The 65,204-nt window shown below is 47.1% G+C and overlaps 1 protein-coding gene across 2 annotated transcripts; it reads right to left on the reverse strand.

Moving 5' to 3' along the window:
- Positions 1-10,724: 10,724 nt before the first annotated feature.
- On the reverse strand, positions 10,725-29,404 carry dpy30 (dpy-30 histone methyltransferase complex regulatory subunit). Of its 2 annotated transcripts, none has more exons than XM_070884838.1 (5): positions 29,334-29,404; positions 17,306-17,352; positions 16,318-16,365; positions 14,871-15,013; positions 10,725-11,047 (listed from the first exon to the last, which is right to left on the reverse strand). In XM_070884838.1, the coding sequence occupies exons 1-5, from the start codon at positions 29,341-29,343 to the stop codon at positions 10,975-10,977; spliced, it is 321 nt and encodes a 106-aa protein (XP_070740939.1). In that variant the 5' UTR covers positions 29,344-29,404; the 3' UTR covers positions 10,725-10,974. The 2 variants fall into 2 exon arrangements, with proteins under 2 accessions (XP_070740939.1, XP_070740940.1); XM_070884839.1 differs by lacking the exon at positions 29,334-29,404 and adding an exon at positions 18,047-18,069.
- Positions 29,405-65,204: the final 35,800 nt, after the last annotated feature.

Below are 65,204 nucleotides of genomic sequence, written 5' to 3' on the forward strand. Positions count from 1 at the left end.
ATCTCGGGATTGCTATCAGTGCCACGTGCTAGTCAGAGTAGGAATCGCAGGATAACTCACATGAATACGTGGCTTGAGCAGTGGTGCAGCAGGGAGGGATTCAAATTCCTGGGGCATTGGAACTGGTTCTGGGGGAGGTGGGACCAGTACAAACTGGACGGTCTGCACCTGGGCAGGATCGGAACCAATGTCCTAGGGGGAGTGTTTGCTAGTGCTGTTGGGGAGGAGTTAAACTAATATGGCAGGGGGATGGGAACCAATGCAGGGAGACAGAGGGAAACAAAATGGAGACAGAAGCAAAAAACAGAAAGGAGATGAGTAAAAGTGGGGGGCAGAGAAACCCAAGGCAAAAAACAAAAAGGGCCAATGTACAGCAAAATTCTAAAGGGTCAAAGTGTAATAAAAAGGCAAGCCTGAAAGCTCGGTGCCTCAATGCGAGGAGTATTCGGAACCCAGGAGAGCGCTCTGAGCTAGTTAGAGTGGGTGAGAGCTCAGATGAACAGGACCCAAAGAAAGAATGCAAAAGGCAGGATGCAACAGAGCAGAGTAGCACTGGGGTAAGTGTAAACCACAAGGTGATAGGAAGGGACAATATGTATGAATATAAAGGGACTGCAGGAGGGGTCAAAACTAAAAATCATGGTTTAAAAACTAGTATTAAAACACTTTACCTAAACGCACGCAGCATTCGAAATAAAATAAATGAGTTGATGGCACAAATCATTACAAATGGGTATGATTTGGTGGCCATTACAAAAACTTGGTTGCAGGGTGGCCAAGACTGGGAATTAAACATACAGGGGTATCTGACAATTCAGAAGAATAGACAAGAAGGGAAAGGAGGTGGGGTAGCTCTGTTAAATTTTTCGTAGCCAATCTTTCCAATTCTTTGTCAGATCACAAACGCCAGAGGTCACCTTGCACACATCAAGGATCACCCTGCGCTAATGCTCTTAGCCAAAAGGCCTAGAGCCCAAGCACCGTTCCTGGAAGTACTGCAATACCAGGTTCGTGCCATGGAGGTGGATGGGTCAGCAACCCCACACACCTCCGTGGAGGTGGATGGGTCAAATAAAGGATGATATCAGGGCAGCTGTGAGAGATGATATTGGCTCTAATGAACAAAATGTTGAATCATTGTGGGTGGAGATTAGAGATAGTAAGGGGAAAAAGTCACTGGTGGGCGTAGTTTCTAGGCCCCCAAATAATAACTTCACGGTGGGACGGACAATAATCAAGGGAATAATAGAGGCATATGAAAAAGGAATGGCAGTAATCATGGGGGATTTTAACCTACATATCGATTGGTCAAATCAAATCGCACGGTGTAGCCTGGAGGAGGAATTCATAGAATGCACATGAGATTGTTTCTTAGAACAGTATGTTACAGAACCTACAAGGGAGCAAGCTACCTTGGATCTGGTCCTGTGTAATGAGACAGGAATAATAAACGATCTCCTAGTAAAATATCCTCTCGGAATGAGTGATCACAGTATGGTTGAATTTGTAATACAGATTGAGGGTGAGGAAGTAGTGTCTCAAACGAGCATACTATGCTTAAACAAAATGGACTACAGTGGGATGAGGGCAGAGTTGGCTAAAGTAGACTGGGAACACAGACTAAACGGTGGCACAATTGAGGAACAGTGGAGGACTTTTAAGGAGCTCTTTCATAGTGCTCAACAAAAATATATTCCAGTGAAAAAGAAGGGCGGTAAGAGAAGGGATAACTAGCCATGGATAACCAAGGAAATAAAGGAGAGTATCAAATTAAAAACCAATGCGTATAAGGTGGCCAAGGTTAGTGGGAAAGTAGAAGATTGGGAAAATTTTAAACGACAGCAAAGAATGACTAAGAAAGCAATAAAGAAAGGAAAGATAGATTACGAAAGTAAACTTACGCAAAACATAAAAACAGATAGTAAAAGCTTTTACCGATATATAAAACAGAAGAGAGTGACTAAAGTAAATGTTGGTCCCTTCGAAGGTGAAAAGGGGGATTTAATAATGGGAAATGTGGAAATGGCTGAGACCTTAAACAATTATTTTGCTTCGGTCTTCACAGTGGAAGACAAAAAAACCATGCCAAAAAATTGCTGGTCACGGGAATGTGGGAAGGGAGGACCTTGAGACAATCACTATCACTAGGGGGGTAGTGCTGGACAGGCTAATGGGACTCAAGGTAGACAAGTCCCCTGGTCCTGATGAAATGCATCCCAGGGTATTAAAAGAGATGGCGGAAGTTATAGCAGATGCATTCGTTATAATCTACCAAAATTCTCTGGACTCTGGGGAGGTACCAGCGGATTGGAAAGCAGCTAATGTAACACCTCTGTTTAAAAAAGCGGGCAGACAAAAGGCAGGTAACTATAGGCCGGTTAGTTTAACATCTGTAGTGGGGAAAATGCTTGAAGCTATCATTAAGGAAGAAATAGCGGGACATCTAGATAGGAATAGTGCAATCAAGCAGACGCAACATGGATTCATGAAGGGGAAATCATGTGCAACTAATTTACTGGAATTCTTTGAGGCTATAACGAGCATGGTGGATAGAGGTGTACCGATGGATGTGGTGTATTTAGATTTCCAAAAGGCATTCGATAAGGTGCCACGCAAAAGGTTACTGCAGAAGATAAAGGTACGCGGAGTCAGAGGAAATGTATTAGCATGGATCGAGAATTGGCTGGCTAACTGAAAGCAGAGAGTCGGGATAAATGGGTCCTTTTCGGGTTGGAAATCGGTGGTTAGTGGTGTGCCACAGGGATCGGGGCTGGGACCACAACTGTTTACAATATACATAGATGACCTGGAAGAGGGGACAGAGTGTAGTGTAACAACATTTGCAGATGACACAAAGATTAGTGGGAAAGCGGGTTGTGTAGAGGACACAGAGAGGCTGCAAAGAGATTTAGATAGGTTAAGCGAATGGGCTAAGGTTTGGCAGATGGAATACAATGTCGGAAAATGTGAGGTCATTCACCTTGAGGAAAAAAACAGTAAGAGAATATTATTTGAATGGGGAGAAATTACAACATGCTGCGGTGCAGAGGGACCTGGGGGTCCTTGTGCATGAAACTCTTTTGAGTCCTTGTTAATGAATCCCAAAAAGTTAGTTTGCATTTGCAGCAGGTAATCAGGAAGGCGAATGGAATGTTGGTCTTCATTGCGAGAGGGATGGAGTACAAAAGCAGGGAGGTCCTGCTGCAACTGTACAGGGTATTGGTGAGGCCGCACCTGGAGTACTGCGTGCAGTTTTGGTCACCTTACTTAAGGAAGGATATACTAGCCTTGGAGGGGGTACAGAGACGATTCACTAGGCTGATTCCGCAGATGAGGGGGTCACCTTATGATGATAGATTGAGTAGACTGGGTCTTTACTCGTTGGAGTTCAGAAGGATGAGGGGTGATCTTATAGAAACATTTAAAATAATGAAAGAGATAGACAAGATAGAGGCAGAGAGGTTGTTTCCACTGGTCGGGGAGACTAGAACTAAGGGGCACAGCCTCAAAATATGGGGGAGCCAATTTAAAACCGAGTTGAGAAGGAATTTCTTCTCCCAGAGGGTTGTGAATCTGTGGAATTCTCTGCCCAAGGAAGCAGTTGAGGCTAGCTCATTGAATGTATTCAAATCACAAATAGATTGTTAACCAATAAGGGAATTAAGGGTTCTGGGGAGCGGGTGGGGAAGTGGAGCTGAGTCCACGGCCAGATCAGCCATGATCTTGTTGAATGGCGGAGCAGGCTCGAGGGGCTAGATGGCCTACTCCTGTTCCTAATTATTATGTTTTTATGTTGTTATGAGAGCAACAGCAGCCAGGTTCATGGCACCGTGGCTGGCTCTGCTGCACAGGAGGGCAGAAAAAAGAGTGGGAGAGCAATAGTGATAGGGGATTCGATTGTAAGGGGAATAGATAGGCTTTTCTGCGGCCGCAATCGAGACTCTAGGATGGTATGTTGCCTCCCTGGTGCAAGGGTGAAGGATGTCTCGGAGCAGGTGCAGGACATTCTGAAAAGGGAGGGTGAACAGCCAGTTGTCGTGGTGCATATAGGTACAACGATATAGGTAAAAAACAGGATGAGGTCCTACGAGACGAATTTAAGGAGCTAGGAGTTAAATTAAAAAGTAGGACCTCAAAAGTAGTAATCTCAGGATTGCTACCAGTGCCACATGCTAGTCAGAGTAGGAATCGCAGGATAGCTCAGATGAATACGTGGCTTGAGCAGTGGTGAAGGGAGGGATTCAAATTCCTGGGACATTGGAACCAGTTCTGGGGGAGGTGGGACCAGTACAAACTGGGTGGTCTGCACCTGGGCAGGACCATAACCAATGTCCTAGGGGGAGTGTTTGCTCGTGCTGTTTGGGAAGAGTTAAACTAATATGGCAGGGGGATGGGAACCTATGCAGGGAGACAGAAGGGAATAAAATGGAGATAGAAGCAAAAGATAGAAAGGAGAATAGTAAAAGTGGAGGGCAGAGAAATCCAAGGCAAAAAACAAAAAGGGCCACTTTACAGCAGAATTCTAAAGGGTCAAAATGTGTTAAAAAGACAAGCCTGAAGTCTCTGTGCCTCAATGTGAGGAGTATTCGGAATAAGGTGGATGAATTAACTGCGCAGATAGCAGTTAACGGGTCTGATGTGATTGGCATCACGGAGACATGGCTCCAGGGTGACCAAGGCTGGGAACTCAACATCCAGGGGTACTCAGCATTTAGGAAGGATAGACAGAAAGGAAAAGGAGGCGGAGTGGCGTTGCTGGTTAAAGCGGAAATTAATGCAATTGTAAGGAAGGGCATTAGCTTGGATGATGTGGAATCGGTATGGGTGGAGCTATGGAATACCAAAGGGCAGAAAATGCTAGTTGGAGTTGTATACAGGCCACCAAACAGTAGTAGTGAGGTTGGGGACAGCATCAAACAAGAAATAAGGAATGTGTGCAGTAAAGGTACAGCAGTAATCATGGGTGGCTTTAATCTACATTTTGATTGGGCTAACCTAACTGGTAGCAATGCAGTGGAGGAGGATTTCCTGCAATGTATTAGGGATGGTTTTCTAGACCAATATGTCGAAGAACCAACTAGAGAGCTGGCCATCCTAGACTGGGTGATGTGTAATGAGAAGGGACTAATTAGCAATCTTGTTGTGTGAGGCCCCTTGGGGAAGAGTGACCATAATATGGTAGAATTCTTTATTATTAAGATGGAGACTGACAAAGTTAATTCAGAAACTAGGGTCCTGAACTTAAGGAAAGGTAACTTTGATGGTATGAGGTGCGAATTGGCTAGATTAGACTGGCAAATGATACTCAAAGGGTTGACTGTGGATAGGCAATGGCAAACCTTTAAAGATCATATGGATGAACTTCAACAATTATACATCCCTATCTGGAGTAAAAATAAAACGGGGAAGGTGGCTCAACCGTTGCTCACAAGGGAAATTAAGGATAGTGTTAAATCCAAGGAAGAGGCATACAAATTAGCCAGAAAAAGTAGTAAGCCGGAGGACTGGGATAAATTTAGAATACAGCAGAGGAGGACAAAGGGTTTAATTAAGAAGGGGAAAATAGAGTACGAGAGGAAGCTTGCCGGAAACATAAAAACTGACTGCAAAAGCTTCTATAGATATGTGAAGAGAAAAAGATTAGTGAAGACAAACGTTGGTCCCTTGCAGTCGGATTCGGGTGAATTTATAATGGGGAACAAAGAAATGGTAGACCAATTGAACAAGTACTTTGGTTCTGTCTTCACAAAGGAAGACACAAATAACCTTCCCGATGTACTCGGCATCTGAAGGTCTAGTGAGAAGGAGGAACTGAAGGATATCCTTATTAGGCAGGAAATTGTGTTAGGGAAATTGACGGGATTGAAGGCCGATAAATCCCCAGGGCTGATAGTCTACATCCCAGAGTACTTAAGGAAGTAGCCCTAGAAATAGTGGATGCATTGGTGATAATTTTCCCAACATCTATCGACTCTGGATCAGTTTCTATGGACTGGAGGGTAGCTAATGTAACACCACTTTTTTTAAAAAGGAGGAAGAGAGAAAACGGGTAATTATAGACCGGTTAGCCTGACATCAGTAGTGGGGAAGATGTTGGAATCAATCATTAAGGATGAAATCGCAGCACATTTGGAGAACAGTGATAGGATTGGTCCAAGTCAGCATGGATTTATGAAGGGGAAATCATGCTTGACAAATCTTCTGGAATTTTTTGAGGATGTAACTAGTAGAGTGGACAAGGGAGAACCAATGGATATGGTGTATTTGGACTTTCAAAAGGCTTTTGACAAGGTCCCACACAAGTGATTGGTGTGCAAAATCAAAGCACATGGTATTGGGGGTAATGTACTGACGTGAATAGAGAACAGGTTGGCAGACAGGAAGCAGAGAGTCGGGATTAACGGGTCCTTTCCAGAATAGCAGGCAGTGACTAGTGGAGTGCCGCAGGGCTCAGTGCTGGGGCCCCAGCTCTTTACAATATATATTAATGATCTGGATGATGTAATTGAGTGTAATATCTCCAAGTTTGCAGATAACACTAAACTGGGTGGTGGTGTGAGCTGTGAGGAGGACGCTAAGAGGCTGCAGGGTGCTTTGGACAGGTTAGGCGAGTAGGAAAATGCATGGCAGATGCAGTATAATGTGGATAAATGTGAGGTTATCCACTTCGGGGGCAAAAACACGAAGGTAGAATATTATCTGAATGGCAGCAGATTAGGAAAAGGTGCAGCGAGACCTGGGTGTCATGATTCATCAGTCACTGAAGGTTGGGATACAGGTACAGCAGGCGGTGAAGGCGGCAAATGGTATGTTGGCCTTCATAGCTAGGGGATTTGAATATAAGAGCAGGGAGATCTTATTGCAGTTGTACAGGGCCTTGGTGAGGTCCCACCTGGAATATTGTTCAGTTTTGGTCCCTAATCTGAGGAAGGACGTTCTTGCCATTGAGGGAGTACAGCGAAGTTTCACCAGCTTGATTCCCAGGATGGCAGGACTGACATATGGAGAGACTGGATCGATTGGGCGTTTAGAAGGATGAGAGGGGATCTCACAGAAACATATAAAATTCTGGACAGGTTAGATGCAGGAAGAATGTTCCCTATGTTGGGGAAGTCCAGAACCAGGGGACACATTCTAAGGATAAGGGGTAAGCCATTTAGGACTGAGATAAGGAGGAACTTCTTCACTCAGAATTGTTAATCTATGGAATTCCCTACCGCAGAGAGTTGTTGATGCCAGTTCATTGGATATATTCAAGAGGGATTTAGATATGGCCCTTGCGGCTAAAGGCATCAAGGGATATGGAGAGAAAGCAGGAAAGGGGTACTGAAGGAATGATCAGCCATGATCTTGCTGAATAGTGGTGCAGGCTCGAAAGGCCGGATGGCCTACTCCTGCACCTATTTTCTATGTTTCTATTAGATGTGCAACTGCGGTCCTGTCGTCTTATACGGGTGGAAATAAAACATCCCACGGCACTACAAAAGCTACTTGATGTCCTGCCCATTGTTCTCAATTAATATTACCAGAACACCCACTTGGGGTGTAATGCGGCACACTGCAGCCACAGATTTCTGATGGTTTGAGGCACCAAGCTCCACATCTCTGAAAATCAGCATCATGATCGGGTGATGGACAAGGATCAGCACAACTGACTTGTGACTGAATAAGTAACAGATTTTTATTACATGAACTCCAATTCCAGAATTAGTTTTTTTTTTTAAAACTATTGTTTTAGGGGATTAAATTGTGTTTGTCCAATTTTTCCACAAAAACCATAAATTTGTGATCTTGAGCAGGACATATCACATTGTAGTACCATAGGAATGTACAGACCCGTAGACTATTTTGCTCATTTTTGGCCAGCTCCAGAGTTTTTAAAAAAAAAACAAAATTCATCATTCACTACTTATCTCCCTCAATTGATTTCCTCAGCAAAGTGCCTGGATTCCACCCCCAGGTCGTCTTATTTCGATTGGACGTTGCATCCCCTCAGTGTGTGTGTGTGTGTGTGTGTGTGCAGTTCTATCTGACCTGATCTGTGACAACACCATCAGCGGGGTATATGAAGAGAGCAGCCCCAGGACGGTGTCCACAGACCTGTGTGAAAACACCATTGGCGGCAGGTGTGGTATAAGTAGGAGAGCTAGACCCTGCAGAGTGCGCTGGTTCAGGAGTGCCACCACTTGTACAAGGGCGACTGGATTGACATCACTGGGAGTCCAGCCCAGCGAGGGGCTGAGTCGGGCCCGGGCCCAGCAAGAGCAGATGTCGAGCCAAGCTGGGGGGGTAAGGGGGGGGGATGCGTGGCGGGCCGCAGCCTTTTAATAGCAGTAGGGCCATGGCTCAGGAGCAGTGCAGCATATAACAGAGGGGCCGTGGCCCAGGGAAGGCACAACAGAGCTTAATCTCCAGTCATCTTGGTCAATCCTCGCCACTGGACCAAGACCTAGCTCCGTCAAGCCCGTGTGGTGGCTGATGTGCAACGGTCATTACACGTTAAAATAATCCTCGCGCAGGCATCTTCCACCCTTTAAGATGTAACTCATTGTAACACCCGTGAGTCAATCTTTTTTTGATGTGGAGAGTCATCCTCGTCACAAGGGACTGCCTAGTAGTAGTAGTAGTATCTGACCCGTGCATTCTTTCCCCCCCCCCCGAGTGTGCGCGTATCTGACCTCTGCATACAGAATTTTACTTGCTATTGATATGCTAGTGTTATGAGCCTGTAAATGCAGAAACAGACAGCTACTTTTGCTCCAGCTCAGGTTAGGATGCAGGATTAATGACCTTAAGTGAAGCAAGATGACCCAGATTTTTAGGGAAATGTAGCATATTCATTATTCTGTATCATTACATGAAGACAAGTTGTACTTACTGAATTAAGTGGGTCCAATCACAACTGTTGCTCTGCATGGTCACTTGCTCCTTGAAATAAAGCAGCCTAATCTTGTGTTCTGGCTTAGTCTTGCCAAAACGTAAACAGTCCAGTTAAAGATCAGAGGAGCACATGCAAGATCACGTATGGACACGATATCCAGTTTGTATGTCAGGAAGGGTACATAGATACATCCTGTTGGATATGCTATTGTGGAGATTAGGCAGCATGAGTCAGCACCAGAACATGTGGGATACATTGATGCCAAAAAAGCTGAAAAGGTGTCTATAGCAGACCATAAACTTGCAACACCCATCTAAATGCTGAGATCTTTCAGTTGTTCTTGCTTTTATATCAGCCAATTTCAACTTTGTGTTCCCTATTCTCAAGTTCAAGAAAAGAGGAGCTGGAAATAACCCCAGATAACCACTTCCACCTGTTCTCCAAACAGAGAAACACCCATCGACCCTAACCTATGTTTACTAGCAACCAACTAGCATCCATGCGACTGCACTTCCTCACATTGCTTGCCTAACTTTTTGTAACAAACTTCAGACATTTGGTGCCTTTGAAAATTCATAAATGCGACATCTACTGTATTATCTAATTGCTCATTGCTTCCAAAAAACTAATATCAAACACTACTTTCCAAAAACATAATGACCTCGATTCTCCCATGTGTTTTTAAATACTCAGCTAAATTTCATCCCTAATTAAGTTTTCCCACAACCGAGGTTCAAATAACTGGTCTATAGTTACCCAGTTTATCCTCCTTTCCCTTCTTGAACAGAGGTGTTGCATTAACTACCTTCCGGTTCCCAGGCACAATTTAAAATTAAAATTTGCATATCTAGAGGATTGAAAAATTATGTCCTCTGGGTTCATTCAACAGTCCGGGGGGGGGGGGGGGGGGGGAGGAATGCAATCTATCAAGGCCCGGTGACTTAGCCACTTTGAATACTGCTCATTTTTTTGTAACATTCCTTTTCTACTGTTATCTGACAATTATTCTACATCCTCTACCACACACCTAAATCATCACTTTCATCATAAGAACTGGCAAAATTATACATCGCCACCATACCTACAACAACAACTTTTATTTATATAGCACCCCCATAGTAAAATGTCCCAAGGAGCTTCACAGCAGTGTTATAAGACAAAACAGATAAATTTGACACTGAGTTACATAAGAAATTATGGTAGATGACCAAAAGCTTGGTTAGAGGTAGGTTTTAAGGAGCATCTTAAAAGGAGGAAAGAGGGGCGGAGAGGTTTAGGGAGGAATTCCAGAGCTTCAGGCCCAAGCAGCTGAAGGCATAGCCAATGATGGTTGAGCAATTATAAATCGGAGCTGCTCAAGAGGACAGAATTTGAGAAGCAGAGACATCTCATGGTGTTGTCTTACTTGCTCCCTAATTATTATTTTATTTTTAATATCTTAATTTTCCCCATCATACCATCTGCTGGCTTTTTATCATATCCCCTTTTCATTTCCCCACTATATTTTCTAAATCTCCCTTTTAAGTTTTGCTTTAATCTCGATCCACAGAAAACTATCCTTCCGCACTCTAAGAATACACCTCACATTTGAAGATTGCCCCCTGCTAATCACATTGTCCCATTTGGTTTTTTGCCCAGCACAGGTAAATCAGACCAGATTCATTTTCATCTCCACCTTTCTGCCATATTAGTTTAACCATAATCTTTTAAGCTCTCAAAATTATGACGCACTAATTCCCAAGTCCTTCTGGGTATTCTCTGCTCTGCAAAAGAAAATGACTAGCAAGGCAGCGTTTTCTGAAGTCCGATATAAAAAAGAAAAGTGTACATTATTGGACCAATGTAAAAACACAACTGGTTTATTTAACATTGCAATGTTTACATAAATTACAGAAAGTGGGAAAAAAATGCTGCACAGCTACCATACTTTATATAGATAATGGGCCACTTCATGCATATTCTGGTCTTCTGCACAGGCTCATTTTTCTTTCCTTTGTTTTTACAAACCGTGATATTCAAAAGTTAGAGTCATCTCCCCCTTCGCAACCGCAAGGGACTGGTGATGTCTTCATTTTTGTGTTGTTCTATGCAAGCTAGTTTCTCTCTTCAAACTGTGACTTGTTCTTCAGAAGATAAGCGGCCAAGAATTCGATAGGATTGGGAGGTCTGGTAAACAAAGAATTTACTAAATAAAGTCATATTGTTTTATGATAAACTAAGTGTAACTTTTTAAAATAGCAAACTTCACGTTAAAAATCCAAAGTGCAATCTTATCCTATAAGAACATAAGAAAGAGGAGGAGTAGGCCATGTGGCCCCTAGAGCCTGCTCAGCCATTCAATAAGGTCATGGTTGATCTTGGCGTCAACTCCACTTTCTGCCTGCTCCCCATAACCCTCGACTCTCCTGTAGTTCAAAAATCTATCTATCTCCGCCTTAAATATATTCAATGACTCAGGCTCCACAGCTCTCTGGGGTAATTGCAAAGCTTCACAACCCCCAGAATTCCTCCTCCTCCTCATAATTTTAAATGGGCAACCCCTTATTCTGAAACTCTGCCCCCCTAGTTCTAGATTCCCCCACAAGGGGAAACATCCTCTCTGCATCTACCCTGACGAGCCTCTTCAGAATCTTATGTTTCAATAAGATCACCTCTCACTCTTGTAAACTCCAATGAGTATAGGCCCACCCTAAAATTGGATAATTGAATAAAGCAAGTGTGACCAGAAAGTAGTTGCTGAGATCACCACCATCGGCAGTCCTTCGAAACGAAGATGACCCACTCCTACGCCGAAAAGGGATGAGTTCACAGGTGTGTCAATGAAGGACCTAATATTTCAGATCCCAAACTACATCCTGAAGGGTGGAAGCTGCCCGTGTGGATTTTTTTTTTTTTAAAAAACATGTGGTGGCCATTGCACACCAGCCACCACATGGGCTTGACAGAGCTAGGTCTTGGTCCAGTGGCAAGGATTAACCAGGACGACTGGTGATCTGCTCTGCTGCACAGACTTAGCACGCACATATATCGCAGTGTGGGCTGGCCCGTGCTGCCCCTGGGCCCTCACCTCTTCTGGGCCTCGATCACATCCCTCTACGAACTCCTGCCTTGAGACTCCAGCTCGAGACTGCTTGTGGCAAAAGGCAAATTAATTTAACGTGAAGAGGCGGCTCAGTTTGTAATCTGCACGTTTAAGAAAACGAGTAGCTAAACTCCGAGGGATGTACAGGAGTTGGGGAGAGTTCAGAGAAAGCTCAATTTGAAGTTCAAGCTAGTCAACTGGTGGGAACTGAGGATCTCCCTACTACTCGACATTTATTTCCACTCTGAAAATTAAACAGGAGAACTGAGAAAATCTCAATGGTTAGAGAAGCTTTGGGTATCTGCTCTCCAGTGTCACCACATCCACTCTATTAGCATGTTAATATGAATTTTTCAGTTGTGGATATGTTTTTCTTTACTGGTAAGCACAAGCCACAATAAGGATCAGATGATGGGGATAAAGAGAATTGATCGAATTACTGACAAGATTACAGGTGATGTCAGTGAGATTCAGTCGCTGTCTAAGATACGACAGTGCGGTATACATAATGAAGTTGGGGGTAATTGTGAAGCCAAGTAACACACAAGTTACTGATAAACTCCCCACTGGGATAAGTGAGAGTTGATGAGACCAGGTTATATTTGGAAAGGGAATCCATTTAAAAGAATGGAGATGATCCTGTAGGAAGTAATGTTTATTTGCAACTTCCACAAACTACTCTGGCTCTACAGGAGAAGCACAACCTTTAGAATAAAGGCAGTTGTTAAAAATGGGAGTACTAAAACTTGTATTTATATAGCGCCTTTAACATAATGACATTAAATGTGCTATAAGAAGACGCTGTTACCAAGCCACATAAGGAGATATTACGGCAGAAGAGGAAGGTTTTAAGGAGTGTCTCAAAGGGGTAGAGAGAGCTTAGGGCCTCGGCAGCTGAAAGCATGGCCGTTAATGGTGGAGTAATTAAAACGGTGATGCTCAAGAGGCCAGAATTGGAGGAGTGCAGATATCTTGGGAGGGTTGTGGGGCTGGAGGATATTACAGAGACAGACAGGGGCGAGGCCACGGAGGGATTTGAAAACGAGGACGAGAATTTTAAAATCAAGGATTTGCTTAACTGGGAGCTGGTGCAGCATTGGAGTGATGGGTGAACGGAACTTGGAGCGAGGAGTCCTCAGCAAAATTAAAGTTGGATAAGAGGCAACCTAACTGCAGCTTACATGCTGCTCTCAAATTCAGCTCCAAGGTTAGCGGACGACGGAGTTGAGTGACTAATGTATTCTGGAGGTTTTCACTCTCCCAAATAGTAACAGAACTGAAACAGGAGGATCGAGGGAATGTGACCATCGATATCAAAAACTACTTGGTTTTGAAAAGTTCAATCAACCAACAGCAGCTCATTTCACTTCCAGACAGTGGAATCTATGTTTCGTTTCTAAATAACAAGTTGGTACATAAAAGATGGGATTGAAAAAACTAATTCAGGCAAGAGTTTTAGGATTAAGTTGAAAAACAGCCATGTCCAGGAAGAATTACTTGTGCTCAGAGATTACTGCAGGCCACAATATCGTGGTATTCCCAATGAGTTTCATTTTTGAACTCATCCCTCCTATTTAAAAGACCTTTTAAAGCTACACATCTCTGGGCAAAAAGCCATTACCAAACTGGGCACAAGGAGAAGGCCCAAGATTTGACCTGCAGAGAGCAGCTCGACACAACTGCACCAATCATGGGCATGTGTTGTGCCACCAGAGCACAAGGAAAGCTTCAACCTGGAGAGAAGATCCAGTTTTAGGCAATTTCGACCTGGCCCTGTGCTCAGGTGCAAGACATCATTTGGCCTTTGATGCTAAAACAGTCGTGTTGAGTCTTGCTGCCCAAAACCAGCAACACAGGAAAAGAAAGTTCAATCGCAATTTAAACTGGTACAAAAAGGAAAGTGCTCTACACCCTCCGGGGCAGAGTAGTGAAACTGTACCGGACCTAGAAATACGTGCTTCCAATATAGCAATCACAAATGGAAAGGCACTCCTGACCACGGATCACCCACCAGGTGCAGAGCCTCTGCTCTGTCCTCAATCTCGAAGGAACATTATCAAATATAGATAGGAATTGTCCAACTCCCACACTAGCCATCATTATGGCCTCCAGGCACGAGGTAAATTGTTGACAGTTTTGTGCTTTGGACTCACGAGATGGAGATTGTCCAACTTATTTTATCTACAACCCTTCCAAGTGAGAGCAGTAACCTTCCTTGCATTTAGTTTAGGATTGATTTGAACCATGTGAAAAAGGAGTGCATCAACCTCCAGTATCACTTTAAAAAAATTAATAGCATAAATATAATACTGGGAGAAACTGCTACTTCACACAGGGCTCAACCTATATAAAATCCAACTCAAAAGGATCAGCTATCCCACATTTAGCTATGAGGTTTTGCTTCATGACTGCGACAGAAACCATTGCTTGTATATTCTGGTACAAACAGTAATGCATTGTGTATCACTGCTAGTGAATCCATTTAGAAATTAGGCACTTAATTACTTAGCTTAAGATTACAAAAATGAGGGTATTGTAGATTCCTGGGCTGACAAGCAGGTTGGCCCACTGATGGACAAATTATAACATTTCTAAATACCAACTATGAATGAGCAGCTGTTGCAATATAACCCAGCCCAGGAGTGGCGATCTCAGTATTAATAAGATTCAGGGATATTTACTGTTGCATTACATTAACAGTTTCCCCCTCATTTTACAAGGCAAGGCTTTGAGCAGCAGCTTGGAAATATATATGCTCCTAGTCACCTTACAACTTATGAAGGAATCCTTTCAGCCCCCTCAACAATGCACGTAACGGGTGGTTTTATCCAACACAACCACCCCTTGCCCCCGCCCCCCCCACTCTCACCAAGAGCTGTGCATACTCACTTTCCATAAACATCTTACCTTTCTTTTGCCAGAACTGAAAGACCTTGCAAAAGAATGGGTACCACTGTTTGATCGAGGTACGCCCGAGTTGGAAGGGACTGCAGATCCACTTTCTGTTTAGACGTTTTCTCCGCATTCAGTTTTTCATTCTCAACTATCCTCTGTCCCATTGAGAGAAAAAATGTACAGCTTTAACTTTAATCCTCACAGTGCATCTTCAACCTAGTATCCCTCTGCAGTTTGTAATCCAAAGAGGATTTGCCACAAATGATCATGAACACAAGGTAAAGCTCTATACAAATTAAGCTTCTTCTGTGCGTTACTTTTTTAAAAAAAAGTAGGATTTGTAATTCTTTTACTTCACCCTTCTACTCGTCGCCCCAAGCAATCATGAGGACAGCCACTGCTCCCAGGCAAATACCATTTTGACCTGGCTTCAACGAGCGAGTGTAGTGCACGGCAACTGCGGTGGAGAACACCTCCTACAGCAGTGTAATGGAGATCAAAACCGACAGAATTTGGGGTGGGGGAGGGGGGAATTAAACCTGTGGCATATTGCTCCGAAACTGTACAACCCAAAATAAGTCCTCGAAATGTGATATTCCTCATAATGCACCATTATCTGCTCAAGTGCCCATTGCTCGTGTGAGAGTGCAAACAGGAAATGACAGCGGGCTATTTGACTTCAAGGGCTTCACAACAGAGCACGATCCTGCTCAAATGTACCTTACAGTGGGAGGGTCATTTGATAACCAGGAAGGGCTGACTGTCACCCGTTGGAAATTCTTACAGTACTACAAGATTCTATGATTCTGTAACAACAAGCGGGCAGTCAGAATAGTCAAGAATCCTAAAAGATGCAATAGAGGCTAGAAGAGAGCATAAAATAGTTAAACTACTTCCTCCAAGTATTCACTGGCAACACTATTTCAAAATCTCAACCATAACAGCTCTATAACACTCGTTATTCACTCACTGGGTGCTATCTGGAATGGCCATACACATGACCCTATAGAGGCAATTAGGAAAGATTTAATACAAAATAAAAACTAGGGAGGTGCTGTGATTTATAATAGCTCATAACTCAGCCATATGTGTAAACACATTTTGAGTTTTAAGCATTTAAAGCAATTCAAATGTGCATTTTATTTATGTGTGTTTCTAAACGTGTTAACACAATAGTGTTTCTTGTAAATGGTTAGTAGTCTACAGTCAAGCCTATTTACATACAGAATCTGACAACGTTTCATGGACAGTAGATTGCGGAGGAAAACAAATGCCAATACAAACGGAAGAGGCAAGTATCATTGAGAGATTGCTTTTACCATGGTTATAAAAGGTCATTTTAAGTATGTATTGAGGATAATTTTGCAATTTACTTGCACAGAAAAACTTGCATGCATATAGGCTTGACTGTAGGTGAACCCATGCCTGAAGTAAACTGCCACACGGCTCAGTACAGTACCTGCACATTCTCCGAGAGACCATATTCTGCATGGGGATTTTCTGATATCTGAAAAAGAAATAATTCACCTGAGAATATTACAGCTTCTGTCCTACGTAAATAAAAGCCGAGAAACATATGCAAAATACCCCGGATGTTGAGAAACTGAAATATAAACAGAAAATGCTGGAGATACTCAGCAGGTCAGGCAGCATCTGTGGAGAGAAATCTTTCGTCAGAACCAGAAAAGTTAGAGACGTTAACAGGTTTTAAGCAACTTCAGAGGCAGGGGTGGGGCAGGGAGGAAAGGTCAAAAGGGAAGGTCTATGATGGGCAGGAACGATTAAATGACAAAAGGGGATGGTACTGGGACAAGTTAAGAAATAAAAGCTAGGTCTCGAGGGGAGGGGGGGGTGTAAACGGCAACTGCAGAATAATTACCGTCACCTGCTGTCCGAAAAAAATAGGAGCAGTGGTTATGATCTGAAATTGTTGAACTCAAAGTTGAGTCTATAAGATTGTAAAGTGCCTAATCGAAAGATGAGGTGCTGTTGCTCGAGCCTCATTATAACAGTGTAGGAGGTCGATGACAGAGGTCAGACTTGGAGCGGGGCAGAGAATTAAAGTGACAGGTAAGCGAAAGCTCAGGGCCATGCATGCAGACTGAATGGAGGTGTTCTGCAAAGCGATCACCCAATCCGCGTTTGGTCTCCCCGATGTAAAGGAGACCGCATCGTGAGTAGCGAATAGAGTATACTAAATTTAAAGTTCAAGTGAACCCGTTTCACCTGGAAGGAGTGTTCGAGGCCCAGGATGGTGGGAAGGGAGGAGGTAAAAGGGCAGGTGTCGTGGGAAGTGGGGGGGGGGGGGGGGGGGGAGGGATAGAAAACCTGAAACGGTAACTTTGTTTTTCTCTTCACAGATGACCTACTGAGTATTTCCAGCATTTTCTGTTTTTAATGCTAAGAAACGCAGGTCCTGCGTCTGACTTATTCCATAGTGGTATTACCTGCATCTGTCCTTCCAGGTTTGGTTCTGCGAGTGTATCGCCATGCTCTAAGGAAGTAAAGACACCTGCATTAAAATCATAATCTGGACCATCTCAAAAAGGGTCTTCATTCATATACAATCAGATGAATCACAATAGCCAATGAGATTGCTTGACAATGTAGTCACTCGAGCTTTAATGGAATGACATTTTATAACCTGTTTCCTTCCTGTACAAGCCTCTACTTTGTACCAAGTCCTTTTTATTGTCCTTCCAGGATCAGTAGCAGTCACCATTCTGATCTGGTTAATTTAACACCTTGCAGCACAAATCATGTTGTCCAACAAGTTCCACCTCAAAATAGTTTCAAAATAGATCATAGAGTGTTCAGGATTCCTGACATTGTCAGAAGTACCAGCAGATCAAGGGAAGAAAGGACACCAACTACTTTCTGGATGCAATGAAAAAAAAGGATTTCTAACAGTGGATTTACAGAACTATTACAAATATGTCGACTTCATTTCAAAGAGTCCAAACAATAAATGTTGATCAAGAAATTGAAAGGATTCCTTTGGTCATGAATTAACTGGCTTGCTAATTGAAATTGCAGGCTGCACCAAATGTAAATCACCAGAGGGGTTCCTGTGAGTGGAGCAGTCCATCAATTCTAAATGTGTATAAACTTATCAAGTAAATTCTGACAGACACAATTGTAGTTTCCTGTTAACTGGATATCCCCTACTTACATAAGCATATACTTACTCATATACTGCGGCTGATGTGCTCATGATTGAATCACGAGGCTGCCTGGGAAGCCGATGTCAAATGGGGAGGGGAAGAATAAAAATATAGTAGTTATAGGGGATTCAATCATTAGAGAATTGATAGCATCCTCTGCAGCCACAATCGGCAGTCCTAAAGGGCGTGTTCCTGCTGAGGGAGTATCAGGGGTTAGGAGCTAAATCGAAGAGCAAGTTATTATTTAAATGGAGAAAGATTGTAAAGTGCTGCAGTACAACAGGACCTGGGGGGCCTTGTGCATGAAACACAAAAGGTTAGTATGCAGGTACAGCAAGTAATCAGAAAGGCCAATGGAATCTTGGCCTTTATTGCAAAGGAGTATAAAGCAGGGAAGTCTTGCTACAGTTATACAAGGTATAGGTGAGGCCACACCTGGAATATTGCGTGCAGTTTTGGTTTCCATATTTACGAAAGGATATACTTGCTTTGAAGGCAGTTCAGAGAAGGTTCACTAGGTTGATTCCGGAGATGAGGGGGGGGGGGGGGGGGGGGGGGGAGGGGGATTGACTTAAGAGGAAAGGTCGAGTAGGTTGGGCCTCTACTCATTGGAATTCAGAAGAATGAGAGGTGATCTTATCGAAGCGTATAAGATTATGAGGGGGCTTGACAAGGTGGATGCAGAGAGGATGTTTCCACTGATGGGAGACTAGAACTAGAGGGCATAATCTTAGAATAAGTGGCTGCCCATTTAAAACTGAGATGAGGAGAAATTTCTTCTCTGAGGGTTGTAAATCTGTGGAATTCACTGCCTCAGAGCTGTGGAAGCTGGGTCACTGGATAAATTTAAGACAGAAATTGACAGTTTCTTAAACGGTAAGGGAATAAGGGGTAATGGGGAGTGGGCAGGGAAGTGGAGCGGAGTCCATGATCGGATCAGCCATGATCTTATTGAATGGCGGAGCAGGCTCGAGGGGCCGTATGGCCAACTCCTGCTCCTATTTCTTATGTTCTTATGACCTTAAGGGTGGTAATCTCAGGATTATTACCCAAGCCACGTGCTAACTGACATAGGGATAAACAGATGAGGTGGCTAAAGGAGCGGTGCGAAAAAGAGGGGTTCATTTTCATGGGACGCTGGCAGTAGTACTGGAACAGGAGGGAGCTGTACCATGGGGACGGGCTGCGACCAAGGTCCTAACGGAAAGGATAAATAGAGTGATAAAAAGGACTGGGATGGGGGGGGGGGGGGGGGGGGGGGGGTAAGGACACATGACGACAACCCAGTCAGAAACAATAGGAAAAATAATAATTTATAAGATTTTTAAAAAGGGATAAGAGCAAAGTTCAGGTCACAAGCAGTGAAAGTTAATCCAGGTGAAGGGAATACTAAAATAAATTAGTTTCAGCAGCAGTTAAACGACGCGAGAAAGACAGCATCTCGACATACGGTCAGGTTAGGTTCTCCTGCCATACAAGAGTTTTATACACTAACACATGGAGTATAAGAAAATAAATGGAGTCAATTAGAGACTCAAATACAGGTGTCTAACCATGTACAGTAGATACCTCAAGTTGCTGGAGAAATATCACCAACGATGTCTCTGCAAGATCCTACAAATCCCCTGGGAGGGCAGGCGCACCAACATCAGTGTCCTCGACCAGGCCAACATCCCCAGCATTGAAGCACTGACCACACCTGATCAGCTCCGCTGGGCAGGTCACATAGTCCGCATGCCAGACACAAGACTCCCAAAGCAAGTGCTCTACTCGGAGCTCCTTCATGGCAAACGAGCCAAAGGTGGGCAGCAGAAACGCTACAAGGATACCCTCAAAGCATCCTAATAAAGTGCAACATCCCCACTGACATCTGGGAGTCCCTGGCCCAAGACTGCCCTAAGTGGAGGAAGTGCATCCGAGAGGATGCTGGGCAACTTGAGTCTCAACGCAGAGAGCATGCAGAAATCAAGCGCGGACAGCGGAAAGAGCATGCAGCAAACCAGTCCCACCCACCCCTTCCCTCAACCACTGTCTGTCCCACCTGAGAGAGAGTCTGTGGCTCTCGTATTGGACTGTTCAGCCACCAAAGAACTACAGGAGTGGAAGCAAGTCTTCCTCGATTCCGAGGGACTGCCTATGATGATGATGAAAGGGTATGACATGGTAGCCATTACTGAGACATGGCTAGGGGAGTTAAATATTCCAGGTTATTAAGGTCTTCCGAAAGGATAGGGAAATTGGAGGAGGAGGAGCAGCCTTATTGATTAAAGACACTATTACAGCATTGGTAAGAGAGACTTAGATAAGGGAAAGCATTCAGCAGGGACTCTATGGTTAGAATTGAGGAAGAGAGGACTTAAAACTGTAATGGGAGTTGTCTACAGCCCTCCAGATAGCAGCAATGAAGTGATAGACTGTATTGAGACACTAATTTTCATATAGATTGGGAACAGCAGAGTAGCTCAAGTCAGAAAGGTTGCGAATTTTACGAGTGCATTCAAGAGCGTTTTCTGGAGTAATATATTCTAGATCCAACTAGAGGGCAGGCCATACTAGATTTACTCAAGAGTAATGAGGCCAGACATAGATAAATGTTCCCTACCGTTGTTGTTAACTAACAATGATCATAATATAATTGAATTTAATGTTAGGTTTGAAAAGGAGAAGCTTAACACCAATACCAAGATTCTAGATTTTGGTAAAGCTAGCTTTAACGGGATGAAACAAAGACTGACGACAGCAAACTGGTCAAAACTGTTAACAGGTGAAACTACATATTAAAGTGGGAGGTTTTCAAAAAGGAATTTAGCTTAATACAGGACCCCAAGGGGAAAGAGCTCTACTTACCAAATAAAATCAGCCATGGTTTTCAAAAGAAGCAAGAGATAACATAAAACTAAAGGAAAGAGCATTCAAAAGTGCAAAGAATAGTGCAGATCCAGGGGACTGGAAGGGATGTTGACCCGGATTGAGCAAAGACCAAACGCAGATTGGCTGATTGCTTTGTAGAACACCTCCATTCAGCCTGCATGCGTAACCCCGAGCTTCTGGTCACCTATCATTTCATTCTCTGCCCCACTCCCACTCTGACCTCTGTCATAGACCTCCTACACTGTTCTAATGAGGCTGTTATTATGGAGTGAATTGGACAGCAACTTCTGGAATCCGCAGACGCGTATTTAAACGCGGAAATCCAGAAGTTGCTGTCGGAGTTACTCTGCTCCTACACAATCTCTAACAGTACCTCGCCGATAGACTCCGCATTGAAATCCATGCAAGCGTGTGAAGTTGCTGGATTTATCCACAAAACACACCAGAAAAAGTTAGGGCTGGTGCATTCAGGTGTAAGTAAACTTTTAACGGCGTAAGTCATAATTACTGCCAAACAACCTCTCTGGCCTTGAAAATTTAACTTTTAAAGTGTGAAGTCTCATTCCTTAAGATTTAAAAAAATTAAACTAAATGGATCCTATCTTTCTTTCCTTCTATTTTTCTTTCTGTACGTAATTTTACAATGAATTAAATATTCTAATTTATACTTCCTGGATTAGACACTGCGTGTCTCAGTGAGGATCCTTCAATCAGATTGGTTGAGGAGACGCTCGTTCTGCTCACACATTCTACAGAGCCGCTGTAGAGGGCACCGTGCTGGAAACCATCTCCAGGAACCACAAGTTGCCACTCAAAAGCCTGCGAAAAGTCTGTGGGCAGCTGCAAGTGTCATGAATGGCAAGCGCCGTTTCTTCACTACTGACCACAAAATCCAGACCATAAAAAACAGCAAAGGAAGACAAAAAAAAATAGTAAGAGCTGAAAAAGGAATGCGAAAAGAATTTTGCAAAGGATATCAAGATTAACAAAAAGTTTTCACAATTATTTTTAAGAAAAGGGTAGTCATGGGTAATGTGGCCTGCCCCGACCTGTGTGAGACCACCACTGCAGGTCGGGGCTATAAATAGAGCTGGAGCGCGGGCCCTGAAACATCATGGACGAAAGTGCGACGAATGAGGGTACGTGGCCCAGAAGAATCACGGGCCTGCCTACACTGCGATATGTGTCACTAGGTCTGTGCAGTAGAGCAGGTCTCCAGTTGTCCTGGTTCAACCCTTGCCACTGGATAAAGGCCTGGCTCTGACAAGTCCATGTGGTGGCTGATGCACAACGGTCACCACACGTTAAAAAAATCCATGCACAGGCATCTTCCACCCCATCAATTGGAGTTCAGGACTGGAACTTCAGGTCCTTAATTGAAACATCTGTGAATTCTTGTGGAAGCAAGTCATCCTCGTTGATGGGCTGTATAAGAACAGATGGGGTAATATTGCAAATAAAAATAAGGAAATGGCAGACATATATGATTACTGTGCGTCAGTCTTCACAGTAGAGGAAAATACGCCCGACATTCCAGGGAACCTAAATGAATCAAGGTCTGTAACTCACTGAAGTTAGCATATGCAAGAAAAATAACAGGCTGAAAAATAAGACTGATAAATCCCCAGGTCCTGATGGTTTCCACCCAGGGTCTTAAAGGAAGTAGGTGAGGAAATTGCAGATGTTTTGGTCATAATCTTCCAAAGGGCTCTCGATTCAGGAATTGTCCCTTTGATTGGAAAACTGCAAATGTAACTCCATTATTTAAGAACGGTGAGAGAGAAATCAGGAAATTATAGACTGGTTAGTCCAACATCTGTTGTGGGGAAGATATTGGAATCTATAATTAAGGACAGAGTGACTGATCACTTGGAGCTGATTAGAGAGAGCCAACTTAGATTTGGAACGGGCAGGTCATGTTCAACAAACCAATTGAATTTTGTGAAGAAGTAACTAAAGCAGTAGACAGGGGAAATGTCAATAGATGTAGTTTATATGGACCCCAGAAGGCATGAGATAAGTTTCCATACAAGAGACTGTCAGCTAAAATTAAAGTTCCTGGAATTGAAGGCGTGTTATTGACCTGGTTAGGAGATTGGATAGCTGGCAGAAGACACAGAGTAGGGATATGGGTATGCGTTCGAATTGGAAGGAAGTGATTAGCGGTGTCACAAAATGATCTGTACTGGGGCCTCAATATTCACTATATTTATTAATGACAGATAATGCAATAGTTTGCAAATGACAAAAGATTGGTGACATAGTAAGAAGTGTAGAAGGGAGGATAACATTACAATGAGACATTGCTAGATTAAATCAGTGCGCAAAACTATGGCAGATGGGTTTCAACGCAGGCAAGTGTAAGATAAACCATTTTGGACCAAAAACAATAGATCCGTCTAGTTTTAAAATGGTGCAAAGTTAGGACCAGTGGGGCTCCAAAGAGATTGCTAAGAGGCTGCAGGGTGACTTGGACAGGTTAGGTGAGTGAGCAAATGCATGGCAGATGCAGTATGTGGCTAAATGTGAGGTTATCCACTTTGGTGGCAAAAACACAAAGGCAGAATATTATCTGAATGGCGGCAGATTAGGAAAAGGGGAGGCGCAACGAGACCTGGATGTCATGGTACATCAGTCATTGAAAGTTGGCATGCAGGTACAGCAGGCGGTGAAGGCAGCAAATGGTATGTTGACCTTCATAGCTAGGGGATTTGAGTATAGGAGCAGGGAGGTCTTACTGCAGTTGTACAGGGCCTTGGTGAGGCCTCACCTGGAATATTGCATTCAGTTTTGGTCTCCTAATCTGAGGAAAGACGTTCTTGCTATTGAAGGAGTGCAGCGAAGGTTCACCAGACTGATTCTCGGGATGGCAGGACTGACATATGAGGAGAGTCTGGATCGACTGGGCCTGTATTCATTGGAGTTTAGAAGGATGAGAGGGGAGCTCATAGAAACATATAAAATTCTGATGGGACTGGACAGGTTAGATGCAGGAAGAATATTCCCGATGTTGGGGAAGTCCAGAACCAGGGGACATAGTCTAAGGATAAGGGGCAGGCCATTTAGGATTAAGATGAGGAGAAACGTCTTCACTCAGAGTTGTTAACCTGTGGAATTCCCTACCGCAGAGAGTTGTTGATGCCAGTTCATTGGATATTTTCAAGGGGGAGTTAGATATGGCCCTTTTGGCTAAAGGGATCAAGGGGTATGGAGAGAAAGCAGGAAAGGGGTACTGAGGTGAATGATCAGCCATGATCACATTGAATGATGGTATAGGCTCGAAGGGCCGAATGGCCTACTCCTGCACCTATTTTCTATGTTTCTATTTCGGGGTCCATGTACGCAGATAACTAAAATGTATTGGTCAGGTATAAAAAATAAAATCAAAAAGGTTAATGGAATGTTAGCCTTTATAAAGGGGTGGAAGTTTTTCTACAGTTATAAAACCCTGGTTAGACCACATCTGGAGTACTGTGTACACACCTTTAGAAAGGATATACTGGCCTTCGAAGGAGTGCTGCGCAGATTCACCAGAATGTTACTAGGGCTCCAAGGGTTAGATATTGAGGAGAGGTTACATAAACTAGGCTTGTATTCCCTGGCATATAGAAGGTTAAGGGGTGATTTGATTGAGGTTTTTAGGATTTTGAAACAAATTGCAAGAAACGTTTTCCACTGGTGGGGGAGTTTCAGACAAGGGGGCATAATCATAAAATCAGAGCCAGGCCATTCAGGAGAAAAGTTAGGAAACACTTCACCCAAAGGGTTGTAGAAGTGTGAAACTGTCTCCCACAAAAAGCAGTAGATGCGAGCTCAATTTATAATTTTAAATCTGGGATCGACCCATTTTTGCTAGTCAACTGTACAAAAGGATATGGAGCCATGGAAGGTGGATGGAGTTAAGATGCAGACCAGCCAAGCTCTCAGTGAAATATGGAACAGGCTGCTAGGGCTGAATGGCCCACTGTTCCCACATTCCTAATTGGGTGCTTAAAATGAAGACACTGAAAAGTAATGCAGTACCTACTGTTACATTTAAGCAGACGCGATGGCAAGAGTGAGATCACAGTCTTCATCGGGGGATCTTACTGTTAAAATCCCTTGGTCATAGTTTCATTGTTAACATTAAAGTTCATCATTTTTACATCAGCTGCCTTAAAGTGTCAGCTGTGGCTCAGTGGTATAACTCTCGACCGAGTCAGAAGGTCGTGGGTTCAAGCCTCACTCCAGAAACTGGAGCACATAATGTAGGTTGACAGTGCAGTACAGAGGGAGTGCCGTTTCTTGGATGAGCCGTTAAACTGAATCACCATCTGCCCTCTCAGGTTGATCTAAAAGATCCCATGGTACTTCAAAAAAAAAAAGAGCAGGGGGCTGTCCTGGCCAACACATATCCCTCAACTGACATCACTGAAAACAAATTATATAGTCATTTATCCCATTGTTCTTTGTAACTTTTCAGTGTGCTAACTGGATATTGCGGTTCCCTGCATAACGGTGACTACACATCACAAGTATTTCATTATACAACGCTTTGGGACATCCCAAAATCATGAAATCAACTATATAAATGCAATGTCTTTGCTTTGCATACACATTAATACCCATCTTTACTGGCATGAGACCACCGCTTCCATGTTATTTCAGATAGGTGAATGCCTTAAGTTGGTTTTATATTTTGCTGGCCAGGTCCCAGTGGGACCAGCAAGAGACCAGCTGAAATACAAATTTAAAAGGAAGAAAGCCAAGGGCAATGACATTCTGCAGGCAACCCAGCTTTAAGGTAAAAGCATAACATTTAATTATAATTAATTAAGTATTTAAGTATGAAGATTTAAAGCTGTTCATTGTTGTTGCTCTGTAGCTAGCAAACTAATACTCAAAAAGAGGAGTAAACAGGTAGAAATCCGATCTCAATTTGAAATAAAATCATATCGATAGTAGTGTTAGCTAATTAATACATTATTGAGCTAACATAGTTTTGAAATATTTCTTATTCAAGATTCATAACAGTGATATCGTAACAATATACATATCAATGTCACTCCTTACACCCACACACAATAAAATGATGGTTTGATAGTGAACGGATTGAACAGTACAATTAATGACCAAAGCGTGAGCGGCTGGGGAGAGCGCGGAAAAGCATAGGAGAACAGCGCACTGGAGCTGGAGGGCCCGGGGTACAGCGTCAGTATTTTATGGACATATTCGCAAGCTACTCCAAGATTATTGCGCTCACCTACACTGTGATCTCTGAAAAGCAAGGAGAGAGGACCCGAGGGTGGGAGGGAGGGAGGGAGGGGATCAGTAGGAACACGTGTGTGGTGTGTCAGACCCATGCAGCAGAGCCTGGTCTCCAATCGTCTTGGATCCCCTTGCCATTGGACCAAGACCTAGCTCTGTCAAGTTCATGTGGTAGCTGGTGTCCAACGGCCACCCCACGTTAAAAGAATTCATGCATAGGCATCTTCCACCCTTTAAAATGAAGTTCGGGACCTGGACAATTAATGGCATTATGACACGTTGGAAAAAAAAAATCTCCCGGAATAGCTTCAGTCAGAGTTAGCAACCCTAGGTCCCACAACAGGCAGACAAAGGTTTAAACCTCTGGATTTTAGTTAAGACTATTTTGCCCGAGTGTCTCAACACTTGCTTCCAGTCTGACTGTTCCTAGTAAGTATGCTGCACTGCTCTGTGACCTTTGCTGTCTAGGCACAATAACTTGACGACATTATAAATGTGCCTCAGACAACAACTTGTATTTCTATAGTACTTTTTACGTAGTAAAATGTTCCAAGGCGCTTCACAGGAGTGTTAGAAGACAAAAAAAATTAATTTGACACTGAGCCAGATAAGAAGAAATTACAGCAGATGATCAAAAGCTTGGTCAGAGGTAGGTTTTAAGGAGTGTCTTAAAAGGAGGAAAGAGAGGAAGAGGTAGAGAGGTTTAGGGAGGGAGCTCCAGAGCCTGTAAACACATGTCATGCCACAAGTATTGTGTGCAAAGGCAGCAGCCAAACTGCGTGCAGTTCCCCTTTGCCTCCAGATCAGAGGGAGACTGGCAGCAGGATTTAAAGCTATAATTAGGAGAACTCTGCTCTTAGGATGAACTTTCAAGGCCTTGTTTATAATATACAACACCCCTTAAATAACCTTCCCAAGCTATAAGAAGCGGTGACCCAGTTACTCATCGTTGAGCATCAGTGACTCAAGCCACAGCTGCAAATTAAGGTAGGAATCTGGGATAAAAGTATAAACAGATCTTCCCACTGTGACAAGGGTGTTACTCAAAGTTTTTCATCTCCATAACACGAAGCCTCAGGGACCACATATAAATGTTAAACACAGGCACCCGTTAATTTATCTCTCAATAACTTACGTTTAGATAACACCTTCAAAGTGCTGCAGTGCAGAGGGACCTGGGGGTCCTTGTGCATGAAACACAAAAAATTAGTATGCAGGTACAGCAAGTAATCAGGAAGACAAATGGAATGTTGGCCTTTATTGCAAGGGGGATAGAGTATAAAAGCAGAGAAATCCTGCTACAACTGTACAGGTATTGGTGAGGCCACACCTGGTGTACTGCATATAGTTTTGGTCTCCATATTTAAAAGGAAGGATATACTCACATTGGAGGCTGTTCAGAGAAGGTTCACTAGGTTGATTCCAGAGATGAGGGGGTCACTTATGAAGATAGGTTGAGCCCATCTTCATTGAAGTTTAGAAGAATGAGAGGTGATCTTATTGAAACATAAGATAATAACGGGACTCGACAAGATAGATGCAGGGAGGAAGAGAGGATGTTTCCACTCATAGGGGAATCTAGAACTAGGGTGCAGTTTCAGAATAAGGGGTCGCCCATTTAAAACTGAGATGAGAAGGAATTTCTTCTCTGAGGGTTGTAAATCTGTGGAATTCTCTGCCCCAGAGAGCTGTGGAGGCTGGGTCATTGAATATATTTAAGGCAGAGATAGACAGATTTTTGAGTGATAAGGACATAAAGGATTATGGGGAGCAGGCAGGGAAGTGGAGCTGAGTCCATGATCTGATCAGCCATGATCTTATTAAATGGCAGAGCAGGCTCAAGGGTCCAAGGGTCCTACGCCTGCTCCTATTTCTTATAACGTAGGAAAACATCCCAAGCCACTTCACAGACACATCAAGGAAAAAAAACAATGAGCCACAGAATTCATCCAGAGCAGTGAGCAAAAGCTTGACCAACAAGGTGGATTTAAGATAGGAGAGGGAGGTAGAGAGGCTGGAGTCAGGGGAAGAGGTGAGGCTGGAGTAAGTTAGTGAGATAAGGAAAGGGGGATTTAAACACATGGATGAGAAATTTAATTTTAAAAGGCGCTGAGGGAATCCAGCAGCCAATGTGGATCTGCGAAAGTTGTTGCTAACAACAGATCATGGTGTTGTGATTTATTATTCACCCGAGGACATCAATAGCATGAACAACAGAACAGCCCTTTCCAAACATCCAACAGCACTAACAAGCCAATAAGAAATAAAAAAGCGCAAATGATGCTGGGCTCACCAGGAGGTTTCCATAGGCCAGGGGTTTCCATAGGCCGGGGTCACCAGGAAGGGGGTGCCATAGGCCAGGGTTCCACAGGCCGGGGTCACCGAGGAGGGTTCCACAGGCCGGGGTCACCGAGGGGGGGTCCACAGGCCGGGGTCACCGAGGTGGGGGTCCACAGGCCAGGGTCACCAGGGGGGGGTCCACAGGCCAGGGTCACCGAGGGGGGGGGGGGTCCACAGGCCAGGATCACCGAGGGGGGGGGGGTTCTACAGGCCGGGGTCACCGAGGGGGGGGTCCACAGGCCGGGGTCACCGAGGGGGGGGGGGTTCTACAGGCCGGGGTCACCGAGGGGGGGGGGGTTCTACAGGCCAGGGTCACCGAGGGGGGGGGGGGGGTCCACAGGCCGGGGTCACCAAGGGGGGGGGGTCCACAGGCCGGGGTCACCGAGGGGGGGGTCCACAGGCCGGGGTCACCAGGCCAGGGTCACCAAGAGGGGGGGGTTTCCACAGGCCGGGGTCACCAGGGGGGGGGGGGTCCACAGGCCGGGGTCACCGAGGGGGGGGGTCCACAGGCCGGGGTCACCGAGGGGGGGGGTCCACAGGCCGGGGTCACCGAGGGGGGGGGGGGGTCCACAGGCCGGGGTCACCGAGGGGGGGGGGGGGGGTCCACAGGCCGGGGTCACCGAGGGAAGCAGGGGGGCGTGGTTCCAGCGGCCAATGACTGACGCGGGTTTGCGGCCTGGCCGCACACGCTGCACCGACGCCCTCCCCAGTCGCCTCGAGATGCCCGACCTCAACTCCTCCCGCTCAGGCGGCTCGCCGTCCGGCACTGCCGAGCCAAACGCTCGCTCTTCCCGCACTCACAACACGCAGCCGGACGGCGACAGGCCGCCCCGTTCCAAACCGGTACACTCACCTTCCGCCATGTTTGTTGTCCGTTTCTACGCACTGCCCCGTGCGACCGGCCCAGCGATTGGCTGCGGCCGAGTTTACCATTAACTGCGAGCTCCGATTGGTTGGGGCTGTGACGTTTTGAGAGCAAGGACGGAATTGGTTGGTTGGTCGGCGGGCGGGAGTGAGCGTGCGTGATGGCGGTTGGTGACGTTGCCCTCCGCCAGGCGCATGCTCAGTGGAGGCAGCGGCGAGAGATCCCAGCGGTTCAGCGGTGAGGCAATCCTTGGAACTTATTAAAGGGGCACTAAACCGAGAAAATTAATCAAATTAAGCTTTTAACATTCAAGAATCAAATTAAAATGTGGTTGCCGAGGTGGGGGGGGGATGATGATGCACTCCAGTCCCTCCGGCGCCCACCTCTCGCGGAAAGCCGCGAGCGTACCGGTGGACACCGCCTGCTCCATCTCCAGGGACACCTTGGCTCCGAAGGCAATCCATGCAACTGTTGGCAGAACTTAGAATATAGGCCCTTGGGACAATTGTAATCTACAATCAATTAAAGCTGGATCTTAGCCATGCTTAAACGGAGGCCGGGCCACCTCAGTCCAGCTCCCAAGTCCCACTCCAGGGACTTCAGCACATAAATCTAGGCTGATGCTCTGGTACAGTGCCGGGGGAGTGCTGCACTGTCGGAGATGCCGTCTTTCGGATGTGATGATAAACCAAGGCCCTGCTCTCTCTCAGGCAGATGTAAAAGATCCCTTGCCACTATTTCGAAGAAGAGCAGAGGAGTTAGCCCCAGTGTCCTGGCCAATATTTATCCCTCAATCAACATAACAACAAAAAAACAGATGATCTGGTCATTATCACATTAAACATAGAAACATAGAAACATTGCTGTTTGTGGGAGCTTGCTGTGCGCAAATTGGCTGCTGCGTTTCCCACATTACAACAGTGACTACACTCCAATGTACTTCATTGGCTGTAAAGCACTTTGAGATGTCCAGTGGTCGTGAAAGGCGTTATATAAATCCAGGACTTTCTTTTAGGGTGACCATATTTTCCAAACTGAATCTGGGGACACGGTGGGAGCACAACACAAGAGCCATATGGGCAATGTAGGTTGTGCAGAGCAGGTGGCAAACCATCTTAGCAGCTTATATTTTAACAGTTGACACTACAAATGCAGAATAATTACCGCGGATGTTATGTCCAAGAATTGACACGCATTCAGAGAACTCACACCCCCCACACCCTCGCCAGTGACTAAGGTCGCACCTGAATGCCCTCTCCCCCCCCCAGTGACTGAGGTCACACCTTCCCCCCTCCCCACCAGTGACTGAGACCACAAATGCCCCCCCTCCGCCTGAGACTGAGGTCACACCTGAGCCCTCCGGCCCCAGTAACTGAGCTCACACCTGCCCCCCCCACCCCCAGTGACTGAGACCACAAATGTCCCCTCCCCCACCAGTGACTGAGATCACACCTGATCCCACCCAATGACTGAGGTCACACCTGACTCCTCCCCACCATGACTGAGGTCACACCTGATCCCACCCAGTGACTGAGGGCACACCTGACCCCCGACCCCCCCCCTTCCCAGTGACCAAGACTTCCGCGAGAGGTGGGCACCGGAGGGACTGGAGTGCATCATCACGCCCGGCAACCAAATTTTAATTTGATTTTACGTTTTTTTTTAAGTTTAATTTGTTTTAATTGCCGGTGCTTTTAGTGTCCCCCTCTCCTTTTATAGGGGGCACTGGAAAAAAGGAAAAATTTGATTTTAGTGCCCAAAAAAAAACCACAAAAAAAAAAAAAAAGGGCCTTGTAAATGTCTTGTGTGTGTCATCCAGGTCGGGTGGCACGGATACATGTTTTATGTTTTCGCAGGTAAACTCAAAAGAGTTTCCCAGTGACCAAGGTCACACCTGACCCCGACTTCCCCCCCCCCCCCCCAGTGACTGAGACCACACCTAATCCCCCCACCCTCCAGATTAGTCTAGGATTAGTCCCCCCCGACCCCTGTGACTGGCTGTGCCCCCCCCCCCCCGGCTTCTCCATTACCCATTCCACTTGCCGTGCCCCCAGGCACTTCAGCTGGAAACTCATGCAACATGCGCAGATAACACTGGCCGGCTGTACATGTGCAGTGGATCACTCTGGCCATTGTACAATTGTTGTTTCATTAATCCTTAGAGCCACAAACTGACAGCTCAGGGGGTACACTCACTGCCCCAGGGTACACATCGGGTTTCAGTTTCCTGAACCGGGGACTCTTCCCGAACACTGTTTTCCGGTGTTACAGTACCAAATCTAGAGATTGTCCTCGGAAAATGGGGGCGTATGGTCACCCAGTCATCAAGGCTCTGAGCCCAAAACTGTCCCAAAATGGCACTGTGGAGTTGCCAACCCTCCAGGATAGTCTCCAAGAATGAAATGTTCGTCTGGATATTGCTGCGAGCAACATCTGGGAGAAAAATTATAGGAGGCATTAAAATAAATAGTTTTTTTCATTTTCTTTGAACTCATTCATTTATTAGTTGTAAGAAGTATTGGGGGTGGGAAGAAAAGCTGTTGGGCCGGCGCTGTTGTTGGTGGGAAGTTATGTGATGACACCTCCAGGAATATGTCCAACCAGAGTTGGCAACCCTAACATCAAGGCCTAGAGTTTCCCCTGGGGGCAATCCAGAAGTTAGACCCTTAAATGTCGTGCTCATTTTGTCGATGTTAAATTACGCCCAAGTATCCTCCCAAGATACGCTCGATCTTAAAATGAGTGGAAATCAGAGTAAGCAATTGAGACCCAAGGAAAGTGGCAAAATGTAAAAATGTAAGTTTCAACTCAGTTAACCATCATTCATACACATCAGGCGTGTAGGAATATGGCCACTCTAGCTAATCTTATTAATAAACAGAGAATCTAGTGTCAGCAACTTTAATACTTTATTAAGCAATGCATGATTTATTTTCTGCCTTACATCAATCACAGCAAGCATATAAATGACTTGGATGAAAGAATAGCGAGCCAGATGGAGTAGAAAGCTGCAACAGGACATAGATAGATGAGGTGAGTGGGCAAAACCGTGGCGATGGAGTTTACTGTAGGAAAATGTGAGCTCATCCACTTTGGACCCAAGAAAGATCGATCAGAGTATTGTCTAAATGGCGAGAAGCTAGGAACTGTGGAGGAGCAGAGAGATAAGAACATAAGAAATAGGAGCAGGAGAAGGTCATACGGCCCTTCGAGCCTGCTCCGCCATTTAATACAATTATGGCTGATCCGATCATGGACTCAGCTCCACTTCCCTATCCCCTCCCCATAACTGCTTATCCCCTTATCGTTTAAGAAACTATCTATTTCTGTCTGAAATTTATTCAATGTCCCAGCTTCCAGAGCTCTCTGAGGCAGTGAATTCCACAGATCCACAACCCTCTGAGAGAAGAAATTTCTCCTCATCTCAGTTTTAAATGGGCGGTCCCTTATTCTAAGATCATGCCCTCTAGTTCCAGTCTCCCCTATCAGTGGAAACATCATCCCCACATCTTGTCAAGCCTCCTCATAATCTTGTACGTTTCTATAAGATCACCTCTCATTCTTCTGAACTCCAATGAGTAGAGGCCCAACCTGCTCAACCTTTCCTCATAAGTCAACCCCCTTATCTCCGGAATCAATCTTGTGAACCTTCTCTGAACTGCCTCCAAAGCAATCCTTTCGTAAATATGGAAACCAAAACTGCACGCAGTATTCCAGGTGTGGCCTCACCAATACCCTGTACAACTGTAGCAAGACTTCCCTGCTTTTATACTCCATCCCCTTTGCAATAAAGGCCAAGATTTCATTTGCCTTCCTGATCACTTGCTGTACCTGCATACTAACCTTTTGTGTTTCATGCACAAGTACTCCCAGGTCCCGCTGTACTGTGGCACTTTGCAATCTTTCTCCATTTAAATAATAACTTGCTCTTTGATTGTTCCTGATAAAGTGCATGACCTCACACTTTCCAACATTATACTCCAAGTACAGAAATCACTAAAAGCTAGTGGATAGGTACAAAAAATAATTTAAAAGGCTAATGGAATATTGGCCTTTATCGCAAGGGGGCTGGGATACAAAGGGGTGGGAGTTAGGTTACTGCCGTACAGAGCTTTGGTTAGACACCGTCTGGAGTCACTGCGTTCAGTTCTGGGGCCCCCACCTCAGGAAGGACATTCTGGCCATGGAGGGGGTGCAGCACAGATTCACCAGAATGATACCGGGGCTGAAAGGGTTTGATTATGAGGACAGCTTGCATAGACTTGTACTCTATTGAATATAGAAAATGAAGGACTGATCTAATTCAGGTGTTTAAGGTGATTAAAAAAGAGTTGATAGGGTAGATCGAGAGAAACTATTTCCTCTGGTGGGGAGAGTCCAGAACAAGGGGGCATGACCTTAAAATTACAGCCAGGCCATTCAGGGGTGATGTCAGGAAACACTTCTTCACACACAGGGTCGTGGAATTCTGGAACTCTCGCAAAACTGAGATTGATAGAATTTTGTTAGTTAAGGGTATTAAATTTTGTGGAACCAGGGCAGGTAGATGGAGTTAAGATACAGATCAGCCGTGATCTATTTGAATGGCAGAATAGGCTCGAGGGGCTGGATGGGCAACTCCCGTTCCTAAGTAATCGGTGTCCTGACTACTTACACAAGTCAGCCAGCTGAGTGCAACTTTGGATGTCCTGAGGTTGATCTCTGGTGTTTTAAATTCAATCTGCACACCCTTACACCAGTATACTCTCACATTTACATCCTATATTGATTCATCTATGTCACTTGACCCCTCTGTCTTTTCGCCTGCTTTTGGCATGGAACGAGCAATAGCAGCTGGAACTTTCCTGATTTATAACACATCTCTTTCTCTCCTCTCGCTTCCTCTGCCTAGCCCTCCCTCCCCTCTCTCATCCCTCACTTTCTCCCCTTCTATCTTTCTTTCTCACTCTCCTCTCCTCTCTCCCCCTCTCTCTCCCTCACCACTTTCTCTCCCTCACACCTCTCTCCCTCCCCCCTCTCTCTCCCCTTTCCCCTCTTTCCTTCCCCCTCTCCCTCTCTCCCTCCCCCCTCTCTCCCCCTCCCTCTCCCTCCCCCTCTCTCTCCCCCTCCCTCTCTCCCCCTCTCTCTCGCTCCCCCCTCCCCTCCCTCTCTCCCTCTCTCTCCCTCCCCTTGCTCCCTCCCCCCTCTCTCTCCCCTTTCCCCTCTTTCCCTCCACTCTCCCTCCCTCTCTTCCCTCTCTCTCGCTCTCCCCTCCCCTCCCCTCCCTCGCTCCCTCTCCCTCCCCCTCTCCCCCCCCCCTCTTTCCCTCCCCCTCTTTCTCCCTCCCCCTCTCTTCCTCCCTCCCTCTCCCTCCCCTTCTCTCTCCCCCTCTCTCTCTCTCCTCTCCCTCTCCCTCCCCCCTCTCTCTCTCCCTCCACCCTCTCTCCCTCCGCCCACTCTCCCTCACCCCCTCTCCCATCTCCCTCACCCCCTGTAACACACTACTATAAATTCACACGAGACACATTCTGCAGACAAGGCCACTCTGTGACCCGAACCTTTATTCACAGGACCAAAAAGTGATGACCCTGCATGGAACCTCCCTTTATATACCTGGATGACCAGGTGAGGAGTGTCTCCCACAAGTTCACCCCCTGTGGTCAAGGTGTCTATTTTTTAGGTGTATACAGTATGCAGTGTTGTTACATGAAGGTTACAGTTACATGAAGGTTACATACATGACATCACCTCCCCCCCCCCCCCCCCAACGTCTTATGGGGTCAAAGATTAAGTCTTTCAGGCGGTCGACACTCTCGTGGAGCACCGCAGTTGGGGCTCTGGTTGTTGATCCTTGCATGCGTCTCTGTCACCTGTGGTGATTCCGGCCTGTCCGGTCTGGCCGCAGGGACTGTGCATGCTGCTGAATGTTCTTGTTGCTCGTTCACTGGCGGTGGTGTGGGTAACATCTCATGATCTTCCTCAGTGTCCATGCTGAACCTTTTTTTTTTACTTGGTCCAGATGCTTGAGGCATATCTGTCCATTGTTATGTCTGACCACTATGACCCTATTCCCCTCTTTGCCAATTACAGTACCCTCAAGCCACTTGGGCCCCAAAGCGTGATTAAGAACAAATACAGGGTCATCGATTTCTATACATCTCCCCTTTGAGTTACGGTCATGGCACTCATTTTGGGACTGGCGCTTGCCCTCAACAATGTCTGACAGGACTGGATGAATGAGGGCAAGTGTACGTTTTAAGTGTACGTTTCATGAGTAGTTCCGCGGGCGGGACTCCCATGAGCGAATGCGGTCGGGACCTGGAGGCCAGCAGGAGGCGCGATAGGCGGCATTGAAGGGAGGGTGCTTGAATCCGGAGCATGCCCTGTTTTATGATTTGGACCGCACGTTCCGCCTGGCCATTGGAAGCCGGCTTGAACGGTGCCGTCCTGACATGTTTGATGCCATTACCCAACATGAACTCCCAGAACGGGACATTGTTGCTAACCAGGATGTCCTGCAAGTCGTGGGTCACAAACACCGTACGCAGACTCTCCACAGTGGTGGATGTCGTGCACGAATTCAATATGATGTACTCGATCCATTTCGAGTACGCATCAACAACAATGAGGAACATTTTTCTCATGAACGGGCCTGCGTAGTCTACGCGAATACGTGACCATGGCCTGGTGGGCCAGGGCCACGGGCTGAGTGGGGCCTCCCTGGGGGCATTGCTCAGCTGGGCACACGTCGTGCACCTGCGAACACAGTGTTCCAGGTCTGAGTCAATTCCCGGCCACCATACATGTGACCGGGCAATGGCCTTCTTTAGCACGATGCCTGGGTGCTCGCTGTGGCGTTCCCTGATAAATGCTTTCCTTCCCTTCTGGGTCATGACTACCCGGCTGCCCCATAGTAGGGAGTTGGCTTGGACGGAGAGCTCATCCAGCCGTCTGTAAAATGGTCTGACCTCCTCGGGGCATGCTCCGTGTGCGGGCGCCCAATCCCCAGTCCCCAGTCAGGACACATTTCTTAATCAAGGACAGGAGGGGATCTCTGTTGGTCCAGATTTTGATCTGGCGGGCTGTGATGGGGGAGCCTGCGCTGTCAAAGGCATCGACGGCCATGACCATCTCAGCGCTTTGCTCCACTGCCCCCTCAGTGGTGGCCAGTGGAAGCCTGCTGAGCGCGTCAGCGCAATTTTCGGTGCCTGGCCGGTGCCGTATGGTGTAGTCATACACAGCCAGCGTGAGAGCCCATTGCTGTATGCGAGCTGACGCATTGGCATTGACAGCCTTGCTGTCTGACAACAGGGATGTTAACGGCTTGTGGTCCGTTTCTAACTCGAACCTTCTGCCAAAAAGGTACTGGTGCTTCCTTTTCAACCATCCCATATCCCCGTTCTGCTTGGGAGAGCGACCTGGAGGCAAAAGCCACAGGTTGGAGCTGGCCCTCATCATTACTCTGCTGCAATACGCACCCAACCCCATAGGATGATGCATCACATGTCAAAACCAATTTCTTACAGGGGTTGTACTGGGTCAACAGCTTATTAGAACAAAGCAGGTTCCGCGCCCGATTGAAAGCCCGTTCCTGACAGTCCCCCGAAAACCAATCGCAACCCTTACACAGGAGCCCGTGTAGCGGCTCCAACAATGTGCTTAAGTTCGGCAGAAAATTCCCGAAATAGTTCAAGAGTCCCAGAAATGAACACAACTCCGATGTGTTGCCGGGCCTGGGCGCACAACGAATCGCCTCCGTTTTGGATTCGGTGGGCCGGATCACGTCTGCGGCAACCCTCCTGTCCAAAAACTCAACCTCTGGGGCCAAAAACACACACTTGGACTTCTTTAGTCGCAGGCCTACCCGGTCCAGTCGGCGTAGCACCTCCTCCAGGTTGTGGAGGTGTTCCTCGGTGTCTCAACCCGTGATAAGGATGTCGTCCTGAAATACGATTGTTCCAGGGATGGATTTGAGCAGGCTTTCCATGTTCCTTTGAAAGATGGCGGCCGCTGAACGAATGCCAAACGGACACCTGTTGTAGACAAACAGCCCCTTGTGCGTGGTGATGGTAGTCAGTAGCTTGGATTCTTCGGCCAGTTCCTGGGTCATGTCGGCTGAAGTGAGGTCCAACTTGGTGAACAGCTTGCCGCCTGCCAGCGTGGCAAAAAGATCCTCCGCTCTCGGAAGCAGGTATTGGTCTTGTAGTGACACTTGGTTGATAGTGGCCTTGTAGTCGCCACAGATCCTGACCGAGCCATCCGTTTTTAGAACAGGGACGATGGGGCTTGCCCAGTTGCTGAATTCAACGGGTGAAATTATGCCCTCTCTTAGCAACCTGTCCAACTCACTCTCAATTTTCTCCCGGGTTGATGCGTATCACTACTTTGATACCTTTGAAAGTCCCAACACCAGGTTAAAATAGTGACTCAAATTTCTGTCGGACCTGTGAGCATGAACTTCGCTCCACAGATGAAATGGCGTGCACATCCCCCCATTTCCAGTTCCTCCCCAAAAGCGCGGGACCATTTCCCGCAACAATCCAGAGTGGCAGCCGGTTCTCTGATCCATTATCCACCAACATTGCACTGCCTAGCACTGGGATGATCTCTTTGGTGTACGTCCGTAGTTGCGTGTCAATGCGTTCTAGTTTGGGTCTGCTAGCTCTGAGTGGCCATAGTTTCTCGAATTGTTGGACACTCATAAGTGACTGGCTGGCCCCTGTGTCCAGCTCCATGCGTACCGGGATGTCGTTTAATAGGACTTTCATCATCATAGGTGGCGTTTTGGTATATGAACTGTGGATGTTTGCCACATGAAGTCGCTGAACTTCAGCGTCCCAAGCATGAGCTGAGATTGTTGTGAACAAAAGGGCTGTTACCAGGCATTCCTCTCTGATTGTCTCTTTGATTACTCTTGAGCACTCTGTTAGTGGGTGTCAATGGCATTGTCCACAGTGATGGCGTAAATGTCCGTTCAACCTGCCATTGTCTCTGTTGAGGACCCACTCTAGAGTCTGTTGCTGCCTGGGTGGTGTCTAATTGCCCTTGCCTGCCTGCGGGGTTCTGAGTCGCGTTTACAATGTTAACTCCCTGATCCATCACCACGTTGGAAGCAGAGTTGCGCGCGTATATTATCTTGGTTTCCTCCTCCCCCGCCATGAAGGTCTGAGCCATCAACGCCGCCGCTTCCAAGGTCAAGTCCTTGGTCTCAATTAGCTTGCTGAAACTCCCGGCATGAACAATGCCCTCAATAAAGAAATCCCTTAACATCCTCCCCCTGCAGGCGTCTGTGAACTTACAGAGGCTGGCCAAGCGCCGAAGGTCCGCAACGAAGTCCGGTATGCTCTGTTCTTCCGACGTCGGTGTGTATAGACTCGGTGTCGGGCCATGTGTATACTGCTCGCCGGTTTGAGGTGCTCACCGATCAGTTTGCTGAGCTCTTCAAAGGTTTTGTCCGCCGGGTGCGAGCAGGTCTTTCATCAGCGCTTACGTCTTAGGTCCACAGCTGGTCAGTAGATGCGCCCTTCGCTTGTCAGCCGCTGCATCTCCCAGCCAGTCCTTCGTGACAAAACTCTGCTGGAGCCTCTCAATGAAATCGTCCCAGTCCTCACCAACACAGTACCGTTCCTCTGTGCTACTGGTGGCCATTCTCGGGAGTCATTGATTCCCGTTTCTCGTCGCCAAATGTAATGTCCTTACACACTACTATAAATTCACACGAGGCACATTCTGCAGACAAGGTCACTTTGTGACCCGAACCTTTATTCACAGGACCAAGAAGTGATGACCCTGCGTGGGACCTCCCTTTATATACCTGGATGACCAGGTGAGGAGTGTCTCCCACAAGTTCACCCCCTGTGGTCAAGGTGTGCATTTCTTAGGTGTATACAGAATGCAGTGTTGTCACATGAAGATTACAGTTCCATGAAGGTTACATACATGACACCCCCTCTCCCACCTCCCTCACTCCCCTCTCTCTCCCTCACCCCCTCTCTCTCCCTCATCCCCTCGCTCCCTCACTCCCTCTCTCTACATCCCCCCTCTCTCCCTCCCCTTCTCCCTCTCTCTCCCTTCCCCTCTCTCTCCCTTCTCTCTTCTTCCCGCCCTCTCCCTCCCCTTCTCTCTCTCCCTCCCCCTCTCTCTCTGTCTCCTCCTCTCTCCCTCCCCCCCCTCTCCCTCCCCTTCTCTCTCTCCCTCCCCCGCTCTCTCCCTCCCCCCTCTCTCTCCCCTTCTCTCTCTCCCTCCCCCTCTCTCTCCCTCCCCCCTCTCTCTCCCTCACTCCCTGTCTCTACATTCCCCTCTCTCCCTCCCCTTTTCTCTCTCCCTCCCCCTCTCTCCCTCCCCTTCTCTCTCTCTCCCTCCCCCTCTCTCTACCTCCACTCTCTCTTCCTCTCTTCTCTCTCGCTTCCTTCCCTCTCTCTCTGCCCCAGTCTCCCTCTCTCGCTCCCCAGTCTCTCTCTCTCCCTCCCCAGTCTCTCACCCCCACCCCAACCCCCCCACCACCCCCGCCAGTCCCTCTCTCTCTTCATGGAGCACAGAAAGAGGCCTTTCAGCCCATTGTGCCTGTGCTGGCTCTTTGGAAGAGCTATCCAACTAATCCCACTCTCCTGCTCTTACCTCGTAGCCCTGTAAATTATTTCCTTCAAGTATTTAACCAATTCCCTTTTGAAAGTTGCGATTGAATCTGCTTCCACCGCCCTTTCAGGCAGTGCATTTCAGATCACAACAACTCGCTGCGTAAAAAAGTTTCCTCATGTCACCTCTGGTTCTTTTGCTAATCACCTTAACTCTGTACCCTCTGGTTACCGAGCCTTCTGGAAACAGTTTGTCTTTATTTACTCTTTCAAAACCATACATGATTTTGAGCACCTCTATCAAATTTCCTCTTAGCCTTCTCTGTTCTAAGTCTCTTCTCTCTCTTCCTCCCACTCTGTATGGACATAGGAATTTACAATGTGAAATAGTCCAAGAATTGTGACAAAACTGTGACAACAGGCAGAATGTGTGCAGATATAAGAGAAGATTATTGTGTTCCTGACACAGATGAGACTGCACACAAGTTAAAGTAACAGTGACCTCAGTCTTTAATAAGAGACTCCAGAGTGAGGAACAGGTCTTAGGGGCCGGCTTATATACAGTGCTCCCAAGGGATGCTGGGATCCCTTGGGACTTCAGGGGATGAGCTCCCTGGTGGCGGAACATGGGAGTGCATGCTTTACAGATACACAACAAAGATAGTAAAGAAATTGGATAGGAGATAAATATTTAAAAGGCTGGCAGCGAACAAAGTAGAAAAGTTACCCAGTACATTTGGGATGAGGCCGAGGTGACATGTTTGATCCCATTGCGGGTCATGAATTCTTTAAATTCGGCACTGGTGAAACATGGCCCGTTGTCACTGACCAGTATGTCAGGCAGGCCGTGGGTGGCACACATGGCCCTCAGGCTTTCAATGGTGGCGGTAGTGGTGCTTCCCGACATTATTTCACATTCAATCCATTTTGAAAAAGCATCCACCACCACCAGGAACATTTTACCGAGAAACGGGCCCGCATAGTCGACATGGATCTTCGACCATGGTCTGGAGGGCCAGGACCACAAATTTAGTGGTGCCTCTCTGGGCGCGTTGCTCAACTGGATACATACGCTGCATTGCCGTACACAGGACTCTAAATCAGAGTCGATACCGGGCCACCACACGTAGGATCTGGCTATCGCTTTCATCATTACTATACCCGGGTGTGTGCTGTGGAGATCCGAGAAGAACGTCTCCCTGCCCTTTTTGGGTAGCACTACGCGGTTACCCCACAACAGGCAGTCTGCCTGAATGGACAGCTCGTCCTTTCGCCGCTGGAACGGCTTGATTGGCTCTTGCATTTCAACGGGGATGCTGGCCCAGCTCCCATGCAGTACACAGTTTTTTACTTGGGACAGCAGAGGATCTTGGCTGGTTCAAGTCCTAATCTGGTGGGCCGTGACAGGTGATTTATCATTTTCAAACGCTTCCCTGACCATTAACAAGTCTGCGGGCTGCACCATCATCAACAAGTTTACAGGCTGCGCCATTTCCACCCCCGTGGTGGGCAATGGTAGCCGACTGAAAGCATCCGCACAGTTCTCGGTGCCTGACCTGTGGCAGATGGTATAGTTATACGCTGATAGCGCGAGTGCTCACCTTTGTATGTGGGCTGAGGCATTAGTATTTATCCCCTTGTTTTCAGCGAACAGGGATGTGAGGGGCTTGTGATCAGTTTCCAGCTCAAATTTGAGGCCAAACAGGAACTGATGCATTTTCTTTACCCCGAACATACACGCTAATGCCTCTTTCTCAATCATGCTGTAGGCCCTCTCGGCCTTAGACAAGCTCCTGGAGGCATAGGCGACAGGTTGCAACTTCCCCGCAACATTAGCTTGTTGTAGTACCACCCGACTTCGTACGACGACGCATCACATGCTAGCACAAGTCTTTTACACGGGTTATACAATACAAGCAGCTTGTTGGAGCATAAAATGTTTCTGGCTTTCTCAAAAGCAATTGTTTTTTTCCCCATACCCAGTTCTCACTTTTGCGCAATAACACATGTAGGGGCTCTAAGAGGGTGCTTAACACCGGTAGGAAGTTACCAAAATAGTTGAGTCCCATGAACGACCGCAGCTCCGTGCCATTCTGTGACCTGGGCCTGTTCCTGATAGCCTCTGTCTTGGCGTCTGTGGGGCGAATGCCGTCCGCCGCGATCTTACTCCCCAAAAACTCCACTTCTGTTGCCATGAAGACTCATTTCGACCTCTTCAGCCGCAGCCCTACGCGATCCAGTCACTGGAGGACCTCCTCCAGGTTTTGTAGGTGCTCGGCGGTGTCCCGACCCGTGACCAATATGTCGTCCTGAAAGACCACCGTGTGTGGTACCGACTTGAGTAGGCTCTCCATGTTTCTCTGGAAGTTCGCTGCAGCTGACCGAATTCCAAACGGGCATCTGTTGTAGATGAACAGCAAATGATACTTAAAGGGTTGACGGTGGATAGGCAATGGCAAACCTTTAAAGATCATATGGACGAACTTCAAGAATTGTACATCCCTGTCTGGAGTAAAAATAAAACGGGGAAAGTGGCTCAACCGTGGCTAACAAGGGAAATTAAGGATAGTGTTAAATCCAAGGAAGAGGCATACAAATTAGCCAGAAAAAGCAGCAAACCGGAGGACTGGGAGAAAATTAGAATACAGCAGAGGAGGACAAAGGGTTTAATTAAGAAGGGGAAAATAGAGTACGAGAGGAAGCTTGCCGGAAACATAAAAACTGCGAAAGCTTCTATAGATATGTGAAGAGAAAAAGATTAGTGAAGACAAACGTAGGCCCCTTGCAATTGGATTCAGGTGAATTTATAATGGGGAACAAAGAAATGGCAGACCAATTGAACAAGTACTTTGGTTCTGTCTTCACAAAGGAAGACACAAATAACCTTCCAGATGTACTAGGGGACCGAGGGTCTAGTGAGAAGGAGGAACTGAAGGATATCCTTATTAGGTGGGAAATTGTGTTAGGGAAATTGACGGGATTGAAGGCCGATAATTCCCCAGGGGATTCCAGAGTACTTAAGGAAGTGGCCCTAGAAATAGTGGATGCATTGGTGATAATTTTCCAGCAGTCTATCGACTCTGGATCAGTTCCTATGGACTGGAGGGTTGCTAATGTAACACCACTTTTTTAAAAAGGAGGGAGAGAGAAAACGGTAATTATAGGCTGGCTAGCCTGACATCAGTAGTGGGGAAAATATTGGAATCAATCATTAAGGATGAAATAACAGCGCATTTGGAAAGCAATGATAGGATTGGCCCAATTCAGCATGGATTTATGAAAGGGAAATCATGCTTGACAAATCTTCTGGAATTTTTTGAGGATGTAACTAGTAGAGTGGACAAGGGAGAACCAGTTGATGTGGTGTATTTGGACTTTCAAAAGGCTTTTGACAAGGTCCCACACAAGAGATTGCTGTGCAAAATCAAAGCACATGGTATTGGGAGTAATGTACTGACGTGGATAGAGAACTGGTTGGCAGACAGGAAGCAGAGAGTCGGGATAAACGAGTCCTTTTCAGAATGGCAGGCAGTGACTAGTGGAGTGCCGCAGGGCTCGGTGCTGGGACCCCAGCTCTTTACAATATATATTAATGATTTAGATGATGGCATTGAGTGTAATATCTTCAAGTTTGCAGATGACACTACACTGGGTGGCGGTGTGAGCTGTGAGGAGGACGCTAAGAGGCTGCAGGGTGACTTGGACAGATTATGCGAATGGGCAAATACATGGCAGATGCAGTATAATGTGGATAAATGTGAAGTTATCCACTTTGGGGGCAAAAACACGAAGGCAGAATATTTTCTGAATGGCGGCAGCTTAGGAAAAGGGGAGGTGCAGCGAGACCTGGGTGTCATGGTTCATCAGTCCTTGAAAGTTGGTATGCAAGTACAGCAGGCGGTGAAGAAGGCAAATGGTATGTTGGCCTTCATAGCTCGGGGATTTGAGTATAGGAGCAGGGAAGCCTTACTGCAGTTGTACAGGGCCTTGGTGAGGCCCCACTTGGAATATTGTGTTCAGTTTTGGTCTCCTAATCTGAGGAAGGACGTTCTGGCTATTGAGGGAGTGCAGCGAAGGTTCACCAGACTGATCCCAGGGATGGCTGGACTGACATATGAGGAGAGACTGGATCAACTGGGCCTTTATACACTGGAGTTTAGAAGGATGAGAGGGGATCTCGTAGAAACATATAAGATTCTGACGGGACTGGACAGGATGTTCCCGATGTTGGGAAGTCCAGAACCAGGGGACACAGTCTTAGGATAAGGGGCAGGCCATTTAGGACTGAGATGAGGAGAAACTTCTTCACTCAGAGAGTTGTTAACCTGTGGAATTCCCAGCCGCAGAGAGTTGTTGATGCCAGATCATTGGATATATTCAAGAGGGAGTTCGATATGGCCCTTACGGCTAAAGGGATCAAGGGGTATGGAGAGAAAGCAGGAGAGGGGTACTGAGGTGAATGATCAGCCATGATCTTATTGAATGGTGGTGTAGGCTCGAAGGGCCGAATGGCCTACTCCTGCACCTATTTTCTATGTTTCTATGTAACAGTCCCTTGAGCGTGTTGATGCAGGTGAGGCCCTTCGGAGACTCCTCCCGCTCCTGCGTCATGTAGGCCGAAGTCAGGTCGAGCTTGGTGAACGTCTTGCCTCCTACCAGCGTCGCAAATAGGTTGTCTGCCTTAGGTAGCGGGTATTGATCCTGTAGCGAGAAACGATTAATAGTTACTTTATAATCGCCGCAAATCCTGACCGTGCCATCACTTTTGCGTACTGGAACAATCGGGCTGGCCCACTTGCTGAATTCCACTGGAGAGATAATGCCCTCGCGTTGCAGCCTGTCCAGCTCGATTTCCACTCTCTCCCTCATCATGTGAGGTACCGTTCGTGCCTTGTGGTGAATGGGTCATGTCTCTGGGACCAAGTGGATCCGCATCTTCGCTCCGGAAAAGTTTCCAATGCCTGGCTCAAAAAGGAAAGGAAATTTGTTAAGAACCTGGGTACATGAGGCCTTATCGACATGTGATAGCGCTCAGATGTCATCCCAGTTCCAGCGGATTTTGCCCAGCCAGCCCCTTCCAAGCAGTGTGGGGCTATCGCCCGGGACAATCCAGAGTGGCAGTTCGTGCACTGTGCCCTCGTAGGTGACCTTGATCATGGCGCTGCCCAGGACAGTGATAAGCTCTTTGGTGGTCATTCTCAGTTTCGTGTGGATGGGGCTCAGGGCTGGTCTGAGTGCCTTGTTGCACCACAGTCTCTTAAACATCTTTTTACTCATGATGGATTGGCTAGCGCCAGTGTCCAATTCCATGGCTACGGGTAAGCCATTCAATTTTACGTTTTGCATTATAGGTGGACATTTTGTCAAAAATTCGTGCACCCCGTGTACTTCAGCATCTGCCTCCTCTCTCTGAGGCTCGAAATTGCTTTGATCCACCATGGACCGGTCTTCCTCTGCCACGTGGTGATTAGCAGGTTTTGCAGACTCGTTGGAGGTATCCCATTGTTCCACAGCTCTTGCAAACATACCCTTTGAAGTGGCATGAATAGGCTGAATGGAAGCCTCCACAACGCCAACAAGGTGTGAATTGCCTTGCATTCATCCTTCGTTGCAGACTCTGAGTCATCTGGATCACCTGAGGCTTGCTTGCAGTTGCAGACTCGTGGGTTCTGCCCTGTACATTTTCTGCTCGCAAACACAGTTCCAGTTAATTTATGAACATTGCTATCACTTGTGTGCTGAGAGATTTGTTTGGTGTTATCACTGGTGAACATAAACACCTGTGCTATCACAATGGCCTTACTGAGGGTCTCTACAGTCAAAAGTTTTCGTAGTATGGTCTCGTGGCCAATGCCCAGTACAAAAAAGTCTCTGAGCATTTGGTCCAGGTAGCCATCAAACTCACATTGTCCTGCAAGTCGCCTTAGCTCGGCGACGTAGCTCGCCACTTCCTGACCTTCAGATTGCTGGCACGTGTAGAACTGATACCTCGCCATCAGCACGCTCTCCCTCAGGTTAAGATGCTCCCGAACCAGTGTACACAGCTCCTCATACGACTTATCTGTGGGTTTCACCGGAGCCAGAAGGTTCTTCATGAGGCTGTAGGTCGGTGCCCCGCAGACCATGAGGAGGACCGCTTTCCTTTTTGCAGCGCTTCCTTCTCCGTCCAGCTCGCTGGTTACAAAGTACTGGTCTAGCCGTTCAGCATAGGCTTCCCAGTCCTCACCCTCCGAGAACTTCGCCAGGATGCCCACAGTTTGCTGCATCTTTGCGTTGGATTCGTATACTCGTCACCAGTTATTGTGTTCCTAACACAGATGAGGCTGCACACAGGGAGGTTAAAGTAACAGTGACCTCAGTCTTTAATAAGACACTCCAGGGTGAGGAACAGGCCTTGGGGGCCGGCTTATATACAGTGCTCCCAAGGGATGCTGGGATCCCTTGGGACTTCAGGGGATGAGCTCCCTGGTGGCGGAACATGGGAGTGCATGCTTTACAGATACACAACAAAGATAGTAGAGAAATTGGATATGAGATAAATATTTAAAAGGCTGGCAGCGTACAAAGTAGAAACGTCACCCAGTACATTTGGGATGCATCCCAGGTTGCTGAGGGAAGTAAGGGTGGAAATTGCAGAGGCTCTGGCCACAATATTCCAATCCTTAGATATGGAATTAGTGCCGGACTACTGGAGCATTGTAAATGTTATACCCTTGTTAAAAAAGGCAGAGAAGGATTAGCCCGGCAATTACAGGCCAATCAGCATAATGTGAAACATACAAGATTCTGAGGGGGATTGACAGGGTAGATGCTGAGAGATTGTTTCCCCTGGCTGGAGTGTCCAGAACTCGGGGTCACAGTCTCAGAATAAGGGATCGGCCATTTAAGACAGAGATGAGGAAGAATTTCTTCACTCAGAGGGTTGTAAATCTTTGAAATTCTCTGCCCAAAGTATTGTGGATGCTCAAGACTGAGATAGATAGATTTTTGAACTCTAGGGGAATCGGTGATATTGGAGAGGGCAGGAAAGTGGAGTTGAGGTCGAAGATCAGCCATGATCATATTGAATGGGAGAACAGTCTCGAGGGGCCGTATTGGCACACTCTTAATTCTTATGTTCATATGTCGGTGGTGGAGAAACTTTTTGAGACAAAATTACAGGACAAAATGATTGGCACTTGGAAAAATACGGGTTAATAAATGAAAGCCAGCACAGATTTGTTAAAGGTGTAAGGTTCGAAAATCCACGGCCGCATTTGAAACACCGTAAGGACAAGAAAACTAACATGGGATCGTTCCATACACTAAATGAACATTTTTGGCCAAGTTAAAAGCAGGCTGGGAAAATATATGGGCGGATAGAAACATTGGATACAGACATTGTGGAGTCTGGGCTCACAAGCGAGATAGAGGCACTGGCCAATGGGGGAAAAGCGCATTCTGGCAGGCCAATCAGGGGTCGTGCCGGGCCTGAAGTGGGGAAATCTTCAACCAATAAGGACTCCCCGGCCCAGATTGAAAATGACTTCCCCCCCCCCGCCCCCCAAATCAAACTACGAATGTGGGCCATTATCTACCTAATTAATATGGACAATAGCTCTGAATCAAAACTATGAATCACTGCAGGAATGGCCCACTGACTCCCAGGACTATAACAAAGGATCCACAGACTTTCAGGCACCTGTGTGCCCAGTAACAATACCCTGGTCCTCACACCTGTGTGTAACCTGTGACATCTTCTGATTAAATATTCAAAGCTATCTCCCCGCCCAAACTTACACAATGGACCACCCACTGGGTTTGAGCGTGAAAAGATCAGAACTGAATTGAATACAAATTTAGGACACAGAAACACCAGAAAAAGGAGTTGTGGACCAAAAAGAGTTGTGGGCAGAGTTCACAGGGGAGGAAAGGTGTGGAGAGGAAAAGACTTGCAGGAGTTGTGGAGAAAAACAGTTTGGGGTCAGTTCTTGAAAGGGCTGCTGGCTGCGGGGGGGAAAGGAGCTGAGAGTTTTGCAAACTTTGATTTTGGTTGAGACTAAAAACCCACGAGCCAACTTCCTGGTTGGTAAGTGGCAGCAGGTGCTGCTGTTAGCCCTGAACACACTGGGCAGGGTGAGAATAGCCGAAGCATCAGGCTGGGGCACGCAGAGCTGTGCAGACATGGACACCTGGTTCAATAACCTGGATTCACAGCTGTAGTCTGACGATAACCGAGAGGTAGATAGAAGAAACCGACCCAACATCGAAGAGGAAAACCGAACAACAACGTAAAACCCAACCCAGAGGGACCCCGAGCTGAAATAAGTGCTACAGAACCCTGGAGTTGATAGGACTGTGAGTATCGCCCAAATCCCCTCACAGACTCAATTTAGGATAGGAATTGATGGGATGGGTGGGAGTGGGAGGTGTGGTTGTGTATGAGTGGAATGTTTTAATCTCTTGTTTTCCCCTTCTCTGTTGCGAGATTTTTCGGGTTGTTGAATGAGATTTTGCCATTACTGCTATTTTATGACCTCTTCCTATGCCCTCTATCTTTGTGTTTGCTATTCTAAATAAACAACATTAGCCATTTTGTACTCTTAACCTACTGTGTCTGGTGCCTCATTACTCACCCACCCTCATAAATCGCACGTACAGAACCCCAGGGGAGTGTGGATTCGAACCCACACCCCAAGCTCCCCTTATAAAGGCAAGCAGTGTTTGACTAACTTGATTGAATTCTTTGATGAAGTAACAGAGAGATTAGATGAGGGCTTGCGCTGCCTGAAAGGGCGGTGGAAGCAGATTCAATAGTAACTTTCAAAAGGGATTTGGATAAATACTTGAAAAGGAACAATTTGCTGGGCTATGGAGAAAGAGCGGGGGGAGTGGGACTGATTGGATCATTCTTTCAAAGAGCCGGCACAGGCACGATGGGCCGAATGGCCTCCTGTGCTGTATCAGAAGGCTGAGGGGTGACCTAATAGAGGTCTTTTAAATTAAGAAAGGTTTTGATCGTGGATACAGAGAGAATGTTTCCTCTTGTGGGGAAGAGCATAACTAGAGGCCATCAATTTAAGATAGTCACCATGAAATCCAAAAGGGAATTCAGAAGAAAATTCTTTACCCAGAGAGCGGTGAGAATATGAAACTTGCTACCACAGGGAGTGGTTGAAGCGAATAGTATAGATGTATTTAAGGGGAGGCTAGACAAGCATATTAGGGAGAAGGGAATAGAGGGTTATGCTGATAGATTTAGATGAGGAAAGATGGGAGGAGGCTCGAGTGGAGCATAAAACCGGCATGGACTGGTTGGGCCTAATGGCCTGTTTCTGTTTCATATATCCTATGTAATCATTCTATGTTTCTAAGACCTTTAATAAGAGATATAGACAGATGTAAGCTAACTATCACTATTGCTGTGTTGCACAAAGAGATGGACAATGCCTCCTAACGGCAAACTCCTCACTTTATAAAAACAATAGCTTGTTTCCTGGTTGAGTAATGGTTTACTTTATAACAGGTATCATTTTATAATTAAGAATTATTTCTAACAATTATGAACAAGGTCCTTTGAGCTGTCTAAGCTAGCAAACAGGAAGTTTCCACTGGCTCACGCTGTGCAGTACAATCTGGTACAGGAGTATTTTCTGGCTCCGTTCAGGACCTCCAGAAAGCTGCTGGAATGTGTCCAGAATATTGAGAGCAGGGTGCAGACTTGGATGACATCTCAAGGTCATTTGCTGTAATTTGAAAGTCAAACTGCATCCATTGATCTACATGATGTTTATTGCCAATCAGACTGTGAAAATCGATAGAATCTTAGCAACTGCTACTGAAATTGAATACAACAGGTAACTTTACACCCCTAAGCTTTTCTGTAACCAGTCTAAAGGTTACATTCTCTGCTTAAAATACAGTAGGTCATTTATATAAGTATGGATATACAAAAAGTGCCAGACAAGAAACTGGCCCCTCCACTCCGTCCCATACAGTTGTCATGCCTGATGCATCACAGAAAAGAGAAGTCTGAGGGGTGACCTGATAGAGGTTATTGTGTTCCTAACACAGATGAGACTGCACACAGGGAGGTTAAAGTAACAGTGACCTCAGTCTTTATTAAGACACTCCAGAGTGAGGAACAGGCTTTAGGGGCCGGCTTATATACAGTACTCCCAAGGGATGCTGGGATCCCTTGGGACTTCAGGGGATGAGCTCCCTGGTGGCGGAACATGGGAGTGCATGCTTTACAGATACACAACATCACTCCCCTCCAAAGTCAAAGTGAAAACTATTTACAAGGTGAGGCGGTCGGGAGCCTTTCTTTCCCTGGTGGACCGCCTCGGTACAAATGTCTGTTCTGGTGTGTTGGCTGTGCCCTCGCTGGGCTGGCGTGTTGTTGGCCCTGTAAGGCTGCTAGGTGAGCCTGGCCTTGCTGGGCTGTTGGGCGTAATGGGTTAAATTTCCTGGTCTGGGGTGGTGTCATTGATCCGATGGGTGTGTGATGTGGGTTCGAAAAAGGTGGTGTCTGCTGTGGGTTGTTCAGGGCAGTCTGTGAACCGCAGCCTTGTTTGGTCCAGGTGCTTTCTGCAAATTTGTCCATTGTCTAGTTTGACTACAAACACCCTACTCCCTTCTTTAGCTATCACCGTGCCCGTGACTTGGAACCATGTCCATAGTTTAGCACATACACAGGGTCATTCAGATCAATTTCCCGCGACCATCGTTTACATTTTGTTGCTGCCGCCTGCTCTCTACCTGATCATGCAGGTTGGGGTGAACCAGCGAGAGCCTGGTTTTAAGTGTCCTTTTCATGAGTAGCTCAGCCGGAGGCATCCCTGTGAGTGAGTGGGGTCTCGTGCAGTAGCTGAGCAGTACTCGGGACAGGCGGGTTTGGAGTGAGCCTTCTGTGACTCATTTAAGACTCTGTTTGATTGTTTGTACTGCCCGTTGGAGGCTGGTTTAAACGGGGCCGAGGTGACATGTTTGATCCCATTGCGGGTCATGAATTCTTTAAATTCGGCACTGGTGAAACATGGCCCGTTGTCACTGACCAGTATGTCAGGCAGGCCGTGGGTGGCAAACATGGCCCTCAGGCTTTCAATGGTGGCGGTGCTTCCTGACATTATTTCACATTCAATCCATTTTGAAAAAGCATCCACCACCACCAGGAACATTTTACCGAGAAACGGGCCAGCATAGTCGACATGGATCCTCGATCATGGTCTGGAGGGCCAGGACCACAAACTTAGTGGTGCCTCTCTGGGCGCGTTGCTCAACTGAGCACACACGCTGCATTGCCGTACACAGGACTCTAAATCAGAGTCGATACCGGGCCACCACACGTGGGATCTGGCTATCGCTTTCATCATTGCTATACCCTGGTGTGTGCTGTGGAGATCCGAGATGAATGTCTCCCTGCCCTTTTTGGGTAGCACTACGCGGTTACCCCACAACAGGCAGTCTGCCTGAAGGGACAGCTCGTCCTTTCGCTGCTGGAACGGCTTGATTAGCTCTTGCATTTCAACGGGGATGCTGGCCCAGCTCCCATACAGTACACAGTTTTTTACTAGGAGACAGCAGAGGATCTGGCGGGCAGTGACAGGTGATTTATCATTTTCAAACGCTTCCATGACCATCAACAAGTCTGCGGGCTGCGCCACCATCAACAAGTTTGCAGGCTGCGCCATTTCCACCCCCGTGGTGGGCAATGGTAGCCGACTGAGAGCATCCGCACAGTTCTCGGTGCCTGGCCTGTGGCTGATGGTATAGTTATGCGCTGATAGCGCGAATGCCCACCTTTGTATGCGGGCTGAGGCATTAGTATTTATTCCCTTGTTTTCAGCGAACAGGGATATGATGGGCTTGTGATCGGTTTCCAGTTCAAATTTGAGGCCAAACAGGTACTGATGCATTTTCTTTACCCTGAACACACACGCTAATGCCTCTTTCTCAATCATGCTGTAGCCCGTTCGGCCTTAGACAAGCTCCTGGAGGCATAGGCGACAGGTTGTAACTTCCCCGCAACGTTAGCTTGTTGTAATACACACCCGACTCCGTACGACGACGCATCACATGCTAGCACAAGTCTTTTACACGGGTTATACAATACAAGCAGCTTATTGGAGCATAAAATGTTTCTGGCTTTCTCAAAAGCAATTACTTGTTTTTTTCCCCATACCCAGTTCTCACCTTTACGCAATAACACATGTAGGGGCTCTAAGAGGGTGCTTAACCCAGGTAGGAAGTTACCAAAATAGTTGAGGAGTCCCAGGAACGACTGCAGCTCCATGACGTTCCATGGCCTGGGCACATTCCTGATAGCCTCTATCTTGGCGTCTGTGGGTCGAATGCTGTCCGCCGCGATCTTTCTCCCCAAAAACTCCACTTCTGTTGCCATGAAGACGCCTTTCGACCTCTTCAGCCCCAGCCCTACGTGATCCAGTCCCTGGAGGACCTCCTCCAGGTTTTGTAGGTGGTCGACGGTGTCCTGACCCGTGACCAATGTGTCGTCCTGAAATACCACCATGCGTGGTACCAACTTGAGTAGGCTCTCCATGTTTCTCTGGAAGATCGCTGCAGCCGACCAAATTCCAAACGGGCATCTGTTGTAGATGAACAGTCCCTTGTGCGGGTTGATGCAGATGAGGCCCCTCCAGCTCCTGCGTCATGTAGGCCGAAGTCAGGTTGAACTTGGTGAACGTCTTGCCTCCTGCCAGCGTCGCAACTAGGTCGTCTGCCTTAGGAAGCGGGTATTGGTCCTGTAGCGAGGAACGATTAATAGTTACTTGATAATCGCCGCTAATCCTGACCGTGCCATCACTTTTGAGTACTGGAACAATCGGTCTGGCCCACTCACTGAATTCCACTGGGGAGATGATGCCCTCGCATCGCAGCCTGTCCAGCTCGATTTCCACTCTCTCCCTCATCATGTGAGGTACCGTTCGTGCCTTGTGGTGAATGGGTCGTGCCTCTGGGACCAAGTGGAACCGCACCTTCGCCACGGAAAAGTTTCCAATGCCTGGCTCAAAAAGGGAAGGAAATTTGTTTAGAACCTGGGTACATGAGGCTTCATCGACACGTGATAGCGCTCGGATGTCATCCCAGTTCCAGTGGATTTTGCCCAGCCAGTTCCTTTCAAGCAGTGTGGGGCCATTGCCCGGGACAATCCAGAGTGGCAGTTCGTGCACTGTGCCCTCGTAGGTGACCTTGACTATGGCGCTGCCCAGGACAGTGATAAGCTCTTTGGTGTACGTTCTCAGTTTCATGTGGATGGGGCTCAGGGCTGGTCTGAGTGCCTTGTTGCACCACAGTCTCTCAAAAATCTTTTTACTCATGATGGATTGGCTAGCACCAGTGTCCAGTTCCATGGCTACAGGTAAGCCATTCAATTTTACATTTAGCATTATAGATGGACATTTCATCGAAAATGCGTGCACCCCATGTACTTCAGTTTCTGCCTCCTCTCTCTGAGGCTCGAAATTGCTTTGATCCACCATGGACCGATTTTCCTCTGCCACGTGGTGGTTAACATGTTTTGCAGAGCTTGCAGCTCGTCTGCAAGCTCGTTGGAGGTGCCCCATTGTTCCACAGCTCTTGCAAACATACCCTTTGAAGCGGCATGAATAGGCTGAATGGAAGCCTCCACAATGCCAACAAGGTGTGAATTGCATTGCATTCATCCTTTGTTGCAGACTCTGAGTCATCTGGGTCACCTGAGGCCTGCTGGCAGTTGCAGACTCGTGGTTTCTGCCCTGCACATTTCTGCTTGCAAACACAGATCCAGTTAATTTATGAACATTGCTAGCACGTATGCGCTGAGAGATTTGTTTGGTGTTATCACTGGTGGACATAAACGCCTGTACTATTGCAATGGCCTTACTGAGGGTCGGTGTCTCTACAGTCAAAAGTTTTCGTAGGATCGTCTCGTACAAAAAAGTCTCTGAGCATCCACGTAGCCATCAAACTCACATTGTCCTGCAAGTCGCCTTAGCTCGGCGACGTAGCTCGCCACTTCCTGACCTTCAGATCGCTGGCAGGTGTAGAACTGATACCTTGCCATCAGCACGCTCTCCCTTGGGTTAAGATGCTCCAGAACCAGTGTACACAGCTCCTCATACAACTTATCTGTGGGTTTCACCGGAGCCAGAAGATTCTTCATGAGGCTGTAGGTCGGTGCCCCTCAGACTGTGAGGAGGACCACTCTCCTTTTTGCAGTGCTTCCTTCTCCGTCCAGCTCATTGGCTACAAAGTACTGGTCTAGCCGTTCGACATCGGCTTCCCAGCCCTCATCCTCCGAGAAATTCTCCAGGATGCCCACCGTTTCTTTGCGTTGGATTCGTATACTAGTCGCCAGTTATTGTGTTCCTAACACAGATGAGACTGCACACAGGGAGGTTAAAGTAACAGTGACCTCAGTCTTTATTAAGACACTCCAGAGTGAGGAACAACCCTTAGGGGCCGGCTTATATACAGTGCTCCCAAGGGATGCTGGGATCCCGTGCGTTCCCTGGTGGCGGAACATGGGAGTGCATGCTTTACAGATACACAACAGAGGTCTTTAAGATCATGAAAGTGTTCGATAGGGTAGATGTAGAGAAGATGTTTCCACTTGTGGGGGAGACATAAACTAGGTGCCATGAATATGAATATAGTCACTAATAAATCCAATCGGGAATTCAGGAGGAACCTCTTTACCCAGAGAGTGGTGAGAATGTGGAACTCACTGCCACAGGGAGTGGTTGAGGCGAATAGTACAGGGTGCAGCGCCTAAAATCTGGAACCCGAGGTCGTTTCGGATTCCGGGCTTTCCCGGCCTTTCGATGTGCTTTCTGACGTCATGAATCTGGAAACACCCGAGCCCAGGTTCAGAACGTCAGAAAAGGTGGGGGAATTCCCACCGGGGAGGTTGTCGGGCCAGCCGGGGTGCCACCTGGTTCAACGTTGGGCGGGGCCCTGCCAAAGAGGTCGTCGTCGGGTGGGCCGGCCCCGCTGAGGGGCTGTTAGTATCGGGCGGGGACCCACTGAGGGGCTGTTAGTATCGGGCTGAGGGGCTGTTAGTATCGGGCGGGGCCCCGCTGAGGGGCTGTTAGTATCGGGCGGGGCCCCGCTGAGGGGCTGTTAGTATCGGGCGGGGCCCCGCTGAGGGGCTGTTAGTATCGGGCGGGGCCCCGCTGAGGGGCTGTTAGTATCGGGCGGGGCCCCGCTGAGGGGCTGTTAGTATCGGGCGGGGACCCGCTGAGGGGCTGTTAGTATCGGGCGGGGACCCGCTGAGGGGCTGTTAGTATCGGGCGGGGACCCGCTGAGGGGCTGTTAGTATCGGGCGGGGACCCGCTGAGGGGCTGTTAGTATCGGGCGGGGCCCCGCTGAGGGGCTGTTAGTATCGGGCGGGGACCCGCTGAGGGGCTGTTAGTATCGGGCGGGGCCCCGCTGAGGGGCTGTTAGTATCGGGCGGGGCCCCGCCGAATAGGTCGTCGGGCGGGGACCCGCCAAGAAGGTCGTCGGGCGGGATGGCGAGGAAGATCCGAGGTAAGGGCAGCGGCGGTGAGGCGAAGCCCAAGGTTACATAGAAACATAGAAAATAGGTGCAGGAGCAGGCCATTCGGCCCTTCTAGCCTGCACCACCATTCAATGAGTTCATGGCTGAACATGCAACTTCAGTACCCCATTCCTGCTTTCTCGCCATACCCCTTGATCCCCCGAGTAGTAAGGACTTCATCTAACTCCCTTTTGAATATATTTAGTGAATTGGCCTCAACTACTTCCTATGGTAGAGAATTCCACAGGTTCACCACTCTCTGGGTGAAGAAGTTTCTCCTTATCTCGGTCCTAAATGGCTTACCCCTTATCCTTACACTGTGACCCCTGGTTCTGGACTTCCCCAACATTGGGAACATTCTTCCTGCATATAACCTGTCCAAACCCGTCAGAATTTTAAACGTTTCTATGAGGTCCCCTCTCACTCTTCTGAACTCCAGTGAATACAAGCCCAGTTGATCCAGTCTTTCTTGATAGGTCAGTCCCGCCATCCCGGGAATCAGTCTGGTGAACCTTTGCTGCACTCCCTCAATAGCAAGAATGTCCTTCCTCAAGTTAGGAGACCAAAACTGTATACAATACTCCAGGTGTGGCCTCACCAAGGCCCTGTACAACTGTAGTAACACCTCCCTGCCCCTGTACTCAAATCCCCTCGCTATGAAGGCCAACATGCCATTTGCTTTCTTAACCGCCTGCTGTACCTGCATGCCAACCTTCAATGACTGATGTACCATGACACCCAGGTCTCGTTGCACCTCCCCTTTTCCTAATCTGTCACCATTCAGATAATAGTCTGTCTCTCTGTTGGGCAGCGGCATGGCCCCGTAGTCGGCAGGGTCGTCGGGACCGGATTCTGGAACATTTTACAGATTACGAATGACCCTGCCACCGATCGGTCCGGATTCTGGAACTCCAATTCTCCACGCTGCACCTGTATAGTTGCATTAAAGGAGAAGCTAGATAAGCACATGAGGGAGAAAGGAATAGAAGGATATGCTGATAGGGTGAGATAAAGAGGGGTGGCAGGAGGCTCGTGTGGATACCGGCATAGATCAGTTACATAGTACATAGTATTTACAGCACAGGTCTGTGCTGGCGTTTATGCTCCACATGAACCTCCTCCCACCCTCTCCATCTCACCCTATCACCATATCCTTCTATTCCTTGCTTCCTCATGTGCTTATCTATCTTCCCTTTAATTGCATCTATACTATTTGCTTCAACCACTCACTGTGGTAGCGAGTTCCACATTCTCACCACTCTCAGGGTAAAGAGCTATTGTTCATGCATTTTTTTTTAAGTATGTTTATGATAATACATTTTCAAAGTATGTTTATGATAATACATCCAAAACTTTGTGTTTGTGCCAACATCTTGTTGTCAATTTTTTCCCATTATGAATTCCAATGCACACTTTTAGAATGGAAACTGCTTCTGTAAACTTGCCACATTTTAGTTACAATCTCCACCTGTAATGGAAATGTAGCACCCCGCTCTACAGTCTGTACTGCAGAGACATTCCTAAACTCTAATCAACGCTGCTTCTCTGCTTCACAAATTGCTGTAAGGTTTGCTAATCAGTCGCGGCCTTCCCGTGTACAATGCAACGGGAGATTAACTAGTGTATTTATTTCCTGGAATATATGCATTTATGCATTTTCTACGATTCTATTGCTTGCTTGCCTGAACTACATATATGCATCTAATTTTACAATAAATAAGAAATGTTGAAGCTTCCCAAGTTATATTTTAATTATGATCTTAACACGTTTTTGAAGAGTTTTTTTTTGTAGAGCATCAGATGCTCCATGATGTTACTTTGGGATTTGGTTCCATTCCTCGTTACTTGGTTACCATGAACCAGCGACAGGCATGATTCTTCAGTCACATTGCTTCCACAGCCCAATCGCAATGCAACTTATAGCTGCAGAGAGGAACCCCTGCACCAGCACAATATGTATTTCAACATAATTCATTGTACTGTCATTTCCCACCAAATTTGGCCCAAATGGCCTGTTTCTGCACTGTACATTCTATGTAATACAGACATTCTCCGCTCCAGCCTGAGCTATGTAATCTCCCGGGAGAGATGTAGTGTCAGCTGTGTCTCAGTGGGTAGCACTCTTGTCTCTGAGTCAAAAGGTTGTGGGTTAAAGTCCCACTCCAGGAACTTGAGCACGTAAATCTAGGCTGATACTCCAGTGCGGTGCTGAGGGAGTGCTGCACTGTCGGAGATGATGTCTTTTGGAGAAGATGTTAAACTGAGGCCCTGTCTGCCCTCAGATCGATGTAAAAGATACCATAGCATTATTTCAAAGAAGTGCAGGGGAGTTATTCCCGGTGTCTTGGCAAATATTTATCCCTTGTTGCACAAACGGCTATTTCGCTAGTCGTGTGACTAGTTGTTGCCTGCAATGGTTCTTGAGTTAAATATTAAATTACACTCGAGACAATGGCAGTACTGTTAATGTTCGTTTAATACAGAAGAAGTACAAGACTCACTACTTAATATTCTATTTAACTCTGCAGGAAGATGTTCCAAAAGCTGTTCCTTTCTGCTCAAAATATTCTCATAGTTACCCAACACGTCCTCGGGTGATCAATCCGGTCCTGACACTGTTCCTTCAAGGGTCTCTCCCTGGGTCCCTGTTTCTGTCGAGTGTTGTTCCCAGGTTCTCGTTCCGGACTGTCCGAGCTTGTCTATCTTTATATGCTTTTTCCCCTCAGTTAACCATGTGTGTTGCTATTAATTGCCTGCTTGTTTTTACAAGAAGTACAGAGACATTCTGCTGTTATTGCAACCTGTCTCTTACCTCCAAGAGTTATTACCAAGTCAGAGTCTTCGTCACCGTGTGTGAACCTTATCTTGATCAATTAAGTCTTTTCATCCTCTCTCACCACCCCTTGCTGTCTCCACAGCTGGTCCTGTTACGGTAACTCCCTCCTGTCCGTTGGCCTTCAGTCTGTTATTCCTACACCTGACCTTTTGTTTGGTCATTAGCAATTGCCGGAACTTTGTTAATTGGCATTCAATATTTACACACTATCTCTTACCCAGGCCGACTCCTTTGAATTTGGCTTTATTATCCTGCAGCTTTCCCTGCAGTTTTACAACTTTACCTCATTCCCTTATCTCCTTCACCCTGAGGTTAATGCCTGCTTGCTTTTTGGGCAAGAGAGTTTATTAGTTTTAGACCCCAGGTCAGAACTAACTTCTTAATCCTTTCTATTATTTCCACACCCTCAATCAACATAACAAAAACAGATTATCTGGTCATTATCACATTGCTGTTTGTGGGAGCTTGCTGTGCGCAAATTGGCTGCTGCGCTCCCTGCATTACCACAGTGACTACACTTCAAAGTACTTCATTGGTTGTAAAGCACTTTGGGATGTCCTGAGGCACTATGTAAATGCACGTCTTTCTTTTAAAAAACAGATCGAAACTAGGGGAAATTAGGGGGAAAAAATCTGGAAATTTGAAACTAGCCAAGGAGCTGATTAACATTACCAGGTACCTTATCTCTTGTACAGGGAACTCTGCACCCAGCCAGACTCAGGACCAGCTGTATTTACTTGTTACTGGATCTGTGCTTACAGTGAGTCAGAGGATACACTTTTCGAACAATAGGTGTGTTTACACCATGCAAGGACAACATCACTGATTTACAGTGACTTGAGTCAGTCAATTTCCATTTTCATTCAGCGGCATTCTGAGATTTTTTTTTACTGATGATTTGGGGATTTTGTTTTTTGATCCCTTGTAAGTTTACCAGCTGAGAAACAAGGCAAGATGTACCAGTTGGAATTGGATAGCTGATATTTAGCTGTGCTGGTATGGGGAGTGCGGTTTAGCTACACTGGGGAGGTGGCTCTGAACCTTTGTATCGCTGGGGATGCTCCTGCGCTTTGACAGGTCTGAGGCAGCGGTCGTGGTGGGGAGGGGGGGGGTGCAGGGGGTTGCGGCGGCGGTCCTGGAGTTTGGTAAAACTGCACTGTGACTTGGCAGCACAGTTGGAGGGGGATCTTCTGGTCTGGTATCAGGGAGCCCGGGCTTTTGCAGGTGGTGGAATGTGGCATTTGGGTCACTGGTGGATTCTGATGTCTGTCAGCAGTGAGGGGAGTGGGGAGGGGGGCATTGAAGTAACAGCACCAGGAGTGGGCATCTTTGGTCTGTTAGAACTGTTTTTTAACTTTCTAAGAGATCTTTGTAAACATTAACCTTGGTTAAGAAGTAGTTGTTTAATTCCATGTGCCCGCTCTGTTCCTGTATCTATTTACCCCCCTTTCCTTCAATCACCTATCTAACTTATTCATAACCTTAGATGGTCTTTGTGTCTGCCTCACTCTCTAGCTCTTCATACTCATCTGCCTCTCTATCTGTGTCTCTTTTTCCTTCTCGCTCTCTCTATTTGACAAGTGTCAGTAATTGGAATGTTTACATATTCCATCAACTAAACACAGGTGGTAAGTAGAAGTTTTGCATTCAAAATTTAGTGCACTTAAAAATGTTTTAACTTAGGACAAGGAAAGACACTGGCTGGATTTTCGGTTGTCTAACGCCTCAGTTAGCGGCCAGAGGGGGCATTAATGGGAGCCTAAGAGGTTACCGACCGGGAGCACGTTTAGCACCAAATATTCATTATTTGGCTCACCCGGGGTGCAAACCAGTAATGCCTGGCTGCTGCCGATCGCTCCGATCCTGACGTATTCCTGACGTATTCCACGCTTGCGCCACGATCGGAAAATTGGGTGCGGCCACCTCATTGAGCGCCCGCCAAGAACAACGTCTGGAAAAACAGTCGGTGCAGGACTTGCAGAGTCGCTAACTGGTGGCTACTTAAAGGGATGAGAAAGCGCTTCCCTCAGAAGTAAGAGTCAGTGCAACGTTTACACACAGCATGATGTGTGAGCCTCCCAGTTTGCAGCGGCAGACAGAATAAGAGTTCAGCTGGAGAAATAGTGATGTTGGAAACTTTACCGGGTGCACGACTATGCCGCACCTTTAAGACTCGGCTTTTCCCGGGATCTGAATCGGCTTTTGGCGCATGCGCAATGTCTCGGTTAAATTTAGCGCCGGCATTTTCGTTAGGGTTCCCCCGCCGCCCCCAGCTCTGGTGTGCAACGGCTGATTTAGTGCCCCTGTCAGCTCTTCAACCGATTCTGACCAATTTCTGGGCGGAGGGTGCAAACTTTTTCAAGACGCTTAAATTACCGCTCCGCCTGGATTACCGCCCCAAATGAGACACGACCGAATTTCTCCCCCACTGTCTTTCTCACCTTAAACTTAGTATAGTATATAAAAATGAAGAAGTAGTTGTTTAATCCCATGTGCCCGTCCTGATTCTGTGTCCCTTTATCCCTCTTTCCTTTGATCACCCGTCTAACCTATTCTTATCTGTTATCTGTTATCTTGGTCTCTGCTTCAATTGTTAACTCCAGTAATGCATTCTAAAGCCTCACAACCCTCTGTAAAAACAAAATGGTTCTGCTTTTTGTCTTAAATCTCTTTCATTTAATCTTATTTCTATGTCTTCTCATTCTAGGCTCCTCAACAACTGGAATGTCTGTTGGTATTAATTATTTTATTGGCTGTAAAGCACTTAAGGATGTCCTGAGATTGTAAAAAGTACTATATAAATTATTTTTCTAATTAAATAAGATCAAGATAGTCCTAAGCACAGTGGAGTCATGTTGATAATATGGTGCTGACATTTACGAAGAAACTAGATAGCAGCTACACAAGACTGTTGAGAAAAGCCTTGGATGTTAGCTGAAAAGATCACGGGCTGGATTTTGGGCTTTTTGGATTTTGGAGAGTTAATCGCGGTGGGGAAAGTTAGTGCCTGAAAATAGTTTGCTCCTTCAACTGTAAGTTTCGGCGAAAATGTAAGTTGGAGGTGCGTTGGCGTTAAGTCAGGCATTGCACAAGTGACATTGTGCGCCCAAGCCAAAACTTGCGATGTTAAAGGAGGTGGCCATTTTACGCATGCACAGTGAATTTTTTTTTCCCCGGTTGCAAAGGCTAATGCAGGGTGTGTCAGCTTTCTGCACGCATGCGCATATAAACCGCCCCACTTCAGTCACTTCTTCAGAGATGGAGGAGCAGGAGAGAAGGCAGTCTGCCAGGCGCTTCACCAATGAGGCGAATGAGGCCTTAGTGAACGCAGTTGAGAGGAGGTGGTCCTCACTCCATCTTGCTGGTGGAGCCAGACCACTCCCACCTGTTTCTAAGAGACTGTGGAGGAACATTGCTCAGGAGGTGTCTGCTGGAGAGACTGTGGCCAGAACTGCCAATCAGTGTCATAAAAAGTTCAACAATCTTACTAGGGATGTCTGGGTGAGTACTATTTGCATTATGTATGCCTCCCTAACTTGTCCTGCTACAAGTGGTGAGGCCACACCTGGAGTGCGGCGTAGAGTTTTGGTCTCCGTATTTACGGAAGATATACTTGCATTGGAGGCTGTTCAGAGAAGGTTCACTCGGTTGATTCCGGAGATGGGGGTAGTGTGCTGACGTGGATTGAGAACTGGTTGTCAGACAGGAAGCAAAGAGTAGGAGTAAACGGGTACTTTTCAGAATGGCAGGCAGTGACTAGTGGAGTGCCGCAAGGTTCTGTGCTGGGGCCCCAGCTGTTTACATTGTACATTAATGATTTAGACGAGGGGATTAAATGCAGTATCTCCAAATTTGCGGATGATACTAAGTTGGGTGGCAGTGTGAGCTGCGAGGAGGATGCTATTAGGCTGCAGAGTGACTTGGATAGGTTAGGTGAGTGGGCAAATGCATGGCAGATGAAGTATAATGTGGATAAATGTGAGGTTATCCACTTTGGTGGTAAAAACAGAGAGACAGACTATTATCTGAATGGTGACAGATTAGGAAAAGGGAAGGTGCAACGAGACCTGGGTGTCATGGTACATCAGTCATTGAAGGTTGGCATGCAGGTACAGCAGGCGGTTAAGAAAGCAAATGGCATGTTGGCCTTCATAGCGAGGGGATTTGAATACAGGGGCAGGGAGGTGTTGCTACAGTTGTACAGGGCCTTGGTGAGGCCACACCTGGAGTATTGTGTACAGTTTTGGTCTCCTAACTTGAGGAAGGACATTCTTGCTATTGAGGGAGTGCAGCGAAGGTTCACCAGACTGATTCCCGGGATGGCGGGACTGACCTATCAAGAAAGATTGGATCAATTGGGCTTGTATTCACTGGAGTTCAGAAGAATGAGAGGGGACCTCATAGAAACGTTTAAAATTCTGACGGGTTTAGACAGGTTAGATGCAGAAAGAATGTTCCCAATGTTGGGGAAGTCCATAACCAGGGGTCACAGTCTGAGGATAAGGGGTAAGCCATTTAGGACCGAGATGAGGAGAAACTTCTTCACCCAGAGAGTGGTGAACCTGTGGAATTCTCTACCACAGAAAGTAGTTGAGGCCAATTCACTAAATATATTCAAAAGGGAGTTAGATGAAGTCCTTACTACTCGGGGGATCAAGGGTTATGGCGAGAAAGCAGGAAGGGGGTACTGAAGTTTCATGTTCAGCCATGAACTCATTGAATGGCGGTGCAGGCTAGAAGGGCTGAATGGCCTGCTCCTGCACCTATTTTCTATGTTTCTATGTTTCTATGAGGGGGTTGACTTATGAGGATAGGTTGAGTAGGTTGGGCCTCTACTCATTGGAGTTCAGAAGAATAAGAGGTGATCTTATCGAAACTTTTAAGCTAATGAGGGGGCTTGACAAGGTGGATGCAGAGAGAATATTTCCACTCATAGGGAAAACTAAAATTAGGGGACATGGTCTCAGAATAAGGGGCCGCCCATTTAACACTGAGACAAGGAGAAATTTCTTCTCTCAGAGGGTTGTAAATCTGTGGAATTCTCTGTCCCAGAGAACTGAGAAGGCTGGGTCATTGAATATATTTAAGGTAAGATAGACAAATTTTTGAGCGATAAGGGAGTAAAGGGTTATGGGGAGCGGGCAGGGAAGTGGAACTGAGTCCATGATCAGATCAGCCATGAACTTATTGAATGGTGGAGCAGGCTCGAGGGGCCACATGGCCTACTCCTGCTCCTATTGCTTATGTTCAAACATGAATCTCGCACACTATTAGAAGCTTTTCATGCATATGGTTCGTCTCAACAGTCTGTGGGTGGCTTTCACAGAAGAAAGATGAAGGCTTACATCTGCACCCATTGGCTTCTAACGATCCATGCACATAAACTCAATCATTTACATCCTTCCTCGCAATACACTCCCACTGCTGCTATGCCTTTCAGAAAGATCACCTACAGCCCCCATGTTACATCCCTCTAACCTCCGAACAATTCCTCACAAAGCACGTGCAACATCCAAACAGATTTAACGGAAGCCACGAGAACATTCACACAGTATCACCTATTGTGCTATGGTGCCACAACAGCAGAGAAACCCTTTCTGAACCCTTCCTATTTTTCTCTTTGCAGTTGAAGCACTCCCACAACAGGAGGGAGCAGCTGCGTACAGGCGGAGGGCCGCCCCGATTATTGCCACTGACTGATGTCGAGGAACGGGTGTCGGCCCTCATAGATTTACCAGCTCGGACAGTTGCTGGGGGCGATGCTGAGCTCCCTTTGAGTAGTGAGGGTATGTAAGTGTATAGAGCGGCTGAAGAGACTGCATTGAGACATATAATGAAGTGGCGGCTGGCCTTCAAATAAACATCTGCAGTGCCACCTTCCTCCTTTCACCCTGCCCCCTCCCCTGCTGCTGACCACACGTCTGTTGTTTCCTACTTGCAGATGACCAGTCACAAGCGCACCATCCTTCAAGGGAGCCCCCTACATCTGGCCATGGGGGAGACAATGAGGAAGGGGAAGAGCGTGTTCTGCCTGAGCATGAGCATCAGAGCGCACCAGTAGCCCCGGCTGGCCTCACTACATCTGGGGACGACACCGGAATGTCTCGGTGTTTGAGGAGTCGGAGGCTCCTGGTCCCAGTCGCGTACAGCAACGCAGTGCGAGAGGAGAATCTCACAGGCCAGCTCGCCGGAGGGCGAGTCAACAAAGTCGGTCTGCTCCACGACAGGCAGACATGAAACTGGACTTGGTGGAAATGTCCAGGGAAACCCCAGGAATGCACCGTGAGCTCATGGATGCATTGGGATGGATCCCAGAGAGCACCGACAAGCTTACTGCGACTGTTCTGGAGGCAACGTCACAGCTTGTCGGTGTGACTTGGGAGTCCATCGAGGCCCCCATTGCCCACACACCGAGGCTGGTGGCCTCGAGCAGTGACGGTGGCATTCCTCACATCGGTGCCCTTGATCACATCGCAGACACGGGCGCATCGCAGGCACAAGCTCTGCTTCAGCTTGGTCAAGTGATGCAGTTGGTGTCTGCTACCGTACTCTCTGCGTTCCCCACTGTCCAATAGGGAAGGGACGGTGCCGAAGCAGACCAGCAAGTTGTGGAGACACATCGTGCTCCGGATGCTGAGGCCCAGCCCCGTCGGAGAGTCGGTGGCACCCGGGAAATGGAAGGTGCTGTTCTTTCTCAGGAGGACAGCATTCCGGCTCCCATCACTGACTCACCAACCATGCACCATGCACGTTTGACACCCCAGCCACCAGTGACTGCTCCCGCCGATGATGAGGCACAGCAGTCCACAGCTGGGCCTTCCACGCCACGAGCTGGTCCAGGGCATCCTCAGATGCTGTCTGCACTGTCTGGCCCCCCCCCCCCCCAAAGCCGACGTAAGGCTCTTGCTGCGGCCACATCTCCACTCTGCCTCCCCGGTGCTTGTGGTCTC

The sequence above is a fragment of the Pristiophorus japonicus genome, chromosome 7 (genome assembly GCF_044704955.1).
Source record: "Pristiophorus japonicus isolate sPriJap1 chromosome 7, sPriJap1.hap1, whole genome shotgun sequence".
Classification (NCBI taxonomy): domain Eukaryota; kingdom Metazoa; phylum Chordata; class Chondrichthyes; family Pristiophoridae; genus Pristiophorus; species Pristiophorus japonicus.

Coding starts and splice junctions, on each gene's coding strand:
- dpy30 (XM_070884838.1), bottom strand. Junction 16,366..17,305: donor ACCTGGAAGGACAGATGCAG/GTAATACCACTA, acceptor TTTCTTTTTCAG/ATATCAGAAAATCCCCATGC. Junction 15,014..16,317: donor GTCTCTCGGAGAATGTGCAG/GTACTGTACTGA, acceptor TCAATGGGACAG/AGGATAGTTGAGAATGAAAA.